Here is a 72089-nt window from a genome sequence, read left to right on the forward strand (position 1 = left end):
TGCCCATGCTTCTATCTAAAGAATGAAGGCATGTTGAAGGCAGAATGTCCTGGCTGTGAGTATGTGGTTTAGTTCATGGAGCAGTGCAAGAGAGCTGCTGACAGGCTGGGTACTTCTAGATGAATGGGAAGGTTGGGACAACTTTTAGTGGAGTATATTTAGCTGGTCAAGACCTATTCCCTTTTGGCCCATGCCTGTACTGGTCACAGTTAACATGGTTTACTACCTTCATGCTTCTATTTAAACAGAGCTTCGGCTTGCTGTAAATTAAGCAACAGCAGCTCCACTTGGAACACTGACCAATAAATATTTTAATAGAGTGTGAATGTCTACACTGGCTGGTATGCTCTTACTGTCCGCAAGCAGATATAGGTCAAGAGCTTCAGTTAATATACACATAAAACATCAGAATGGGGAAAAATGGGAACCAAATTTCAGTGATTTGGTTTGCTGGTGCCAGATGGGCTGGTTTGAGTATTTCAGAAACTGTGTGAAGGTTCTCAGCATCCAGGTCATCGTAAACCATAAGTGCTAAAGAAGGCAACTGGACTTCCTTGAAATCCTTGAAGACATTTCACCTCTCATCCGAAAGCCTTTCAGATGAGAGGTGAAACGTCTTCAAGCATTTCAAGCAAGTCCAGTTGCCTTCTTTAGCACCTATGATTTCAGAAACTGCTGATCTCCTGGGATTTTCATACGTAACCGTCTCTAAAGTTGAGAAAAAATGGTGCAAGAAAACAAAACAAAAACCATCCTTCTGCAGGCAGAAATGTCTTATTGATGAGAAAGGTCAAAGGAGAAACGCCAGAATGGTTCCACCTGACAGGAAGGCCATTGTAACTCAAATGAGCACTCTTTACAACCATGGCAAGCAAGCAAGCAAGCAAGCATGGGGAAGCCATGGCCAAATGGTTAGAGAAACAGCTTTGGGACCAAACAGTTGCTGATTTGATTCCCTGAACCAGCAGGCCTGAATCAAGTGCCCTTGAGCAAGGCACCTAACCCCCCAACTGCTCTGGCAAGTGTGGTGGCGTACCTTGTGTCTGATTAGCCAAAGAAAAACTGATGATGCAATTATCAGTTCGGGCAAAAACCTAGCCATAACTAACAACTGAACAGACATGCACAACATGTTGAACAAGAAGGCGGATGGGCTACAAAAACAGAAGCCCACACCAGGTTCTGCTCCTGTCAGCCAAGAACAGGAATTTGAGGCTACAGTGGCACACAGGAGATCAACAATTTCTGAAATACTCAAACCAGCCTACCTGACAAATATGCAACAGTCAAAGTCACTGAGATCACATCTATCATGTTTGGTGTTAATATTAACATTACCTAAAGCTCTTAACCTTTATCTGCATGATTTTATGCATTGTGCTACTTCCACGTGATTGGCTGATTGGATAATTACATGAATACACAGGTGTTCCTGATACAATGGATGGTGAATGTATATCTGTGTTCTTGCTGTTGTTTCATGTTGTAGACTTTAGAGAACACATGCACACAGTGGCGGGATGACCACATCAAGAGCAGCTTACTTCAATAATCAACAGAACTATAAAGGAAGCCAGGATCAGTAGCTAACAAGAGACTTTAGATCAATAAGACTTTAATGCAAAAGGCCAGGTGATAGTATTTCAGTAATACTTTGACTTATAATAAAGGAATATACGACAAGAGACACTGAAGTATGGTTTTCAATAAAACAAGCTAAGCTTTACTGAGTTTAAGGTCACTAAAACTTGATCAAAGGGTTTTTAGTACCGAGGCGCAATTTTTCTTTTCTGTGGCATACCTTATATTACTAGGGCCAAGATTACTAGATTTGGGTCAGATACTAGAGAAGATCAGTGGGAAAGCACAGATCAGAGATTTGCGATAAGGGGACAAACTCTGACTGGTTCCTCAAAGTTCATACGTCTCCCAGGAATATGATACTATCTGCACAGCCGAGTGTCCTTTGTCACTAAATGACGTGGGACCAGATGCATGAAACATTTCACCATGTGACTGCCACAAAAGCCTATCGAACAGCACATGTTTAAATATTGATGTCCTGGTGGGTACTGTTATGTTGTCCACACATCTACACGCACTTCCTCTTCTGGCTTGATGGAATTGTTTGTGTGTGTACCCAGCAGGAGTGGGGTGTGATTTTGGGAGGGGGGGGGGGTCCTTTTGCTCACTTTGGTGTTGTGGTGTCTGAAGGGGTTCCGCTTGCCTTCAGGGAGGGAAATTAATTTGTAGGCTAAATGGGCTCGTCTACACACTTTGAAACTGTATGTTCCTGGCACTAGGAATATCCCAGGACTACCCAAGTGCAGCTAGGACCCCCAGGCAACTAAAACCCAAACGGTCAACCTGTCTGGTAAGCTCATATCCAGGAGCCAATCTGACCCAGCCAAGGGCCAGGGCATGATACCTGCCCGGTTGCCTTTTGTCTGTCTTCTCTCTCTCTCTCTCTCTCTCTCTCTCTCTCACACACACACACACACACACACACGGTTCTCTCAACCCAGAGCGCACAAAAAAGACCACATTCAGGTTATGTGTTTCAAAATTTCTCACTGCCTCCATTCTGCTGGAGAGCTTTGATTCTTCGCTCCTTCACTAGCCTCTCTTGTATAGTTTTTTTTTCTTTTTTGTTCTGCCTCAACCATGTCAGCCATTGATGTCCCACCCAAACTTTTTTTGCCCCCCCCTTCCCTTTTGATTCCTTTTTGATCCATGGCTACCTGCATGGGGCTGGCTAAAGAGAGGGGACAGAGAGAGGGAGAGGGAGGGGACATGGCGTTGACACATAAAACCTGCGTTTCTCAGTTTTCAAATGTCTCATTGAGGCTCTCGCAGGCTTTGATATTTTAAGTAGGTATCACAACAAAGGGGCAACAAATGGCTGGAAAGGTAATGCAGAATATTAAGGCGGCTAATGGCCCTGGCCCTCTAGAGTGGAGTTGGGCCGAAAGGAAAGCCCTGTCCCTCGAGTCCTATTCCATTTCCAAGGGGCGGACCCAACTGCCTGGCTGCTTGCTGCCACTGCCCTCTGCATGACAATCATTTGGACATTTCAGCTCTTTTACCACAAGGGCACAAGTCACCTAACTGCACCACAGTGGCCTCTGCAATCGTTCCCATGCAGTGCAGGGCATACTACATGCCATGGTCTTCACTGCAAAGCCCCACTGCATAGAGCCTGTGATTTATCAGGCGGTGAGATGAAAAAAAAAGAAAAGAATGAATAGTCCTTTAATTTGAAACTTGCCCCCTAGGTGTGGTGTCCCATATGCTTTTCTTTGATGTGAATGTTTTTTTTTCTTGAGCTATGTTTTAATTCAGGATATCAAATTACACAATCTATCATCTCCAATGGCATGGCTTGGTTGTTGTATATCACCTCTATGTCTACATCTACTTTTGGCATATCATAAACCTGCAACTCTGAACATCACATACAGTATGTTATAAGAAGCATTACATTACAGGCATTTAGCAAACGCTTTTATTCAGAGCGACATACAACATACCCAGAGCAGACTGAGGAGCAGTTAGGGGTTAGGTACCTTGCTCAAGGGCACTTCAGCCATTCCTGCTGGTCCAGGGAATCAAACCAGCAACCTTTTCGTCCCAAAGCTGCTTCTCTAACCATTAGGCCATGGCTTCCCCTATGTAGAACCACTGATCATGATTAACTTGAATAAAAACTTGTTTTTAATCTTAAATGCCATAATTCAACAAGTGGTCTATCTCAGTAACTTGTTCATAGTTGTGGGACACTGATAGCTATGACCTCAAAATGTTCAGCAGATTAATAGGTACTTAAGATGAATAAATAAAAACGGACAATGTCATATACGTGGCTGCAAATGTGTGCAGTCAAATTGTACCTTTCATTGTTGTTGTTGTTGTTCTTGTGGTAATATACTCCTGGGTAGTCTGTAGCTGTTGGCTGATATCCAGCTCATTAGTCTTTATTTTGCACATACCACAAGTGAAAAGGTCTGTGAGCCAAATTGGACCTTTAAAGGTCTGGATAGTCTTTTGTACTCTTAGCTTTACAGTACTATCACGCTCACAATCTAAAACTTGCTCGTTTCTAAAGACTGTAATAACCTCAGTACTGCCACTCGTGCTGATGGCATCTGCTTGCACTCTTCCACATAGGTTCTTTGGATGGTTCTACTCAGAAAGGAAACCCTCAGTTGCAAAGTTCTGTATAGAATATTGAATGGTTCCACCAGAGCGGAAAAAAGCAAGCAACCTTTTAGCATGATATATTGAATGGTGGGTTTTTTTTCCCTAAAGGTATGGACACTCCCCATTTACAAAGGTGAAGACGCAGCCCCATAGCCAGCATGATATGGGAATAGAGTCTTCAAACAGGATGTCCCAGACTTTATTGGGGCATGCTAAGCATTACAGCATCGCACTTCCTCACTGAGAGTTTGAGAAAGGGATTAGTAGCATATGGCTCATTGAACAGAGCTCTGCTTTTCATTAACTAGCCCACCACCCAGCAGCATCTTGCCTGGCAACTAATTTCTGTCTCAGAAAAGCATTCCTGATTTGTGTGTGTGTGTGGTGTGTATGCACAAGCATGTGAGTCCTGTTGTGGAGTAGTGGGGGAGGTGTCCAAAATGGCACTGACAAAAGGGAAAAAAATCTGGTTTTGATTTGCGTTTTCATTCTTTTTCCAAAAGCAAAAGTGTGACACTGCCAACAGGACGGTCCCAGCATTGATGCATGGGGATATTAAATACAACACTGCAGCCATTGTTACAGGACATATCATACAGAAAGTGGTGCCATGTACATTTGCAAAGCTTTTGGAAGGACCAAGCATGTGGTCATGTCCAAAACAAACACGTTTTACGTGAAAAGTTGAGGACCTGACTTGTGGCCTCAAGGGCCCAGCTGAATGATATCCAAAACCATAAACAAAATTTATTGAAAACTGAAGTGGCTTGGTACCCAGGTAAGTCAAGTTGCTATAGTTGTGTGGAAGAATAAATACAGAGCAGAGTAAGTGGCAGGCACACATTATACCAAAACTCCTTCCCGTGTTCTGTCTTTGGGGTTAACCAACAATACTTAACCCTATCACCTTTGCTGGTGTTGACAATGATTCCCTGCCTCCTCTAAGTCACACATAACGGGCAAAAGCTCAAAGCAAAACGCCTCCTTCCCTGAAATGCTGGGAACCTTGACGCTGGAGCATGACTACCCTGACACATTAATTGGCAGCAAATTCAGGAACCTCCCTGCAAAAGATCAGTGAGTTACAAAGTGTTTTTTGGGTACAAAGTATCTGGGGAGGGCTAGCGACGGAAAACATTAGCATTGCTGTGGTTTCCAACACTTATGCTTAAATATCATCTGCAGGCTTCCAGAGATGCATATAAAACTGCTCCTGCTGTGTGATCTTTTCTGTAAATGCAACAAGTTTCAAAACATTGATGTTCTCAAGGCAGGACTCAAATGTGTCCTCAAATGTAATGCGTCCATCTTGTTTTCTTGTCTTAAACTAATCTGTTAAATCAGACGCGTATGATTAATCGTCAAACACAGCATGTGCTGAAAATGGACATACTGGACATGTATTCTAGGATTACCAACCAGCATGTCAAAAGTATCACAGGACTTTGAGTCCCCCCCATTCCCTTCCCCCTGAAATAAGAGAGCAAGGCCACTGGCCTCTAGCTTTACAGTCTGCAACTCTGTAACACCTGTTCTCAGCCTGACTGACAAACAATTGTGTCATTATTCACGGCCCAAAAAGGGAGTCTAACCACAACCCCCAATTCGCTGCTGGTCCAAGTACCCTGCCAGCTCCCAGGGCCTAACCACAACCCAGGATTAAGGCATGATAACGCAAGTTTGGTTTACCTATATTTATTGTTGGATGTAGCCGAGTACAACGTAATGTGACAAAAGTGGTTACGGAATTGAAACATTCATCCTGATCATCACCAGTGCGTCCTCCATGTGTGAATTACAAAGCTGTTACAGAGCATTTGAATGAGACCAATTTTTTGCTAATTTTGCTAATTAATTTTTTTTTTTTTACAAGTGAGGAAATTATTCATGTCATTATGTCACGTGATGTTCGAGGAGTTCAAGTTGAAGGGCTTTGAGAGCATCACAAGTGAAGGAAACAATAATAGACCAAAATCCAAAAAAAATGGGAGTTTTTCTTTTTAGCTTTTGTCAGTGAATGGGGTGGGAGAACTGAGACGGCTGGAGGTCTTCTTTTTTCAATTAAGTCAAAGACCACAGCATACTTTTCATCAATGAATTAATGCAACAACATTAGCTATTCTTTTGGTTTTGACAAGTGGCTACGTCTCCTACAAGAGTTCTAGGTCAAGTCTTTGTTAAAATGTGAATTCAATGTTAATCCTAATCCCCTCTTCAAAGCCAACATTCAAGCCAGTGTAGAGGCAAAGCTCTTGGCTCTCAGCGCTCGGCTCTCGGCTCAGGCTGCAGCCACATGGAAATGCATGTTCAGGTCTGCAACAAGTGATACATTTTTCATTAGGTTCAAACGTTTATTTTAAGCTACATCGTTTTGTTCATATTTGGACAGAATTCATTGCATTTGCACCATTTGTTTATCACATGTATTGTCATATGACCATCTGGACCCCATGACATTCAGGTGAGTAAAATTAAGTGAGTAAAATTAGAACTGTATGACTGCAAAGCAAACTTTACAAAGCTTACCACTGGTGGAGTCTTCCAGAAATGCCATGAAGTTCATTCCAGCATAGCAGAAAACACCTCCCATGGAAACATACCCCCAACTTAGCCCACCGTAAAACATTCTCTGTGTATGTGTGTGTGCATTTCTCATACATAGTCTGGGCTTCATTAGTAGAGACTAACACTACTTCAGCAACATGTCTCACCATTTCTTTATAAACCCAGCTTCGGCGCATGTGGTGAATGATTATTAGTGTCATCTGCAGGAATCAGGCCAGCACACCAAGACAAGGTCAGTGAATGGACCAGTGCCATCTCACGATTTGTTCTTCAATGCTCCAGACCTGCTATTAATCAGAAATCAGCTCAACAAGACAGCCTGAGGATGACTAAATGAATCCTGTTTCGTGTTCCATATTATGGCTATATTGTGCTTATTTTATAGGAATTCAGGATGCTATTATAGATAGCCACTGGAGCAAATGTTACTCTTTTTCTTGTTGATGACTAGAAACTGGACAAAACAGTAATTTATTGCTAACATGCCAAACAGAGTTTGGAAACACATGCTCAGAAGCCAGAAATGTTCAACCTCTAGTCAAATATTGGGTTAAACCTTTGGACACTGGACAATTAAATGATTAAAGCATCTTGTTTAAGCCATCCTGAGCTCCGTTCCTTACTCGTTTGGCAGGATTGGGATACTCTGACCACAATCTTCCGCCTCATTTGTGTCATTAGCTTTGGCCTTGTCATTAGAGTGAACACTACAACCACAGACTTGTGGCTCAAACACGGTTCCTGTAGTGGCTAACATTAACTTCAGTATTGGGTTCTGGATCCGAAACCACGCTCCCATGTAACACCATGTACAGTAAAACGGCACGTTTACAGTCCAACATCATACCAAAGCAGGTGTAGAAATCCCACCAAATCCAAATCAGTGTCAAATAGCGGAAAAAATATGTAAGCCCATTGAAGGTATACTGTAACAAAACATACTTCTGAACTGTACCATGGGTTGCAAATAGTTTTTTTTTTTTTAGCTATTTTTCCTGCAGGCAGAGAACACCTCCAAATAAATTTCAGTATTGAATAAATTTTACGCCTCATACGTAACAGGCATGCTTAAGCGTGTGTGGTATGAAATCATGTGAAACCACCTGCTGCATAGCACAACATTGGGTTCAGCACGCTCCACTCATTGGCTGCACATCAAACAGGAAGCATTAACATAGCTGGGCCATGTTGGCTTTTAGACCCATGAAAGACATCAGTAAATGGCACCACGGTGATAAGTGCCTTCAGGACAGGTTTCTGTCAGCAGCCCAATTTACCCTCTACAATTTAAACGTTTCTCCTACACGTGCTTGAAAACTTCCATGTTCTGGGAATAACTGGCTTTGCCACACAGGAGGCTCGAGGCCACTAAAGATGCCTCAGTGATGAATAATACAAGATGACTAATGGATAAGAACCACGTTTTTTGACCTGTGACGTGTATAATGTTGTGAGTTGATCCGAGGTCATTGTGGTCATTGTGGGCTCTGTCATTACACCTACTGAAAGGCTTACGAGTGTCAACACAGCAAGTGGGCCCTATTTATATATAGAAATATACATATATTTAGCAAATACAATCAAGTACTTGGTGCATTCTTGGGGTGTGTTAAATCTATAAATATATTTGAATGTTATACAGAATATTTAACAGTTATTCCACGAAATCGAGTCGTATATGAGCTGATAGCTGACGAGGCGTAGAGTGCTGAGTTGGCTATAAGCCATGTACGACGAGGCTGAGTGGAATAACTGTTTTATTCGATCCACGTTCACTGGATTTTCAGAAACAGAGCACTTTTATTTTTACTGTTTGCAATTTTGATAAATAAAAACTTTATACAAAAACATCCAACAAAATCATTTCCGCTTAGAATGTAAACAAACCGGCGAAATGACAGGAGCAATTTGTGAAAAATGCGATAATAATCTCATCTCATTATCTCTAGACGCTTTATCCTTCTACAGGGTCGCAGGCAAGCTGGAGCCTATCCCAGCTGACTACGGGCGAAAGGCGGGGTTCACCCTGGACAAGTCGCCAGGTCATCACAGGGCTGACACATAGACACAGACAAACATTCACACTCACATTCACACCTACGGTCAATTTAGAGTCACCAGTTAACCTAACCTGCATGTCTTTGGACTGTGGGGGAAACCGGAGCACCCGGAGGAAACCCACGTGGACACGGGGAGAACATGCAAACTCCGCACAGAAAGGCCCTCGCCGGCCACGGGGCTCGAACCCGGACCTTCTTGCTGTGAGGCGACAGTGCTAACCACTACACCACCGTGCCGCCCCTGCGATAATAATAATTCTTGAAAATTAAAAAACTCTTTTGGAGTAGACTTTTTATTTCGTCCTCGATTGGTTCAGCAACACGCTCTCCACCATTTTGTTTTTCTCTACTCACGGTATATGAGCTGACATTCTAGCAGTAGAATAGCCAATCAGAGCGTGCAATTGCTCATATCCAGCAAACATGGATAGAATAATTCCCATTATACCAAAGTACTGTAATTTTCTCTAATAGCAGCTCTGGCTTTAATTCAAACCATAGGTTTATATTAATGCACTTGTTAGAATATGTTATCCTTTGTATAGTAACAGCTCATTCAGAGGGTCTTGTATGGTGGATGTGCCACATGCTGTAATTTAAGTCTAATAATAAAAAAGTATTGTTATTTTACAACCCCGATTCCAAAAAAGTTGGGACAAAGTACAAATTGTAAATAAAAACGGAATGCAATGATGTGGAAGTTTCAAAATTTAATATTTTATTCAGAATAGAACATAGATGACATATCAAATGTTTAAACTGAGAAAATGTATCATTTAAAGAGAAAAATTAGGGGATTTTAAATTTCATGACAACAACACATCTCAAAAAAGTTGGGACAAGGCCATGTTTACCACTGTGAGACATCCCCTTTTCTCTTTACAACAGTCTGTAAACATCTGGGGACTGAGGAGACAAGTTGCTCAAGTTTAGGGATAGGAATGTTAACCCATTCTTGTCTAATGTAGGATTCTAGTTGCTCAACTGTCTTAGGTCTTTTTTGTCATATCTTCCGTTTTATGATGCGCCAAATGTTTTCTATGGGTGAAAGATCTGGACTGCAGGCTGGCCAGTTCAGTACCCGGACCCTTCTTCTATGCAGCCATGATGCTGTAATTGATGCAGTATGTGGTTTGGCATTGTCATGTTGGAAAATGCAAGGTCTTCCCTGAAAGAGACGTCGTCTGGATGGGAGCATATGTTGCTCTAGAACCTGGATATACCTTTCAGCATTGATGGTGTCTTTCCAGATGTGTAAGCTGCCCATGCCACACGTACTAATGCAACCCCATACCATCAGAGATGCAGGCTTCTGAACTGAGTGCTGATAACAACTTGGGTCGTCCTTCTCCTCTTTAGTCCGAATGACACGGCGTCCCTGATTTCCATAAAGAACTTCAAATTTTGATTCATCTGACCACAGAACAGTTTTCCACTTTGCCACAGTCCATTTTAAATGAGCCTTGGCCCAGAGAAGACGTCTGCGCTTCTGGATCATGTTTAGATATGGCTTCTTCTTTGAACTATAGAGTTTTAGCTGGCAACGGCGGATGGCACGGTGAATTGTGTTCACAGATAATGTTCTCTGGAAATATTCCTGAGCCCATTTTGTGATTTCCAATACAGAAGCATGCCTGTATGTGATGCAGTGCCGTCTAAGGGCCCGAAGATCACGGGCACCCAGTATGTTTTTCCGTTCTTGACCCTTATGCACAGAGATTCTTCCAGATTCTCTGAACCTTTTGATGATATTATGCACTGTAGATGATGATATTTTCAAACTCTTTGCAATTTTACACTGTCGAACTCCTTTCTGATATTGCTCCACTATTTGTCAGCGCAGAATTAGGGGGATTGGTGATCCTCTTCCCATCTTTACTTCTGAGAGCCGCTGCCACTCCAAGATGCTCTTTTTATACCCAGTCATGTTAATGACCTATTGCCAATTGACCTAATGAGTTGCAATTTGGTCCTCCAGCTGTTCCTTTTTTGTACCTTTAACTTTTCCAGCCTCTTATTGCCCCTGTCCCAACTTTTTTGAGATGTGTTGCTGTCATGAAATTTTAAATGAGCCAATATTTGGCATGAAATTTCAAAATGTCTCACTTTCGACATTTACTATGTTGTCTATGTTCTATTGTGAATACAATATCAGTTTTTGAGATTTGTAAATTATTGCATTCTGTTTTTATTTACAATTTGTACTTTGTCCCAACTTTTTTGGAATCGGGGTTGTACAAAAACAAATTGTATAATTGTTGATATAGTGAAGTTTTCTGTCAGTATACATTTAACATTTATGGAAGGAGTCTCCAGTGTCAGAACTTAAGGGTCAAAATGTTTTCTGCAATGGGAGAGACTTTAGGAATGAGCATGTTGTGATTTAAGGTTTCTCAGTAACATGACAAGCTGCATATTTTTGTCATATTAACTTCAAGAGACAGAAAAACAGAGACTTATTATTTATAGCTGATATCATGTAACGGATAACAGGAACTAGCTCTGACAATGTTAAATGTACCTATATACTGATAAAAATCTCAAAGTGTTATTGATGAATACACTCACTGGCCACTTTATTAGGAACACCCACCCATGCAGTTATCTAATCAGCCAATCCTTTGACAGCAACACAATGCATAAAATCATACAGATACAAATCAAGCGCTTCAGTTAATGTTCACTTCAAACATCAGAACGGGAAAAACTGTGATCTGAAAGTGTGACTTTCTTTCACTTTGGCATGGGTTTGAGCCAGATGGACTGGTTTGATTATTTCAGAAACTGCTGATCTCCTGGGGTTTTCACACACAACAGTCTCTAGAGTTTACACAGAATGGTGCAAAAACCAAAAAAAAAAAAAAAACACTGAATGAGTGACAGTTCTGTGGGTGGAAACTAATGTCTTGTCGATAAGAGAGGTCAGAGGAAAATGGCCAGATTGGTTGAAGCTGCCAGGAAGGATATAGCAACTCATAGCAACTCTTTACAACCGTGGTGAGTAAAAAAGCATCTCATCATGCAACAGCAGAAGAACACATTGTGTTCCACTCCTGCCAGCCAAGAACAGGAATCTTCAACTCAAGAACAAGTTCCTATTAAAATGGTCATCCATCCATGATCTGTAGCCGCTCATCCTGTTCTACAGGGTTGCGGGCAAGCTGGGGCCTATCCCAGCTGACTATGGGCGAGAGGCGGGGTACACCTTGGACAAGTCGCCAGGTCATCACAGGGCTGACACATAGACACAGACAACCATTCACACTCACATTCACACCTACGGTCAATTTAGAGCCACCAATTAGCCTAACCTGCATGTCTTTGGACTGTGGGGGAAACCGGAGCACCCGGAGGAAACCCACACGGACACGGGGAGAACATGCAAACTCTGCACAGAAAGGCCCTCGCCAGCTGCTGGGCTCAAACCTAGGACCTTGCTGTGAGACAACAGTGCTAACCACTACACCACTGTGCCGCCCCTAAAGTGGCCAGTGAGTGTAAAATAAAAATTGCAATCCTTGGCAAGCCACACCCACCCTGTCATCGATCAATTTCTTGTATGAGCACACCCCATCATGTATTAATCCATACATATACAACCCTGATTCCAAAAAAGTTGGGACAAAGTACAAATTGTAAATAAAAACGGAATGCAATAATTTACAAATCTCAAAAACTGATATTGTATTCACAATAGAACATAGACAACATAGTAAATGTCGAAAGTGAGACATTTTGAAATCTCATGCCAAATATTGGCTCATTTGAAATTTCATGACAGCAACACGTCTCAAAAAAGTTGGGACAGGGGCAATAAGAGGCTGGAAAAGTTAAAGGTACAAAAAAGGAACAGCTGGAGGACCAAATTGCAACTCATTCGGTCAATTGGCAATAGGTCATTAACATGACTGGGTATAAAAAGAGCATCTTGGAGTGGCAGCGGCTCTCAGAAGTAAAGATGGGAAGAGGATCACCAATCCCCCTAATTCTGCGCCGACAAATAGTGGAGCAATATCAGAAAGGAGTTCGACAGTGTAAAATTGCAAAGAGTTTGAACATATCATCATCTACAGTGCATAATATCATCAAAAGATTCAGAGAATCTGGAAGAATCTCTGTGCGTAAGGGTCAAGGCCGGAAAACCATACTGGGTGCCTGTGATCTTCGGGCCCTTAGACGGCACTGCATCACATACAGGCATGCTTCTGTATTGGAAATCACAAAATGGGCTCAGGAATATTTCCAGAGAACATTATCTGTGAACACAATTCACCATGCCATCCGCCGTTGCCAGCTAAAACTCTATAGTTCAAAGAAGAAGCCGTATCTAAACATGATCCAGAAGCGCAGACGTCTTCTCTGGGCCAAGGCTCATTTAAAATGGACTGTGGCAAAGTGGAAAACTGTTCTGTGGTCAGACGAATCAAAATTTGAAATTCTTTATGGAAATCAGGGGCGCCGTGTCATTCGGACTAAAGAGGAGAAGGACGACCCAAGTTGTTATCAGCGCTCAGTTCAGAAGTCTGCATCTCTGATGGTATGGGGTTGCATTAGTACGTGTGGCATGGGCAGCTTACACATTTGGAAAGACACCACCAATGCTGAAAGGTATATCCAGGTTCTAGAGCAACCTATGCTCCCATCCAGACGACGTCTCTTTCAGGGAAGACCTTGCATTTTCCAACATGACAATGCCAAACCACATACTGCATCAATTATAGCATCATGGCTGTGTAGAAGAAGGGTCCGGGTACTGAACTGGCCAGCCTGCAGTCCAGATCTTTCACCCATAGAAAACATTTGGCGCATCATAAAACGGAAGATACGACAAAAAAGACCTAAGACAGTTGAGCAACTAGAATCCTACATTAGACAAGAATGGGTTAACATTCCTATCCCTAAACTTGAGCAACTTGTCTCCTCAGTCCCCAGACGTTTACAGACTGTTGTAAAGAGAAAAGGGGATGTCTCACAGTGGTAAACATGGCCTTGTCCCAACTTTTTTGAGATGTGTTGCTGTCATGAAATTTAAAATCACCTAATTTTTCTCTTTAAATGATACATTTTCTCAGTTTAAACATTTGATATGTCATCTATGTTCTATTCTGAATAAAATATGGAATTTTGAAACGTCCACATCATTGCATTCCGTTTTTATTTACAATTTGTACTTTGTCCCAACTTTTTTGGAATCGGGGTTGTAGTATGGACTGTATCAATGAAGTTTTTTGGTAAATGTTATAAGTACTGAACATTTTTCTGATATAAAAATAAGTTAATCTAAAAATCTTACATTTCAGCAAATTTTAGCCATGTCTATAAATGATGAGACAATGACACATGCACCAAGAGAAACTATAAATATGGTATATGTATTTATAAAGATACATATATACATTGCATATATTGTATATATGTGATTGTACTTATATATACATACAGTTATTCCACGAAATCAAGTCGTACATGAGCTGATAGCCAACAAGGCGTGTAGCTCCGATTTGGCTATAAGCCATGTACGACGAGATTGAGTGGAATAACTGTTTTATTATAGCCACATTCACTGGATTTTGAAACACAGAACATTTTTATATTTATTTTTTTGCAAATTCAATAAATAAAAACTTTATAAAAAACATCCGACAAAATCATTTCAGCTTAGAATGTCAACAAACTGGCAAAATGACTTGTAAGAATTTGTAAAAAATGCAATAATAATAATTTTTTTTCACGGTTTGGTTTCCATCAAATCCTGTGCTCTGATTGGCTGGCGAGCGGGTCCATATCCTACAATAAGGACCCCAGTTACGGACCCCGGTTACAGACCTCTGGCGACTCGCTCGTTCACAACAACAACAACAAACATAGTAGCAATTTTTGTCAACATTTATTTTCGCATTTCTCAGGAGAATAGCATTAATTTTACAGCATGGATAGCGATAACAACAGTCTTCACAGCGAAAGCGAGTTTTACTACCCTGAGGAAGAAGAAAAGAATACATTTCAGGAGAAAGCTAAAAACCTGTAACTGCTGCCAACGCCGAGCAAAAACATGGCTGAATCCTGAATGACTCAATTTTGTATAAATAGGGGACTACATAGGCGGCAAAATGTAGTTTTTTTTCCTGCCATGGAAGTGCACTTGTATACCGAGGAGGAAGCCATTTGCATTATAGCCGTGAATAAGGATTCAAAATGGCGGCTTGCCTCGGCTCGGTTTTCCCTTTCAGGCGCTCTCATTTTCTGTTAGAATTTGGTAAAGAAAAAAATAAATATATTATTTACCAGCTTAAGGTCGGTCCGTATGGTGAAATACCGTGATCTCGGCCTTGAATACTGACCTCGGCTCAGAGACCTCGGTCAGTACTTTCAAGACCTCGGTCACGGTATTTCATGATATGGACCACCCAGCTGGTAAATAACTAGCCTGGGAAATCCCATGCTGCTTTGCACAATCATTCCGATCTGAAAAGACAGCATGGAAACTATGGTCTAAAGGCTCGCCTGAGTTAGGGAGCCAATCAGAGAGTGGGGAGGGGTGGAAAGACGGTGGAGTGTACTACTCGACAAACGGAAGCTTGTAGTTTATTTGGGACTGTTTACGGATCACATTTAACATGGCGGCGAGCGATACGAACCAAACTTTCGATCAAGCTTTGTCTTGGACAAACGGCAGTAATCGTTCGGTGCCATTGTTTTCCTATTTTTGTTTTGCCTTCTCTTTCTCTTTCCTTCTCTTCTTCGCCTCTTCGTCTTCTTCGTCGCTCTAACTACGTCACCGGGTACAACTGCCATGATTGGCCATGGGCTACGTATACGCCAAATGATAGACATTCGCAACGTCCAATAAACGGCCGTTGACAATCGTAAACCACACCTCCCCTACGAGAAATTCAATAGGCGGATTCCAGACCATATTTCACTTGTGATATGGTCTGGTGTTAACCAGACTAGGTAAATAACATATATTTCTTGGAAAATTAAAAAAAGGTTTGTTCTTACCATCAAATACTTTTATTCCATATTTTGTTGCTTTTTTTGTATTTTTGGGGTTTTGTTTTCGAGTAGAGTTTTTATTGGTTCAGCAACACATACCACCATTTTGTTTTTCTCTACTCATGTATATATGAGCTGATATCCTAGAAGTAGAGTAGCCAATCAGAGCATGTGATTGCTCATATCCAGTGAATGTGGATAGAATAAAATTGTATATCTAATGTAAACACGTATACAAAGAGAAATAACTTGAAAGTGGCGTATCATGATTCAGTTTTTGACTGATAAACTGCTGAAAACTTGGATGAAGTCATGAAAAGTGGTCCACTGTGTGTGTTAATATTAGAAGGTGTGAGCCATAACGCCCAATATTAATACATATGTAATCAATATATAATACTATGATCAAATTGAATTCTAATTGAATTTATATGATTTATTTATTATTATACGGCTAGACCGCCAGTGCTAGGATTAGCTATGCACTAAATAAATAAACTGAAACTGAAAGTAAAATATGCAATATAACTATAAATAAAAAAAACATAATGAATGGAATATTACTCTACTATTAGTCTGCATCCCACACAATCCCCTACCCCCTTAGTATTGTGTCAGCCAGCTGCGTTACACCTGTACGGGAAACTCCAGCGTCACTTCATTGTCCATTCCAGTGCATTGAGCAATTCAGTCATTGCTCATATGGAGGGTGTGTGCATGTGTGAGCATGTTCAGAGAAGCGCAGAGAAGACAAAGGGGATCACACAGTCAAAGCCCAGAGAGGGTCCGTATAAATGTCACCGTGATGTTTTCAAAAGGAGTCGGGGGAACAATACAGCTTGCAGCAAACAGTCCTCAGCCATCCATCTTTTACACTATCAACATGTACCTTTCAAATGCAGCGGCCCCTGCTGGGATCTCCATCCCCTGCGTCAGTGCCCTTATATTAAAGGGAAATTAGGTGACATTGAGTTTCAAATGAGTCAATGACAGCTGCTCCGTCACTGTCAGGACAGCAGTGACAGCTTGGCCCTCCTCCAGTGCCCATCACCCAGAGCTCTGCTGATAGAGAGGTACTGAAGTAGAACCATATGAAAAATTCACTGGATGATAACTGTCTATCTATCTATGTGGCATATCACTACAGTGACAGCTTCAGCCAGCAAAGATTCTCAGAAAGAATTACAGTAGTGGTTTTCCATTGCCTTCTACTCAACCGTTCACATCTGTGGGCACATTTAGAGTAGCCTGTTAACCTAACTGCATGTCTTTGGATGGTGGGGGAAACCGGAGCACCCACAGGAAACCGACACAGACATGGGGAGAACATGCAAACTCCACACAGAAAGGCCCCCATCTGCTGTGAGGTTCAAATCCGCAAACTTCTTGCTGTGAGGTGACAGTGCTAACCATTGCGCCACCATGCCACCGATGCTAACTCTACAAAGCAACTTTACACTCACTAGCCACTTTCATAGGAACTTGTTCTTGAGTCTAAGATTCCTGTTCTTGGCTGGCAGGAGTGGAAACCAATGTGGTCTTCTGCTGTTGAATGCTGAGATGCTTTTCTGCTCACAACGGTTGTGAAGAGTTCCTATGAGTTGCTATATCCTTCCTGGCAATTCGAACCAATCTAGCCATTTTTCTCTGACCTCTCTTAACGATGAGGCATTTGTTTCCACCCACAGAACTGTCGCTCATTCAGTGTTGTTTTGTTTTTTGCACCATTCTGTGTAAAGTCTAGAGGCTGTTTTTTGTGTGTGAAAACCCCAGGAGATCAGCAGTTTCTGAAATATTCAAACCTGTCTATCTGACTCAAACCAACACCTATGCCACAGTGAAAGTCACACTTTGAGATCAAAATTTTTCCCATTCTGATGTTTGAAGTGAAGATTAAAGGTAAACTGCCTTTCAGATTTTTCAAGTGTAGGTCATAAAAAGAATATTCCCTGACACCCAATAATTTTTGTTTAGTGGACTGAAAACTACTGAATTCGAATCACAGACTTCCAATTTTTTTTTGTTTTTTTTTTTCAATTATGTTGCAAAGGAAACAAAACGCAGCACCAAACTAATAAATATCAGCGGTCAGCGGGCACCTCAATGTAATCAGCTGTTTGTTTAGAGCCACGTGGCCCTAAATTCTCTGCTATTTTTTCCTGCTTCACTATGATGCAATACAAGATACTACGTCATGCATCATGTGGTGGGCTTTCCCTGTTTGCACAAGGCCTTGTGGGATACAAATTTGAAACTGGAGAGAAAAATGGAGGACGTGAGTGTATGAATGAAACGTCGAAGACCGACTACAGTAATGGAAAGCGAGAAGAAAAAGACGTTATGTTATATATGAAGGAAAGGAAACGCAGGACCAAACTAATAAATATTGGCAGTCAGCGAGCACCTCGGTGTGATCAGCTGTTTGTTTAGCGACAGAATGATGTAACTACCAGTGCACGGTCAAAGGTAAACCTGCGCATGCGCACACGGACTTCCTCTGTCTGCTTGACTGCACGATGTGAGCGATTTCATGCCTATTATTTGCTCGGGAATCCCCTCAAATGAAATAACTTCCCAGCTACGGAATGGCCTGATATTTTGTGAGATATTTCAGAAATAAACATACATCACAATGACCGTATTTCAGCGGGAACTAAATTTCACCGATTTTATGAACTCGAAGGCTGTCTAGCTTTAACTGAAGCTCTTGATTTGTATCTGCATGATTTTATGTGTTGTGCTGCTGTCAAGGGATTGGCTGATTCGATAACTGCATAAAAGAGCAGGTGGATGGGTATTCCTAATAAAGTGGCCGGTGATTGTTTCAAAAGGAAACTAAATGACTACATGGCCTACAGTGTAAATTATTAATAAACAGGGTTTTTATCTTGATAATAAACTGAACACTTTCTGTTATCCCTAGGACTATTCGCTATTTGCAATCATTTTGACTTGAACCAGCATACTCAGTACAGCTGTTAGAATATTTGCTGGTATTGACTGCATACGTCAAGTTATACGGTTTCCCCATATTTTGTACGGGAAAATGCAGTTTTTCAGCTAATACGGCGTACACTGATTTTCATACGAGAAAATTACGTTTTGTATCAGCGATTTTTTCCATTACTCCGAGAATTTTCTTAGCATCCACGGTTTATTTTTTCAAATACGCATGCCCAATGAAACGGAACTATTTTCGATTTATGTGGTTTTATAGTTGCACGTGGTTTTCTCGGTCATTTAAAGTGCCATTCCACCATTGGATGTATTCTTTGGCATAAAATACAATATATTTTATGACGACATGACTAGACAGAGAAATCTTTTAGCTTCAAAATGACATATCAAACATAATTTTTTGACAACGACAAGTATATTAATTTTGCGACCAAAGTCACCTACCCTTTTAATTTCCGCGTGGTAGTGAAACGTGATGTCATCGGCATGTTCCCTTTCTTGTGTACCACGTCATGTGTGACGTGGCACAGATTATCAGCAATGGTGGATAGAACGCAATTTCCACTTGCCGATTGCTGTGCCGATATTCACCATCGACTGTCTCCTTTGGGCATCACTTGCTATTTTCCTTCGCTTCTTTTCCGAAGCTGACAATCGCGTTCTATCCGCCATTGCTGATAATCTGTGCCACATCACACGTGACGTGGTACACAAGAAGGGGAACCTGCCAATGACATCACGTTTCACTACCGCGCGGAAATTAAAAGGGTAGGTGACTTTGGTCGCAAAATTAATATACTTATCGTTGTCAAAAAATTATGCTTGATATATCATTTTGAAGCTAAAAGATTTCTCTGTCTAGTCATGTTGTCATAAAACATATTGTATTTTATGCCAAAAAAATACATCCAATGGTGTAATGGCACTTTAAGTACATCGGCTCGGACTGCCCAGACTTCTGTGATGGCTGCAGAAGTTATGTTCTGCCAATTTCTCATGGAACACAACATCCCCCCGACTGTGGCAGACCATTTTTCGCAGCTAGCGAAAAAAAAAAAAAAAGTTTCCCGATTCAAAGACTGCACAGGTAAGCATTTGTGTGTGTGTGTGTGTTTTGAAGTTTTTACTGTTTGCATGTAGGAAAGCTTCCTCCATTATCATGATAATTTAGGGAGGCGATACTATGAGTCACCATTTATACAACGGCTACTGTAGTTACCCAACTATTTCTGGTTTCGCTTCCCTAAACATTTTAAATGCTGATAGACATTATATGTAGACACAGATGACCAACACTCATTACTACCATCAGTCATCAGTAAACTGGAAAAGTATTGAATGAAGAGTGATGGTGGTAACGACCGTTGGTAACCTGTCTCTAAAATGTGTATTAGGGGATGGAAGCAATTTAACACCATCTACATGTTTGCCGTGCTCTGATTTTCTTTTATTGACCAGGAAAATAATAAATGTATATTGGGGAAAGGTCTCATCTCATCTCATTATCTCTAGCCGCTTCATCCTGTCCTACAGGGTCGCAGGCAAGCTGGAGCCTATCCCAGCTGACTATGGGCGAAAGGCAGGGTACACCCTGGACAAGTCGCCAGGTCATCACAGGGCTGACACATAGACACAGACAACCATTCACACTCACACCTATGGTCAATTTAGAGTCACCAGTTAACCTAACCTACATGTCTTTGGACTGTGGGGGAAACCGGAGCACCCGGAGGAAACCCACGCGGAGAACATGCAAACTCCACACAGAAAGGCCCTCGCCGGCCACGGGACTCAAACCCAGGACCTTCTTGCTGTGAGGCGACAGCGCTAACCACTACACCACCGTGCCGCCCTGGGGAAAGGTCTTCGATGTAAAAACTGCTCTGGGTGTTGCCAGGTTTCCAATGCTGAAACAGCTTTGCTGTGCCTCCCACATAGCAATGCAGATAGTGAAAGGGCTTTTTCATTGGTTAGGAAAATTCATACTGAGGACAGAAAAAATATGGCTGCCGACACATTAACTGCATATCTGCAAATTAAAATGAAGTGTGACGAGGAGCTACAACTGCAGCCCAAGCAGTGAGATTATAGCTAGTGCCAAATCTGCAACATCTTTGTACAACAAAGAACACTCCAAAAAGGAATAAGATTTAAATTCTTGTTATAAATTACTGGGAAGATTTTCAGTTTAACTTCATAATTTATTAATATTTCCACTTATCCTTGTTTACATAATATACTTGATGTGATCTTTAGTTGGATCGAACACTGCTTGCAATGTCAACACTTTTTTTCTCAAATGGAACTTTTACTAACCTTCATTTACTGTTTGACATGATTATATATAATTTATTAAATGTAACCTACTATTTTAATTAACATACCTACTTAGTACCGCTGTTATTTTTCAAGTAATTTTCGTTGGTGGAATGTAATATTGTAGGTGATGTCAACACTTGTCAAATAGAACTTTGTGTAATTTTTATGAACTATTTAATATTAATACATTTTCTTTGCAAAATTTACATCAATAATTCTGGTATTACTGATACAATGTATATTAAATAATTAAGTTTATAGTTCGGTCATTCTCTTTAGTGGATAATTGTTTACTTGACTGTACATATAGTCCTTTTTAATTCAGTTGTTTTCTCTGGGATCTAAAATTTCTTTTTATTCAGTACATGCTTATTTGATCCCTTTAACTTGATGCAGTGTGATAAATATGCCTATTACAATAGGAGTGTATAATGTGGAATAAAACAATTGGTGCTTTGGATTATATATTGGAATTTTTTCTCGTGTATAAGGGCTCATGGGTGTATGTAAGGGAAAAGTACAGATTTTGTAAGGGCATGGGTAACTAAAGGTTGACATGTATGTGACTGTTCTTGCTGTCCTGTAGCCACTTTTCATTCCTTTGCACAAACTCCCCTGTGCACCATGAGCATTCAGCGTGTCAGCCATTGATGGCTTATACAGTTACAGGCCACCACAATCATTTTACTGTTGGAAGGTGCAGAGCACTCCACTGTCCTCCCAAAAGGTATTTGAGACCTGCAGGAAAGAATCAAAGGGCTGCACAGGTATAAGAAAGCCCTATCTGGTTTCAAGAAGTGTGGGAGAGAGAGAGAGAGAGAGAGAGAGAGAGAGGTGGGTTTAACTTGTTGAAGTGCTGCTGGCTGACCCAGACGGATCACACACTGATCTGTCATTAAGATTTATGAAACGTGTATGTCATGAATGAGATGATCTGTCTCAGGGGCTGTGAAATCTGTTAAGGGTGTTGTATCTGAATCGGTTCAAAGCAAATAAAACGTGTCCTTTGGCATGTTCAACCACAGAGAAATTGGCCATGACCTTACCACAGACGGAAAATGAATCCAACGCCAAAGTTTCAGATTCTCTTTAACATCATTAACACCTTTCTGCTAAAATGGATGTGTTAATGGGGCTGATATGGTGATGAGTATTCTTTGGCAAAAATACAAAAATAACAAATGTTTAAAAATGTCAAAAATATACAAAATACGTAATATATATGATCATTTGCACAGACGGTCTCAAAGTCATTTTTATAGATAGATAGATAGATAGATAGATAGATAGATAGATAGATAGATAGATAGATAGATAGATAGATAGATAGATAGAGCACATTAAGGCATTGTGTACATAGTTTGGCCAAAAGGGGTTAACAGTTCTCCTGGATCAACCTGGACTAATGAGGTCAGTCTACGGGAATAGAGTGCTTGGCCAATTTGTTTGCAGTGCGTTCCAACTGTACTCCATTTTTTTCCCCTCTCACGCGCTGACAGGCAGGTGAGATCAAAGCTCCCGCTGAACAAAAGGGCCTCAGCGGCGATTTGTCGTGCGGACAAGAGGCAGGGGAGTCTGGGAAAGTGGGAGCCGCTCGAGCCCTGGCCCTCACATCACTAAAACCAAGTAATCAAACCATGAAAAAAGGTACAACAGAAAGGTTTTGTAGGTCAGTTTGATTTTAGTTTGAATTATTGGTGCCTCCTTTTCTGCTGGAGTAAGAACTAGTGACTGTTGACCTTTGGGTTGAGGTCAATAGAGGTGCCTTTGTATCCAAAATTTCTGAGAATTTGGAGGGTAATTAGCAAGGGTTCTGAAGAGTTAACGTGTATGAGGACTTTTATTACTTTGTTGTCGGCAGATTTTAAAGAAAAAATATTTAGCAGTAAAGTATCTTATTTTTAATTAACTACTACTAGCACACACACACACACACACACACACACACACACACACACACACACACACACACACACACACACACACACACACTTGCATCACTATCCTTCCATTGACATAATTATTATTGCAGTTAATTAATGCTGTGCCTGCATCTAAACCTAACCTTAACCCTTAACCTCAGTAATGAAAAGGAAACTTTTTGGCTTTTATATATATATATATATATTCCCAATTTTTGTTTAAAGAAAACAATGCAATGGCAATTTCCTTGTGGGGACCATCTGAATGTCCCCACAAGGTCGAGATTGTCAGATTTTACTATCCTTGTGGGGACATTTGGTCCTCAGTAGTACGTGCGTGTGCATGCGCGCGCACACACACACACACACACACAGGGTTACAGTTTTCCTGTTTAAGACCTTTCATGATTTTCTGTGATTTTCTGTTCAACCCCTTCACAAAATGATTCTTAAATCATACAAAGGACTTCAACAGTCAACAGTAAGTGAAACATGAAATCTGTAAATATTTTATTGTATGATGGAACTTTAATATTGGCCTGCATAAATAAACACTACATGACTGTTTCATTGAAAATGGAATTTATGGACTGTACATCGTCCCAGCATTAATGTTTGCCACCAACTAATTGAAAACAAAAATCAATATGGTCTGTGAATTTGGACAGACAGACAGAAATAAACATTACCTTTCATTGTCTGTGATGGTACACCCATACACCTAAAACGTCAATATAGAGGTGCCTTTAGGTGGTTTAAGGTATAAAAATGGATCTTATTTCCTTTTTAGATTAAAACTTATCAAAGATACACTACATGCAGCTTTCTGTATAAAGGATACACTAAAGGTACAAAACGTACACCACCCCAGTGACATAGAAAGGCTCATCCCCCTCCCATCCTGTCCTATATACAGAACAAAGTCTATGTTTAGCTTCACTTCATTTATTCTCCAAATATTACTTTATAAATTAAACGATTCCGCATGACAACCTGTATAAGGGTATAAAATAAATGCAGTGAAGCTAAAAAGGAATCAGCGAAGAAGCAAATCTGCATTTAACCCTGGTTTAAGTGGGCCACTGAGATAAACTGAAGTTTGAGTCAGTGAAGACCCTCTAATTGGGAGGAAGTGGACACTTAACGTTATCTCATCTCTTGTCCTCTGCAGTGACAATTCAGGGACTGAATACGCATTCAGACACCAGTGTAGGTCCATGGAAGTTGATTCTGTTCTACAGTACTGTGCGAAAAAAACAACAAAAAAAGTTAGGCATGCGTAAAGAAATGCTGTAGACCCAAAACGGCTTAAAAATAATGAAATGAAATGAAATGTTTCAACTTTAAGAAATAATATAAACAATAATCAGTAATATTTGGTGTGAGACGACCCTTTGCTTTAAAAAAAAATAGTTGTCTCAGGTAGAATGAGTGCAGTTTTATAAGGAAATGAGCTGTAGGTTTTACTGAGCATCTTGTAGAACCAGCCACAGTTCTTCTGGACACTTTGTCACACTTGCACCAAAGTTTTGCACCAGTAGCCTTCATTATGTTTTCTTTTTTAATCTGTTGTGTAATATGCTGATGGGCGGCACGGTGGTGTAGTGGTTAGCACTGTCACCTTACAGCAAGAAGGCCCTAGGTTCGAGCCCAGCTGCCGGCGAGGGCCTTTCTGTGTGGAGTTTGCATGTTCTCCCCTTGTCTGCGTGGGTTTCCTCCGGGTGCTCCGGTTTCCCCCACAGTCCAAAGACATGCAGGTGGCTCTAAATTGACCGTAGGTGTGAATGTGAATGTGAGTGTGAATGGTTGTTTGTCTCTATGTGTCAGCCCTACAATAACCTGCAGGGTGACTTGTCCAGGGTGTACCCCGCCTCTCGCCCATAGTCAGCTGGGATTGGATCCAGCTTGCCTGCGACCCTGTAGAACAGGATAAGCGGCTATGGATGGATGGATGGATGGATGGATGGATGGATGGATGGATGGATGGAATATGCTACTCAGATTTTTGTGACATTGAATTTTGTGCTGGAAAATCAACGTTTGGAACTCTAAAATGTTTTTGGACTGACTCGATAATGTAGAAGTCATCTCATCTCATCTCATTATCTCTAGCCGCTTTATCCTGTTCTACAGGGTCACAGGCAAGCTGGAGCCTATCCCAGCTGACTACGGGTGAAAGGCGGGGTACACCCTGGACAAGTTGCCAGGTCATCGCAGGGCTGACACATAGACACAGACAACCATTCACACTCACATTCACACCTACGGTCAATTTAGAGTCACCAGTTAACCTAACCTGCATGTCTTTGGACTGTGGAGGAAACCGGAGCACCCGGAGGAAACCCACGTGGACATGGGTAGAACATGCAAACTCCACACAGAAAGGCCCTCGCCGGCTACGGGGCTCGAACCCGGACCTTCTTGCTGTGACGCGACAGCGCTACACCACTGTGAATGTCTCATCTCATCTCATCTCATCTCATTATCTCTAGCTGCTTTATCCTTCTACAGGGTCGCAGGCAAGCTGGAGCCTATCCCAGCTGACTACGGGCAAAAGGCGGGGTACACCCTGGACAAGTCGCCAGGTCATCGCAGGGCTGACACATAGACACAGACAACCATTCACACTCACATTCACACCTACGCTCAATTTAGAGTCACCAGTTAACCTAACCTGCATGTCTTTGGACTGTGGGGGAAACCGGAGCACCCGGAGGAAACCCACGCAGACACAGGGAGAACATGCAAACTCCGCACAGAAAGGCCCTCGCCAGCCACGGGGCTCGAACCCGGACCTTCTTGCTGTGAGGCGACAGCGCTAACCACTACACCACCGTGAATGTAGAAGTCATAAAATAGAAATCAGTAACAAAGTTTGTATGAAAAAAAGACATAGGGTGCTTAAGACTTTTGCACAGTACTGTACTGTATATGTTGACTTAAGGAGGGGAAGAGCAGCCCTGAGGATCTGATTTGCTTATATGCTATAGAAGTGACCTTAATATGGTGTAAATGAGAATATAAATGCATAAACAAACAAACAAACAAAATCAATCCTTGACGTCTTAAAGCTCTCTCTCTCTCTCTCTCTCTCTCTCTCTCTCTCTCTCTCTCTCTCTCTGCAGTGCCCGCGCAAAATCAGACAGCTCCTACTGATTATTACTGCGAGACTTGGTGGGCGGCTGTGGGCTCGTAATTAAAATGCTTCTAGAAAGAAACAGGCCAACCACATCTGAAGTCCCGCCTTCTGTCAGGATTAGACCACATCACAGCAGCGTCTCTCTTTCACACACACACACACGCACGCACGCACGCACACGGTCTCGCTACGCGTTATAAGCGCTCACAACCAACTAGTGTTTTAATTTTATTTATTTATTTATTTATTTATTTATTTTAATCATCATGTGTCCAAACAGTGATGTATGGACAGGGAAAGACCAATTAAGCGCGCACTCCCTGGAGGTTTTAAAGCATGTTCTCTATAGCAAGCGCCGGTGTTACGCCAAAGGGCAAGCACATTTGTAGATGATGGTGCTAATTACGAGAATGGTAACCATAATGTGACCAAGATGGAAGCAATTTAGGCAGGAGCCATTTGTGCGTCGCGCTTCCACCCACTTCTGCAGCTTCAGCCTTCAGTGTTAACAGCTGATGGAGTTTTGGGGTCGTATTCATGCAATAGTGCACTGGTTGTAGTGTAGCCAGCAAAAAAAAAAAAGATGAAGAAGAAAGAAAATAGCAAGGGATTTCTATAAACAGCAAAATAAAGAGGTGCGCTCTTCGGGGTTGGTGTTTCATCAGTTGGTGGGACTGCTATACCTGCTATAAGAGAGCACCACCGGATGTTCTTTAATTCTTCACATGGCAAGGATACCCTCCTGCTCTTTGCTCTGATCCTCTCTGGACTGTCATGAAGGACAAAAAAGGTCTCGATCGGTCGATTCTCTCCAGTAAAAGCATCCTATACCTCCCCCCCTCCCTTCCCTCCCGACTGGGCCTTTTATGTGTAAGAATATCCGACACGATGCTCAGCGAAGGAATGCATTTTTTTTTCTTTAGAGTGAAAAAGAGATCAAGTCGGATATTATATTATATTATATTATATTATATTATATTATATTATATTATATTATATTATATTATATTATATTATATTATATTATATTATACATATGTGTGTATATATATATTAACATAATAATATTTGCTGTGTAAAATTAGTGAGCAAAAATGCATTTTAAAACACAACAAACCCCCAGAATTAATACATAATCATCCATAATAAACCACGTACTGATTTTATAAATTATTTAAAACACAAATTTCTTTATATTCCCAGAATCCCGTCGCTAATTTCTCACGCATCTGTTTCAAATACGAAGCCCTGAAGCCACATGTATGCATGTGTGCATGGTCACATTAGTGTTCACTCAAGCTGAGAGTGGTGAAATTGATTTTTGATAGTGGTTGCTGCCCGAGGATGATGTGTACATACCAGTTAGGACCACAACACATGATATTCGGATGTAGCTGTAATTTTTTTTTTTTTTGCTCTTTCTCTAAAAGACGAAATTCGGCTCACTGTGTGTGATGCGGGTTTTTTTTTTTTTTTGCGCACTGTGTGCAATGCTGTGTAACTTTATCCTTTACGCTGCAAACCCTCTCGGTTCACACAAGACTGATACCTTTGCCTCCCCTTTTCCTTTGTATCAATTGGTCGGGCCTTGGGCTATTGTTGCGGTGAGTTCCCTTTATTTATGCACACGCACTCTCTCCCTCTCTCTCTCTCTCTCTCTCTCTCTCTCTCTCTCTCTCTCTCTCTCTCTCACACACACACACACACACACACACACACACACACAGTCGATCAGTGGAAATCTCACGATAGCCCTCTCTGTGAAATCCACTGGCTCTTTTTTCCTCCTCCTCCTCCTAGACCAGATTAGCCCAGCAGCCTGCTTGGAGAGAGAAACAGAGAGAGAGAGAGAGAGAGAGAGAGAGAGGAAAGGAAGGACCTATGACCACCGCGGAGAGGAGCCCACGCTGCTGTCACCACGCCGGCTCTAATAAATGGCCACGGCCATTCCAAAGCCAGATTACGGCAGATTAAAGAGGGCACGGTGGCACGCGTAAACTTTCCGCGTGTTCCCGCGGAGCGGCTACTTTTAGCTGCGCTTTCAGCCGTCGCGTCGCGGACGGAATCATGATGCTGCATCTTTGATGGGACCCCGAGTGGAGGCTCTCTGCGATCCTGCGTGCTTTTGCCCGTGTCCTACCATGCCACAATGCTTATAATTCAACTCGTGGTGTTGCTCAGCGTGGTGTTGTTCAGCGGCGCGCGGGGCTCGGCGGGCTCGAGGGCGCAGCCGTGTGCCGGGACGCAACCGTGTGACCCGCGACACCGGCGCGACGCCGGAGGACGCGGTGGCGTGTACGAGCACCTCGGAGGCGCGCCACGGCGCAGGAAACTCTACTGCGCTACCAAATATCACCTACAGATCCACCCGAACGGGAAAATAGACGGATCCCTGGAAGAGGACAATCCTCTCAGTAAGTACAGCATTTATTTTATTAATTTTTATTATTATTTTTTTTATTTTTGGCGAATTCAAGAGCTGGTGTAATTTAAAAATACATTCTGGCACTGGGCTTAAAATCTCCAGTCAGCTCGAAAACATACATTTATTAAAGCTTATTAAAAGTTTCCAGGAATGGAGTAGTAAACAAACTGGGTGGGTCGCCTTAGTATAAACAAACATGTGTTAATGTTAAAATCAGAAATATTTCTTTAATTAATTTCGGCTTTCGAAGATGCGCAAAACTGTCAAATTGGTGATGTGAACGCATTCATGTTGATATTCAGTCCAAAACAGAGCATTTAAAGTGAGATATCTATCTATCTATCTATCTATCTATCTATCTATCTATCTATCTATCTATCTATCTATCTATCTATCTATCTATCTATCTATCTATCTATCTATCTATCTAAATTTACGCCCGACATGCTTGAATGTTTAATTTACACCCTTCCTCCAGCATCTCGGAATAATTCACCATCACTTTGTGTCCTGTGTCTGCTTCACTTATTCATTTATTTTATTCTCTAACTTATGATCAGTATTTCTTTTGGTTATCTCCAACTCATTTTGGTCATTTGTCAGACGCGGCTCTGTCTCAATTAGCCGACACGCAAACACGGATTCAATGCGCATTTCCATATGAAAATGGGATTGAGCAGACAGTTTCCCCATAATGACAGAGAGCGGATGTGTTTATCCAGTAAATGGGATGATTATTCAGTGGGGCTGGAATGAAGAGGAGCCATTAATCACTGAATAAACATGCGCTTTAAAGCGGTGTCGGGCTATCTAATCTGTCAGCATGTTTGTCACTGGATTGGTTTTGTCGGGAGTCGCTCTGTGGGTTGTAACTCAATCAGAGCGACTAGCATGCACCAGAAATAAACAAATACGTCTGTGATTATGGGAAAACACCTAAACGTAAAGCTTTTAATTGAAGAAAGAAAGAAAGAAAGAAAGAAAGAAAGAAAGAAAGAAAGAAAGAAAGAAAGAAAGAAAGAAATGATTAGATTGGATAGGAAAAAGGTGAGCATGGTTTGGAGACTGTATGCAGGACATGTCCATCAAAATCACATTTTGCTTTCTCGTCTTGTTAATCTGTTGAGCCTCTTTCAGGCTCATAATTAACAAATCATTTGAAGTACTCATAATTTAACGAGTCATTTGAAGTTCTGTAGTGCCTTAAACCAAAAGGGAGGAAAGAAGGGAGGGAGGGAAGGATGGATGGATGGAGGGAGGGAGAAAGACAGAGAGAGAGAGAGAGAGAGAGAGAGAGAGAGAGAGAGAGAGAGAGAGAGGCAGGTTGGGAGGAACAGAAATGTTTGCACTTTACTCACAAGGGTCACCAGGATGAAAATACTGTATCATATTTCAATAATTTTTCAGCAGTAGCATACATTAAAATGCATGGAACTGGATTAATTTGGGCTTGGGTACATTTGAAAAACATTTCTAGCCCATTTCTATACTAATTCTATGTAAACACATATTTTTTTTTATCTTATTCTTTCCAGGTATTCTAGAGATCACAGCAGTGGATGTTGGAGTGGTAGCCATCAAGGGCCTTTTCTCTGGAAGATATCTAGCCATGAATGAGAAAGGTCGCCTATATGCCTCAGTAAGGGTTACATCACACGAGAGAGAGAGAGAGAGAGAGAGGAAAAAAGATATAGATCTGGAGATGCAAAGCTACTCCTAGGCTCAGATGACACATAAGCAATTTGATTCCATCGCCACATGGTGGTGTTTTCATGGATAACCAGCATGCCCACATGTTACCCTATTAAAGTGAATGCAAGACTTTTTAAAACTTCAAAATGGAAAGGAATGAGGTTGTTATAGTCAGGTTGTGCAGGTTATTCCATATAATATGTGAGAAGCGATTCTGATTTCTGATCTTTGATCTCTGGTCTCTGATCTCCTATGTGAAGAGTATAAAACAGATTTTTATAATTTATCATCAAATCTACAATTTCAATTCTCATTCTAGACAGACATCCAGCAACTGGTCAGTGGTCACTGATACAATATTGCGGTCCATTACAAGCCATTTCATCAATAAATACAATCAAAGAAAACCTCAACATGAAATTTTGTTTCGTTTATATCCATTATATCTGGCTGATATTCCTTCCATGAAATTAATAAAAAGAAGGTCCATACACTGAAAAAATGTTTTACTCTGACAAAAATTGTCATCATCAGATATTCATTCCATACCCTTTCTACAAGTCTAACAGATATTTATTCATGCCCTTTCAGGAAGTCTTTAACAAGGAGTGTGAATTTCTGGAGCGCATTCACGAGTTAGGCTACAATACATACGCTTCACGTCACCACTCGACAACTCAGCACTCAGGATCCAGTGGACGGGGCAACAAGCATCGGGCCTTTGTCAAGAAGCAGTGGTATGTGTCTATTAATGGAAAAGGTCGGCCCAGGAGGGGCTTTAAGACGAAGAGCACGGACAAAGCTTCCCTCTTCCTGCCCCGTGTTTTGGGCAACAAGGACCATGAGATGGTCTCACGTCTCCTGGAGAGCAGACAAGATGAGACAAACCATCAAAGATCCCGCACGGGCCGTGCTGAACGAAGGAGTCGGAGGCACAAGGAGCCCAAACGCCACGGCAGAAGGGGCAATAGACGCAAATCTGGCCACAAAACAAAGACTTCAGACGGACAAATGGAATAGACAATTTCAAGGAGGACCTTTCATGGCAATATGCTATTATTTTAGATATAAAGATCTTTTCCTTATATTAAGAGAAGTGTTTTCTCATTTATATTTTATTCCTGAAAAAAGAAAAAAAATCTTGCATTTGATATGTAAGGACAGTCCAAATGCATTTATATGACCAAAACTGAATACTGCTGGATGTTTTCAGACATGTGCATTGGGAAGATGTATATTGTAGAAAGATGTATAGTCACTTTCAACATTTTTTTTCCACTTAAGCAAAAAAAGTTTTAAAAAAATAAAAAAAAAATTAAAAGATAAAGTTAGGGAATTTGGATAAAAGTGCCGAAGATGTGTTATATTGTTGGACTAAAAGACTTTATAGATAAAGTGTCCAGAAAAGCACTTTTTATCATATTAACATGTATAGTAGGTGACATGCGAAACAGAGGGATTTTTTTTTTACAAAATGTACATGTGATAGTCTACTGTCCTTAAACTGCAATGAGAAGTACTTTGTATATTACTAATGTTATGCATATTTATTTTGTCCATGTGTTAAGTTATTGATGACATAGTTTCTACAGTTCGATAATAGCTTAATAATTTTCATTACCATTAGAAGAAAATCATGTTGTTTGTGCTCACGTAAGCAGAAGAGTGAGCATGGATTCTCTGGGTTGATATCCATAAATCCTTTTCATTTGTCTACAACTGGGAAGTGAATAGATTATTGGTCACTTGTAAAGTCGTAAATGAATTTTCTTATGTATCAAACACTGTAATATGTGGCAGCGTATAGTAAAGATGTGCTGTTCAAGACTGAAAGCTAAACATGTGGAGGAATGTCACCAATAAATTATATGGAAATATAGATACATATAAATGTTGCATGTAAGGTTTTTAATTTAAAAAAAGGAAAATCTCTATCCATTACAAATCAAAATGCAATTTGTACAGATAGAGCAAAATAGAAACTTAGAATTTTTGGCAAACTTTAGTTTCAAATCGTGGCTTATGAGCTTGAGGTCTGTTAAGTCATCTCAAAGATCTCAAAGTGAATGTTCATAGCAAACCAAATTATTTCTTTCTGAACAACAGATTTCAGCTCTTTAAACAATCAAACTTGCATAAAACAATTGATTCTGAATAATAATGATCCTAAGGAATAATGTATGAGGTTATTTTTCTGAGGACAGTGTTAATTCCTGCTCAGTTCACCTGTAAAAGTGATCACACAGGTACAGAGGTCTCTAACCAGGCGCTCTGAAAGGGAGTCTCTCATGGGACGACCTGATTTCTCCTTGTTCTGCAGTAAGAAACTTCATCTGCAAGAAAAAAAAGGTTTTAAAAAGAGGATAAAATTGTCTGTAGAATTTTATAAGCTACAATTCAAATTGTACTATTTGCCCAGTTGAATGTGGTAAACTTGGTTGAAGAGGCTCAGGAGGCTTGCAGCTTTTGAAATCTATACGAGAAACGTGAAATGTTATCCTATACTTCTGAAAGCTTTCTGGTGGTTGACAATGGCTTATCTCAGGGGGAACCTGGGAAGCTGTGCTGTCTGAGACATTCTTTAGCCGTTTTTCAAAACAGCTAAAGCTGGCAATGTGGAAAACAAGGCAAATCTCTCGGGAACGTGAAAATTATTCCATAGAAATAGTTACACTTTGTTATAGTTTGACTTGAATACTAAAATCTATTATTACTTGAAAGGCATGCAGGAAAATGACTGGACAAAAACTTTCTGAATCTTTGATATATTTACTTTTGCAATATATATGATATTTGCGCCTTTGCAAATAAATGACCAATATACTGAATATATAGAAGTTTGACTTGCAGTTGGATGCTATGTGTGAGTCTTTGACATCAAAAATTGATTTGCTGTTTGTATTTTAGGTTTTCTTTTTTACTATTATTTAAGCTTATTATATTAATAATTTTAATAAATAAAAATATTTATTTATTTAAATTATTTGACTTGAAAGTATGACAACAATGCATTAATGTTTGTGCTATTTTGTTGATTTTCTATCTCTTTTCAAATAAACTTATCATCTTTACAGCCACCGGTAATAATAATAATAATAATAATAATAATAATAATAATAATTATTATTATTATTATTATTATTATTATTATAGGTTCTAACTCAGCTATGTGTTATATTTATGATACATGGTTACAAAAAAAATACTAAAAAACATTTTAACTAAATGGTAATCTTTGAAAACGATTTACAATTCTATATGTTATGTGTGCTTATACGATAGTGAAGTCCAGTTTTACAGTTTGACCAAATAAATAAATAAACAAATAATAATACCGCGAAAACCCATCAGGGTAAAACAACAACAACAACAACAACAACAACAACAACAACAACCAAACAAACAAAAAACCGACAAAAAATTGCCCCAACCAACCAACCAACCAACCAACCAACCAACCAACCAAGCAAGCAAGCAAGCAAGCAAGCAAGCAAACAAACAAACAAACAAACAAAAACAAGTTTTGCTGTGCTCATTGGTGCTTGTTCTTCATATCTATTCAGACACACGGTGTATTGAGTGTCATTAGTTCAGTAGCAGGCAGGGCTAAGCTGAGGTCCAGAGGTGACGCCTTCAGATGACCTGAGCTCAGTAATAACGGCTCTGCCGCCATGTTAAACAGCGCGCGAGACGCTCATTAACACGGCTGCCAAAAAACCCCAACCTCTCCTCTCCTTTCTTCTCTTCTTCTCTCCTCTGCTTTCTTCTCCGAGATCGTGCGTGCATCCTTGGGTCAAATAAATGAATGAATGAATGAATGAATGGAACCAATGTGTTGCGAATGGATCTGTCAGAACCTGGAACTGAATTTTGCACAGCCATCCAGAAGCAGGCTGATGAAACGCGGGTTTTCTCGAAGCAAATCTTTGTAATTTCCAGTTTTATACATGTGACATTTCATACCCTGTGAAGTGGATTGAAGTCTGGAGTGTGAAGGAATTCTGAATGAAGAGTGAAAAAAAAAAGAAATTACAAACTCATCCCCATTTAATCCGTCTAATTTTATTTCCTACTAATTTTTCCTTTGTGTTCCTTGGTAGTTCTGACTGTGGCTTGATTTGATCTTCTGGATTTAACATTTCATGCGGATATAATTTCACCCCCGAGATGTAGGGCAGTATAGGGAGATCCTCAGTTATTATTAAATATTAAAATACAGACCTTGAACTGTATGGAGGCAATGCACATGGAGAAATGTTATGATACTGAAATATAAATACACAGGCCTGTATTTTGCATGTTGCTACTGTAGGGTATTTAAGAGTTTCACTTTGGGAAAAATCAAGAAAATCTCTATAATTCCTTGCAAAACAGTAATGTAATTTTTAATGTCAGAACTGAATAGGAACTATATAGAATTTTTCCATTTTTTTAAAATAGGGACGTAAGAGATTTGGATATAGTAATTAACCATAAAATGAATGTTTATAGCTTAACCCACTATTTATTTTTATCTGAACAACCAGTAGCTTGATCCACCCACGTGCATAAAAAACACACTAATGAATGATCGATTCTAAACAGTAGGCAATACTTCACATTTGTTCATACTTAAGTCGATCACTCAACCAAATGTTTCCACAAATGACCAGAAGCGCAAGGTTCAGGGTGCTGGAAACTGGTCCAATTAAAATCAGGGGTATTCAGGCTCCTTCCCCCGTGGCCCGAGGGTTTCAGAGCGCTGGTCCTCGTGCCTGTCTAATTGGTATGGTCGGGAATTCCTGTGCTATTGACCCACCGGACTCTGGAGGGGGTTTGGTTGATGCAGACAGGCCTCCTACCGGCCATGTGCGTGGAGCCCGGAGTTCAGATGACCTCTGCTCTACAGGGAGCATTCCACCTTCTCTATGGGGTCCCGATTGCCTCCCCGTCATTCTCTAAACTCTCAGTACAGAACATTAAGCAATCCAGAGACACACTGTGCCAACATCCCACATGCTGCAAATAGCTGTGATTTACCTGCTCGCAAAGCAGATTTGTTAAATGTCATTTTCCTGCTGTGACTTTGTACATTTTGTTAGAAGAGCAAAAATAAGTGCACCTATCCTATACAGCCTCTCGATCTCAGTCGCAACTTCTTTCTTTCTTTCTTTCTTTCTTTCTTTCTTTCTTTCTTTCTTTCTTTCTTTCTTTCTTTCTTTCTTTCTTTCTTTCTTTCCTGAGTATTTGATTTTTCTTACAGGTGTGAAAGAAAACAGGAAAATGATACCTAACAGGTGCTCCTCTCTCGTTAAGGATTGCGACATCATTAGTTATGTAATTAATATAATATTTGTGAAAGTATTGGTCGCAGTTCAAATTCAGTTCCATTTAACTGAAAAGCATTCTTCTATGTAGTTTGCTATAAGCGCAAACATGTCATTTAAATGTGGGTGGATACGTAGTTTGTTTTATTCCACATTGCATAGAATTTGCGTATATACGTATATGCGCATATAAACTTTTTTGGAAAGAAATATGTGAACATATGTTGTGAATGTTTGTGAATGTTTTAGAATACGAGCTTTTAAAGCAACTTGTTACAATATATAAAATGTAACATGGTTATCAGTGATGACTTCAGGTAGAAGCTGAGCAGATATTGCCTCGCTGTAATTTCTGGAAATGTCCTATAGAGGGCAGCACTGCATATCAGCTCTCCAGTGTGATGTGTGCCGCTCAAGTACATAAAAAAAAAGAAAGAAAAGCCGTAGACTGCCATATCTGTGGACCCAAATAGCAGGATCACAGGGGCAATAAGCTCCAGCTGTCTTTGCAAAAGATCAAGAGGCAACGGAATGAGATACAACGTCTATGTTTTCTCTCTTTTTAGGGATCAATGGTGCTGTCATAAGCAGGGCAATATAACAGAGGCTTGTTGATTGCCATGGGCTATAATCATGCCGTAGAAAGGGTGAGGAAGACAGACAGGGAATCCTTGTCCACTTTCTCAACAAGCCCAAAATGCAAACACAAACGATAATGTTGAAGAAGTCTACTAATCTGTTAATTCATTTGACTTCGGATACATGTTGATCACTGGTTGAATGGTTTAGTTAGCCTAAACCGTATCAGATGCACGGATATAACTAGTTCTCTTTAATTCTTCATTTATTTTTATGGATGCGTGTTAATAAAATTTAAAATGAGAAATCAATACATAGATTTTTATGTCAAAGAAAAACAGTTGATTTAATTGCTCTAAACATTAAAAAAATATTGCTTTCTTGTATTGATGCAGATCTTTTTTATTAGAACTTTTCTATGTGTTCTCTGGAACTTAAAGCTTAAGGACAACGACAAGAAACAGAATTTTCTTCTGATATCAAAGAGGAAATTTCCTCCGACGTGGAATTCATTTTCTGAACGGAGTCGGGTTGCAGCACCATGGAGAGCGGCCGCGCGCAGCCGTTATTATTATTATAATTATTAAAGTAGAGATAGACATAGAGACAAAAATATCAATAAAAAAAACTTGTCCATTCTATTTCAGACCATAAATTATTTAATCTGAAAATGTACACAGACACAGACGTAATATACAATACCAGACAAAAGTTTGGACACACTTTCTAAATCAGTGTTTTTCTTTATTTTTTATTAATGAAGAGACACTTCATGTCTTAAAGTAATGCTGCATGTCGTTTCTCTTTACTTAGTCGAGCGGTTCTTGACATAATATGGAGTACTACAGTTGTCGAATATGGCTATTTACTGTATTTTTTAATTATTTACTATTTACTGTTTGATGATTTCGGACGCATTAATAATGTAAGAAATCCCACTAATTAACTTTTGACGAGACACAGCTGTTAAGTGAAAAGCATTCCAGGTCACTACTTCATGAAGCTGATTAAGATAATACCAATAGTGTGCAAAGCATCATCAAGGTAAACGCTGGATACTTTGAAGAATCTAAAATATGAAACATTTTTTTTACACTTTTTTTTGTTTACCACATAATTCCATATACGTTCCAGATGTTATTTCATAGTTTTGATGTCTTCAGTATTGTTCTGCAATGTAGAAAATAGTAAAAATACTGAAACGCCTGTGAATGAGTAGGTGTGTCCAAACGTTTGACTGGTACTGTAAATGAAAGACGACAACCAAATCGAATCATCATAGATAGAAGACAAAAATATTAGTAGAGATGTAATAATTCCAAATGGACACATATAACACAAAGCCAAATATATTGATATTTAACATTTCAAAATGAACGACACGTCTATTCAATTAGTAAGCTATTATAATAAAATCCCGCTCCTAACAATGGAGTGTTTTGTTTTTATCACTGCCTGAGTACCCAACGTCATGCCAACGTCGCAAACTACACACACACACACACACACACACACACACACACACACACACACACACACACACACACACACACACACACACACACACAAAAGTGCGCGCGCGCAGAAGATCCCCATCAGCGGGTAGCATTATGAACCACCCAACCTTGGACTGGAGGTTGAGCAAACTCGGGCAACAGTCTGAAATCTAGAAGGATCTGGGATATTTCAGTTTGATGTCTTGGAATAAAGAAAGGGGGTCCTGTCAATAGACAATGAGGTGTAGCCAGACGTGCACGTGAGAAAACGTGTTATCGTGACAAGGGCCATAACTGCAGTTACTATGCATTATTATGCTTTGGATGTTGTAAAATTTAACATTCATTGCATAGGCGACGTTTATTTCGCTGTCTCTCTGTGTGTATCAGACACACTAATCAGTGCTAAATAACATCATAATTGCCAGTGGCTCGAAATGCTTTTTAGAAATAAAGGTACCAAGGTAGGTTTCCTTGTCGCTCTAGTGGTACAACCAAGAGGACATATTGTGTACCTTTATGCAACCTTATGTATGTTTATTTTACCTGGAAACCTTTAAAAATGATGTATAATCGGACTAGAGAAAGCATCACATGCACCCTTGATGGTATCATCAAGTACAGCGACAAGGAAACCTTTATTTATACGCTATATTCTTCTTATTGCAATAGCCAAGGGGATATGATGATGGCCGAGAGATAAATTTGATATCTAGATGCCATTTATTCTTATACAAATGCTTTCTTTGTTGACATAAAAGTACTTTGTTGTTAAGGTGGTACCCTTAGTATGTATCTTTCACCTGGAATTGTGAATATAGTCTGCTTTTAAAACTATATATATATATATATATATATATATATATATATATATATATATATATATATATATATATATATATATATATATATATATATATATATAAGGTACACCACATGCACTAAAGTGGCTATTCCAGTTTTCCAGTTCAAATTTTTTCCTTAGAGCCATGTGAGGTAAGTGAGGAGTCTCCTGACACACATTCTTGATGAAGCACTCACGGAGATTCAAAGTTCAAATAACAAAAACGTAATTTATTAAACTTCAGACTCCGTTTGACTTTCCAGAAACAAAGAACAAATGATACAAAATAAAGCTTTCCTAAACAATGGATGCGGATGCGAATGAGAACGAGGTCTAATCACTATTGCCTCTCCGCCATCTAACCTCCAGCTAACAGTTCCAATGAACCTGCACATTCGCGCCCAAGTGACGTGTCAAGGAGGAGGGGCTACACACATACATAGGTATCAGGAAAGTAAGGTGCAATATCAGTAGGGCTCTGTGATACAGGTAAGTATACATTGGATTATATTAATACACAACTTAAAGGCATAAATTCTTCTTAAAATTTCATAAATTCAAAGTATAACAGTTCCAACAGCAAATGTTCTTGCAGATTCTTATAAACTAAATTCAAAATACCCAAATATGGCTCCAACATCCTGGCCCCTAACTGTTAATCCTACAGCAGGACAATTGCCAAATAATAATAATAATTTTGAAAAAATCCAGTGGAGCCATAATGCATGATCAAATAAACTTATAGAACTCACAAAATAGGTGATACAAAACCTAATATTACTTTACCACATTACAGGCATCAGTCCTAATCAACAATCAATTATCAATTACTACAAGTTAAAATATGCAGTAATCTGTAAAGGTCTTACAAAGAAATGCTGGAGAGCAAAGGTCCCTTCACAAATTATATATATATATATATATATATATATATATATATATATATATATATATATATATATATATATATATATATATATATATATATATATATATATATATATAATGCTATAAATAGCAGTAAACAGTAATAAATATAGAACAAAGTCAATATTTGGTGTGATCACCCTTTGCTTAAAAAGAAAAGTTTCAGGACAGTTTGTTAAGTTTTATAAGGAAGTTAGCTGGTAAGTTTGACTGAACATCTTGCAGAACCAAAGTTCTTCTGGAGACTTTGACTGTCGCACTTGTTTCTTATTTTTACAACAAAACCCAACAGCCTTCATTATTTGTCTGAAAAGTGGTCTTTTAAATAATATACTGCTTTTCCTTTCCAAACTTTTTTTTCCCCTACTTTTGTGCTGGAAATTTTTGTCTTTAATTGACTAAATTTCCTTCGGGATCAATCAATCAATCAATCAATCAATCAATCAATCAATCAATCAATCAATCAATCAATCAATCAATCAATCAATCAATCAATCAATGTAGAAGTCATAAAATAAAAATCTATTATAAAGTCTGTGCTAAAAAATAGTGTCCTTAAGACTTGTGTGTGTGTGTGTATGTATATATATACACACACACACACACACACACACACACACACACACACACACACACACACACACACACACACCAGTGTATAGTGTGGTACCTTGAGACTATTTCTGAGCCTCAAGTGCAAGGATGCGAAGTGACACGACATGCCGTTATGTCGTTAAGGCTTTTAGTGTCTCCTGTGGTTTTTGAGTTTACACTGCTGCATCAGTAGGGAGCACGCATTAGAGGTCCACACCAGCCTGGGGCCACACGCACGCACGCACACACACACAAGAAAGCTTGACTCATAGTGTTGATGTTTTAACCGTTTCCATTTTGGTGTCCCCCACGCTGCTGCAATGACGCACAACATTCACGACATGACCACTCGACTTGACAAATGGTCAATCTGAGTGAACTCCGTGCTCTGACCATGTTAGTATAGGAACAACCTCTTTTTCTGCCTGCAATCAACATCAGACTACAGACTACACCACACTGCCCTGAGCCTTTGCTGAGAAGAAATTAATCACAGCTAAAACATGAACTCTTGCTCTGTCAGGGAAAAAAAAAGTTGCAAATCTGGATCTTACTGTCACCTTTATATTTTTTAGACTATACCTTTAATATGGAGGTAATCTTTCTCCTGGAAATGAGGATCGAGTGTATGCTTAACATTGATCTAATGTGCATAAAGAGAGTAAACATTTAAAGCTGCACTACATGCATTTTTCTATATAGGTACTTGAAGGTACCAAATTTGTGACAAGGACAGGTCCAGTTTAGTACGCTTTTTGTTCTGGGAGTGTATTGTTCTTCCAGAGAACATGAGTCAGTTTCCTTTCTGAAACCAGTCTTTAATTAGCATTTGCAATGAATTAAACCAGACTTTTGTTTTTTCCTATTATTGTTCATTTATAAAACTGTCTCCTGGCTGACAGCGGTTTGTTATCTTGCTGATTTCCGATTTAACATCCTCTCAAAGATAAATTATTTCATTTCTCTCTTACAGTGAAGAGAGAGCTAGCTGGAACCGGGGTAACTCGAAGTCCAAGGGTCTACAGCGGCTATAAGTAACGCGACACCCGGATTATTCCTACTCACTTTATAACGCGCCATAAGACTTTCATTATCTTTAAAGAGGACTGTTATGACGTTTGCTGAGCACTGACGCACACACGCGCACGCGGTCGCGCTTGACCAATCGCACGCACGCGCGCTGCCTCCCCGCTAAACCCCGCAGCTCTCGTGCGCGCGTGTTATAAGGACTCGGTCCGCTGTCAGTGGTTCAGGTCTCCCCGTGATGCCGCGCTTGATTGACGCGTGATGTAATCTCTCAACACGCATAAATATAGTTGTCGGGGCATGGCCGAGTTTTGCTGCTGAGCGCTGGTCAAGTCTCTCCGGACCTGCAGACTTGGACTCGTGCGTGATTTCAGGGCGTTCGCGCTACCACACCGAGCGCGACTTCATGTCCGCTCAAGAGCGCCAGCCGCGGCTTCGCCTCTGAATAAGCGCTTTAGCTCTGTGGAATCTTCTTTTGGGGGGCGGCGAGGGGGGACCGTGGACACCAAAATAGACAAAGAGCGTATTTTTAGCGTATTTGAACTCCTGCAGACAGTGACGCGTGCGTACCTCCGTGTTGGTCAGGAGGATGAGTGTTCAGTCGGCCCTCTTGCCCTTACTGGTGTTGGGACTCGTGGCGAGCTCGGTGCGCTGCGCTCCTCTGCCCCTGGATCGACGCTGGGAGACTCTTTACTCGCGCTCTTTGGCTCGGATTCCCGGGGAGAAGCGAGAAGTCAACCGGGACAGTGACTATCTCACGGGCATTAAGAGACTGAGGCGCCTCTACTGCAACGTAGGCATTGGGTTTCATCTCCAAGTCTTACCCGACGGTAGGATTACTGGGGTGCACAACGAAAACCGTTACAGTAAGTTTCATCATGTGAGCCGTTGGTCCGAGTGCTTTATAGGACGCTTTAATACTTTCAAATGAACAAAAATCTGTCCTGTCGATTAGCCTAATAATAAAAGGAACATGTGTATATCCTGAAACATTTTGATCCAGATCTGATTGATCAATCAGTTTAACTCATCTGGTGATACAGATGACTAAGGTGTCCACTGTAAAACGCTTTCGGCTGCTTATTGTAAAACAAACCACATGTGGAGGCCAGTCAACATCTGGGTCCATGCACCCTGCTAATACCACACAGGTCTGTGTAACATGAGATGGGTCGGAACCGGGCCAACACGTAGGTTAAAGTTGTTCCCTGGGATAGAACCCATCTGTGACAGAAGATTAATCCCAAGGACGTCTGTGTGGTCTGTATGTGTCGAATTAATGGCCAATCCAGATTAAGGCGCGTTATAACGACGGCAGACAGAGGGTATAAGCATAAGGGTCTGTATAGGTCTCTTATAACTAACTACACATTCTATAGCAGTTGCTCAGCAGTCAAAGAGCAGCACGCCAGACACTTGTGTATCCAGTATCGATATTGAGATTTGTTTTGTGTCCCTATGGACTATTTTAAGGCATGACATAAAACTGGACAGGGATACATTACATATACGTTTTCATTACATACGCAGGAGCTTCGCAGCACCTCTATAAAGGGTAGGAGGCAACATTGTAAGTAGGACGTACACATTTAGCCTATATTACAGAAAACAGGCAAAGGTTGGGTGCCAAGGTTTAGAAAGTTCTCGAATTTATACACGGTATACAGTATGTCTTAGCTTAAAATATTTTACTTAATTGGGAAAAGAATCACAAAGGTCTGTGCAACTCTGGATGAAGGTTATAGGTTTGCACTTTTTTTTACGTTTAGATGTGCAGGTGGTTTAAAAAGTCATTGAACTTCTCGAATTTGGCCTCACTACAGAGATAGGTTAATCTGAAGATTGGATCACACAAGTCTGATAAACTGAGGAGTCTAAAAAGTGTGCAAGTATACAGGAAGGGTAAATATCTTCACACAGAATGAGAATAGGCGCAGTTTGTGAAACACTCGACAGGCGGAAAGTGCAGTTTCCTTCAAGAAGGAAGCTGTAGCGTCCTAAAATGTAAACAATCCCAACACTTTACAAATGCACTGGCCCGATATGGCTACAGATATGAATCACCCAAGGTCATGTATGTACTGTATTTTGTTGTTGGTCGCAGGTCTTCTTGAGATATCTCCGGTCGAGCGCGGAGTCGTGACACTCTACGGCGTCCGGAGCGAGCTATTCGTGGCCATGAACAGCAAGGGGAAGCTCTACGGATCTGTGAGTGCACAAGATGATTTATGGCCGGTTTCCGCCTGTAGATTTGCTTATCGGTGCCCGATGGCACGTCACCCTGTTCTAGGGTTATAACCCCCCACCCCACCCCCATCAGCCTCCCCTCCACCTCTTCTCTTGTCTATCCTGAGATTGCTCATAGTCGTGTTTTGGTTGTGGGCCCGGATAAACCCGGGAGTGCAGCACATCACTGAGACGCGCGCATTCCATTCTTAGCATTGAAGCCTGGAGCGCGCACCTACTGTCCGGCTCCAGGGTAAAGATGAACTGCAAAAAGAGACAGGACCACCCACACTGGGTGTACAACCGTCGCGCACGCACGCACGCACGCACGCACGCACACCAGCCAGCCCATCCCAAACCCAACCTCAAACCCACCCAACACACTGCCTAGCAATCTCAGATTGACTTGGTCTGCATGTAACATCCTTTACACCCACAAATTTCATTTAGGATTCCTTGAAAGATTTAATCCCTTTACAGAAAGGATGATGTGAATGGAAGGCTATTATTTATTAGGCTACTCACTGAATATGTAAGGTTGATCAAGATGCTCATGCTGTGCAGTCATTTTTTTTTTTTAAACAAGTGGGTTCCAGGCGGCACGGTGGTGTAGTGGTTAGCGCTGTCGCCTCACAGCAAGAAGGTCCTGGGTTCGAGCCCCGTGGCCGGCGAGGGCCTTTCTGTGTGGAGTTTGCATGTTCTCCCCGTGTCCGCGTGGGTTTCCTCCGGGTGCTCCGGTTTCCCCCACAGTCCAAAGACATGCAGGTTAGGTTAACTGGTGACTCTAAATTGACCGTAGGTGTGAGTGTGAATGGTTGTCTGTGTCTATGTGTCAGCCCTGTGATGACCTGGCGACTTGTCCAGGGTGTACCCCGCCTTTCGCCCGTAGTCAGCTGGGATAGGCTCCAGCTTGCCTGTGACCCTGTAGAACAGGATAAAGCGGCTAGAGATAATGAGATGAGATGAAGTGGGTTCCAAGATATAAGATATCGGTATTCCTTATTCATTCTCAAAAAAAAAAAAAGACCGAGAGAATAAAGGTACTCAACAGTCCTTGTCACTGTGGTGGTACCTTCAAGGATACACCCATACTGTGTAGTACGTTTTACCTAGAAAGTTAGCACTGTCGCCTCACAGCAAGAAGGTTGTGGGTTCGAGCCCAGTGTGGAGTTTGCATGTTTTCCCCACCGTCCAAAGACATGCAGTTAGGCTGACTGGGCACTCTAAATTTCCCATAGGCAATGGTGAATGGTTGTTTCCCAAGCCCAGAAATGGGAGGGTTGCAGCAGAAAGGCGTATGCTCCAATTAATATGACATGTGGATCAGTAGGGTTCACATGGACCCGGGCAACAGTGCTGGACAAGGAGGATGTATCTTTAAAACTCTAAAAGTGCTTTATGGTTCATTAAATCGAGGAGGCTTTCAGGAGGAAAGGTGCACTTTTTGTGTCATTTGTGCGGCATAACAATTAAAACATCATATTTGTTAAGCTGATTAATTTAATGCTCTCGCTTAAAGAGGACAAAATGATGGTTTTGTTTAGATTATAATATACACAGAATGAGATGTATATTGTCCCAACCCTTTTTCCTCCTCCTTTTTGTGTCTCAGGCGCAGTTCACCGACGAGTGCAAATTTCGAGAGAGGCTCCTGGCGAACAACTACAACGCGTACGAGTCTGTGGCCTACCCGGGCATGTACATGGGACTGAGCAGGACAGGCAAAACAAAAAAAGGCAACCGAGTGTCAACAGCAATGACCGTGACACATTTCTTACCGAGAATCTAAACGAACACGAGAAGAATGAAAGCACAACACATGCAGTCAATGCGGGGGGGAAACGTGGACGATGCACTTTCTACAAATCTTACACACGAGGTCAAGTGTATCGCATTATTATTATTATTATTATTATTATTATTATTATTATTATTATTATTATGTATATTAGCCTATTTATAATCGTTTGTTTTATATTTCCTTTTAAACAACATCTTTCTATGTGTGAAAAAAACACTTTTATAATTTATTTGTTATTTGATTTGATTTTCTTTTATTTTTTTATTTATCCTTTCTGCTGCTACCGAGTGTTTAATACCTGAAATTCCTACAATTAACTTCATTATGGATTTTTTTGCACTGTTCATTTTTTTAAAATTTACTTTTATTTCTTTTTAACTTTTGAAGATGAAGCAGAGGAGTGTTGGATGTTTTATCCCGGGAAAAGAAAGTGTCCTAAATCTTAGACTACGTCCATAAACGCATATAACCACACCAAAGCACAACTGCGCATGCGTGAAAATTGGCGCGCGTAAGCTACTATTTTGACCTACTGTTTAGTATGCGTTTTGGGCATATCCTTATGTTGGAGTAAAATGAGCAGAATTATGAATTACGCCCACGTAAGAACTCATCAATATGACTTGGAGACATTTATTATTATAATTAAGCTTAGTACTGGCTATAAGTTGTGATGCTGCAACTAGGTGTAGTCTAATTATTGATTTTTTTTCCCCCAACAGTGAAGAACTGGGAGATGCTAGACAAAGAAAATCACTGGGAAAACCTTACAGCATCTACAGTCTCAGAAATAAATGCACCAAATTGTACTTATCATTGTCACATTTGTACCTTTAGTATGTATCTGGGATGTACCTGGTGTACCTTTGATTTGTCTTTCGAGTACAGGTAGGCCTACTATGTACCTTTTTTAAATGTATAATAATGCATCTTAATGATACAAACGATGCCGCTTGATGATAGCACTCCAGCGACAATCAAAAGATCAGTTTGGTCCAATTATTTCTGAGATTGTATGCATTTTGTTTCACTTATAGATGGTTTTGATATAAGTACTTGAACATGGTCCAAGTCATATCCATGACTTCCAAAGTGGCATATGTGAATTGCAGGATTAGCATGAATACAGGATTAGTTCAAGTTTCTTGACTTGTGAAATTGTACCAACCCCAATGGTATTACGCACTGAAGCCATTGTCCAATGTCCGAGCTCTGGGGGTCTAAGTGAAACAGTATCGGCTTACTCTCGGCCACTGAAAGTGGGTTGTTGAAGTCCTACACCCCTCAAATCTGTTTTTAGCTCTGCTCCAATGGGGCAGGGTGGGGTGTGTGGGGTGGGGGGGCTGAACTCTGAACTTATCCGCTGTCAATCTTTGTCAGATCTATAGAGTAACGTATCTTCAAGTAAAATCCAGACCACTTCATACAAACCAATTTGAATTCGGTCTTTCCTGTGGTACATTATGGGCCATAGTGGAGTTCAGGGAAGCGTTACAAAAATAAGTATTCATGATACTGATATTGATAAAAGAACATGAAATGTGGCCATCGTGTTGAATGTTTTCCATCTCAATCGTCAAAGACCTCTAGATGGACCTGTTGCTTGATCCGAGGTCTCAGCACACTTGTACCACCTATTCAGTGTTCTTGATTGATTGGTAGAGGTGTGTTCAGATCTGGGATAAAGCATTAATGTAGGAATAGTTGGGTTGAGAAACACTATAGTCTATTCATTTTCATCTTTTTTTCTTTTGTTTGTTGTTTTTTTGTGGTTCATTCTTTTATTTATTCATTTTTGTTATTAATTTTTATAAGTTCAAAGGAGACATGTGTCTCTTTCAGTCATTCTCTACCTCATAACATTGTTGACCGACAGACTCCTCTTCCCAGTTTTGCTGACGGCAAATGTTTTTCCTGTTGCTGCATCGCCCCTCGGCTGAAGTCCTGGAAGGCCACTAGCTGCGCCTTGTCACGTTTGAGCTATCTTTACCCTGTGATTTACTTTTAGAAATGATAATCATGGTGGAAATATTTGAAGACAGCTGTGAGACTGCACTATATGCTTGACCGGTAACCCTATATTTTTCTTTATATATTTTGTTAAATAGAACATTGCGTAATTGGTGAAATGCCGAGTGGCTGCTTTTTAGTTTGGGTGTTTCAGGAGAAGTAGGCTTACTGCTATAACAGAAAGAGGTTCATCAAATCCATTTAGGACTGACTGAGATGGTCTCAAGTGAAGCATTCCTTATTCTTATTTTTATTTGTCACAGGTACAACATTTAAATTAGCATGAAAATAATTTGAGAATGTCCTTTAATTAAATGTAAGCCACATGTTTTGTGTTAAATGGTGAACGTGGATAGGGATAGGTGGATGATTGGATTGATAGAGGTGATTGTGATTGGTAATTAGGTTCAAATTTGAATGAAAATCACTTGTTAGACTGATTTGATTGTGAAAATCTTTATCAGCCGTATCTATTGAGAAATCTTGAGGAAGAATCAGAGGAATATGTATTACAGTATTTGTTGAAATCCACTATTTTTCATTGTATAATTCCTCTGCATTACTAATATCCATGTTTCTGTTCTGCCTGACCATGTAGAATGATTCGTTTTGTTTGATTTACCTGAAAACGTTGTTGTGTCAGAGGAGCCATTTCCCTCTCCTTCCTTCATCGTTTCCTAGAGCCGTGTCAAACCTCTTTCCAAATGGAGCTGTTTTGCATCATTGTGGATACTGTTTACAATTGGCTGGATGCTCAGTGAAGGCAAATAACTTCTCTGACCCTCATTATGATCTGGAACGGATACAAATCAACCGGACTAGATTTGCTTAACCAAAAGTGTGCAGTATCAACAAGCATGGCCATGCGCTCCGATGGTAGCAAGGATGAATGAACAGAAATGCATCATTTCCTAATCTAATCAGCCACTCCACAACCACCTCTAAAAGCCTAGTGTCCATTTTTATGAGTTGTACTTCAAAAAATATGAACAGTATGGAAATAAACAATTCATTTTTATTGATGTCAAGTCCTTAACAGCCATTTTTGTGCATCTCTGGTCAAGCTGTTGGACTGTCTGTGGAGTCCTGTGGTGGTGTGCTCTGAACCTTGTTGACATTTACCAAATGTTGTCTGTAGTTTTATACAGTTCCTGTTCAACATTGTGATGTATGTGCTGTGCACATGACAATACCCTAACTTAAGTGGAAGTTAATAAAGCTCAGAACAAAAAAACAAAAAAACAAACAAAAAAAAAAGAGCTGTGTTCTTTTAATGCCTCCCCTTAGATGAAAAGAAGGGCTGAGCAGAAGCAGGGTTTAACCCATTTCCACAAACCACATCCACAACTGGCTTACTCTAGCATCATCTTAACTGGGCATCAATAGTCTTTGGTCACATAAAACATTAGTAAGAATAGGCCACTTTGGAGTTTAAGTATAGAAAAAAAGTTTGTTGGTGAGTCTAAAAATACACTTGCAGACACTGCTAGACTATGCGTGGGCAGCATTTCTGCAGGGACAGCAGTGCCAAGTCACTGTCTTGCCTTTGTTTACTTCATCCAGGGCCTGGTTTGTAGATTGGGCGGCTTTTACAGGCCAAACGGTCACTCCCAGGAGTGTAATCCTCCCCCTTTAGTTCAGAAAGATTCATGCAGTAGACGCCTGGGAGGGTACAGGAGGGAACGAGTCGCTGCCCTTCCAGGCATTCACTTCCCTGAAAGGAGAGCTGGAGAGGGCCCTTCCTTTTTCAAAGTGTTGACTAATGAAGGGATTATTCCAATCTTCTACAGCAACTTTACTTTCTTTAATTCTTCACACACACACACACACACACACACACACACACACACACACACACACACACACACACACACACACACACACTTTATGACAACAAGTGGTGTATTAAGTCCAAAACAGTTTCTTTAGACAACAAGCACAATAGAGATGACATTTACAAACCAGATCTCTCTTTCTGATTAAAGATATTTCAGCACAAGGGTGTACAAGCTGGCTGGCTTGTCTCTATTTACAAAGATCAGCATATAGAAATCCCTGCAAAGCTCCGAAGTCTCTCTGTCATTTTAATGTCAGCTCTTGTCACCAAATGGACAACAGAAATAGATCTAGGGTCAACAGGACTCTGATAGTTGACTTGACTGACTACAGAAGCATCAAAACCACGTAACTGTTTAAATCTGAATTGAGGTCAGAGTGGAAACGTAATTAGGTACACTTTATTAAAAATGTAGATCATGACTGCTGAGTTCGAAGATCACAGATTCATTAACATTCTCGTGATCCATATCGAGCCAGAGAAATGGCTTCCAAAAGGTTCTTTTGATAGTGCCGGTGAAGCCACAACATCCAAAAAGCTTCTATTCAAATAAACATCTTGCCACAACAAAGGAGCAGGCAAACGGAGACAGGTGTGGTCACTTAATACACAAGTATTCTTGGCCATGAGCTGGAGCTAAATGGAGCTCTGTCATTGCCTGAAAGAATGACAGCTTTCTGCTCCAATAAACGGAATGTATGAGGGTTGTAAAGGCCCCCCTTAAAATAGCTGCCCTGTTCCACCTACCTGCGTCAACTCCGTCATCTGTCAACCAAATAAACTTCCAACCGCCTCTCAAGTGCCTCTTCTCCACTAAACAGTTTGGCCTCGAAAATGCCTTTATATCACAACAGGCCTTTCAAGTTCTCTAGCACAAAGACTTCACAAGACACCCTGATGGCTGAAACAGCTCACAATGATGCGTTTGCTAACAGGAAGTGCAGTGTCTGCTAATTGACTAGTCGGTGATTGGTACTCCCAAAGAGCTCAGGCAGATGTTGGGGGAAATGGAGTTGCTAGTGTTTATCTAATACACACACACACACACACACACATTTTATATATATATATATATATATATATATATATATATATGTACACACACACACATACACACACACACCACCTACTGTCACAAAATATGGCACGTATTCTTAGGGAGATAGTAATATTAGATATAGTTTATAGTTTAGACATAGTACTTAGTCACATCACTTGTAGTAGGGTTTCAGCCTTTACATCATTCCATATAAAAATGTTATCAATAAATCGTTGATTTTCTCGTTCCATAGTAAAATCAGTGCATACTGTTAGAACTGAACATTCAAATTTAGGTTAACCACTGACTCAGATCAGTGATGCTCAGATCTCTGGTCTAGGCTTCATTTTTATATACAGCCGTCATGAAAGAATAGAAGCTTTGTAATTGGTATTTATTTATTTATTTGTGTAAGACTGTCATATGATCTTTATGTGTTGCTGTGAAATTAAACATTTTTTTCATGGTATATGGTATCATGCCTGTAAATAATTCTATCCCCCCCAAACTTATTTCATCCCATTGAAATGATCTGTAATGATGGGGGCTTCTCATGTAGGTTTCAGTCTCCATCTGTGGGTGGCCTCAATTACTGGACTGGTTTTCCGATTCGGCATCATTTCCGATGTCAAGGTAAAAATAGGGATGATATGATTACAGAAGAAACAGCCATCATCAAAGTAGGAGACAAGGCTTTCTATCTATCTATCTATCTATCTATCTATCTATCTATCTATCTATCTATCTATCTATCTATCTATCTATCTATCTATCTATCTATCTATCTATCTATCTATCGTTAAGCAGGTTTATGCTGGTTCTCAAATTTTTAAAAGGATTAAATTCCCTATTAATGAATAAAATAAAAGAATATAACAGTTAAAAAATCCCAAACAGATGATCCTTAACTGATGATTATGAATTAACAGCAAGTGATCTGAACTGTCTTTAGTGGTTTATAACTGTCTTTAAGCTATGCTTAAGTTTATTAAAGTTTAGATTCTATTAAATCCAATCAAAGACAGTTCTGTTTTGTTTATTGTAATACAGAATATATTAATATCTTTGAGCTGATATAGTTGAAACTAAACTTTAATCTATCTATCTATCTATCTATCTATCTATCTATCTATCTATCTATCTATCTATCTATCTATCTATCTATCTATCTATCTGTCATTTTGCATATATTCTCATTAATGAATGAATGAATGAATTTTTACACACACACACACACACACACACACACACACACACACACACACACACACACACACACACACACACACACACCTCTCTATCCACCTGTCATTTTGTATATATTCTCATTAATTAGTTAATTTTATTTTTACACACACACACACACACACACGCACACTATATTATATATATATATATATATATATATATATATATATATATATATATATATATATATATATATATATATATATATATATAAACAGTTAATGATATTTCAAATTACTGAATTATATAATATAATAAGAACAGAAATTGAAATTGGAAAATCTTTTTCCAGTGAATGCCTTGTGACAGAAAATAGCAACAAGGATGTTGAAAAGATGAACATAACTGGGGGATGGGCTGAGCTCAACTGAAGCAAATCAGCCTCATGCATGAATTCAAATTCCCACACCTGGCCTGGACGACAAGTAACCACCACCAAGCACCTGCTCCACCCTTGAACGACATCGCCTGTGCTGCGCTCAATCCTATGCCTAACTCCTTAACACACTCATAGATTGCCATTTAAAAAATATCAAAAACAATATACGGTGTGCAATCACAGTAGATACATTTGTTACATCCATTAGTTCATTAGTTATGCTCTTAACCTTTAATAAGCAACCGGATATCATCCAAAAGCATAAAATAAAAAATATATATATTTATAAGAAAATAATAAGGCTAATATCCATTGATTGTTAATATACAAATTATACAAATTCAGAAGGTGTAAAATTTGTGCATACTCCAGGAAATGAAAACTCAAACTCCCAGCTGATGGTGAAGTTCCTTGATTCCAATCCCTGTTTCATTTGTACATCTTGTAAAATATTTTTAAAAGTTTCAAAAAAAGTGACAAATCAATTTGTCTGTGAATATTCTCAGTCATCCAGGTACATAGCAGGGGCGCAGATAGGATTTTTAAACTGAGGGGGACTGAGCTGTCAGCAAATGATTCCATTTTGTGTATATATATATATATATATATATATATATATATATATATATATATATATATACTACCGTTCAAAAGTTTGGGGTCACTTTGAAATTTCCTTATTTTTGAAAGAAAAGCACTGTTCTTTTCAATGAAGATCACTTTAAACTAATCAGAAATACACTCTATACATTGCTAATGTGGTAAATGACTATTCTAGCTGCAAATGTCTGGTTTTTGGTGCAATATCTCCATAGGTGTATAGAGGCCCATTTCCAGCAACTATCACTCCAGTGTTCTAATGGTACAGTGTGTTTGCTCATTGCCTCAGAAGGCTAATGGATGATTAGAAAACCCTTGTACAATCATGTTAGCACAGCTGAAAACAGTTTAGCTCTTTAGAGAAGCTATAAAACTGACCTTCCTTTGAGCAGATTGAGTTTCTGGAGCATCACATTTGTGGGGTCGATTAAATGCCAAAATGGCCAGCAAAATGTATTGACTATATTTTCTATTGATTTTACAACTTATGGTGGTAAATAAAAGTGTGACTTTTCATGGAAAACACAAAATTGTCTGGGTGACCTCAAACTTTTGAACGGTAGTGTGTATACATGTTATTTCACCTCCCTCACTGCCATCACCAGGAACTACCTGCAGGCCAGGACAATGATAACATTTTAACATAGCCTATGGAAATCCAAAGTTTACACATTATCATCACGCACAGAAATTGCAAAACTGCAAAACTAGTTTTAAAACCGCTAAGTTCCAACTGTTAAACATAGCGAGAGGCTGGGCTACGTGTGTGTGTGTAAAGTGTAAACCAGTGCATCCTGACTTTCTAACTATGCCTGTATGTTGCGTGAGCAGCAGTCAGTCAACAACTCTTCGCAAAGTTTCCTTATGAAACAATATGCTCGCTGAAATTATGGCAGGGAACGCCAGATTAAACATTAAAACTGCCTTCTGAGCACTGTATCTACAGGCTGCCACCGAAAGAAGGAGGCTACCAGAAAGGCTTCTCTACTCCGTACGATTTTACTTTCACTACAACATTACTTTGAACAGACTATCAAAAAATTGCAAGGTGATATGATAAAGTAAGGCACAGTTTACTTACAGTCTTTTCTTTTTTGAAAAAATGATGCAATCGTTTTCTGCCTTTTGGCACACTTCATCATTCCGTGTTGGGGTCCTGAACTAGAAGGAGCTGTCCCCGATATGCCTGTCAAACTTGTTGTGGGTAACCAAAGCAACCAAGCTCGAGCTCGCAACCTGTGCAGTCTGCGCAGTTGCAACTATGTATGTACTGCTGTGCACCTCAATAAACCGAATGGTAATTAGCCTTTTGATTTTTCCGTGAGGTTTGCCTTATGCAAAGAAAGACAGCATAGACGTTTTTTCCTCCCTATAAGTGGGGGGGACCGAACGAGGTGAATTTAAATCTGGGTGGGACGAATCCCCCCCGTCCCCCCCCCTCTATCTGCGCCCGTGGTACATAGTAATCTGTGGTTGGTAGAAGAGAGCAACTGGACTTGCTTGAAGATTCTTGAAAACGTTTCACCTCTCATCTGAAAGGCTTCCTCAGTTCTGTCTGACTAATAGGGAGTATCAAGTATTTATCCTCTCATGGATCATCATAGAATCCGAATCAGAATTCTGATGGCTGCATTGTAGGTGGCTGATAAAAGATGTCTTAGACACCCACCTCTGTTCAGTGATGGTCGTTCCAGGTTGACAAAAATGAAATGATCCTCTCTGGCTAAGATGTCTGCCAGTTTTCTGGAAGTCCTCTCATACTCCTGCACCAGTCGAAGATTACTATGTACCTGGATGACTGAGAATCTTCACAGACATGTTTCTATGCACTTTGGGATGAGTTCCCTTCGACTGGTGCGGGAGTATGAGAGGACTTCTAGAAAACTGGCAGACATCTTAGAGGATCGTTCATTTTTGTCAACCTGGAACGACCATCACTGAACAGAGGTGGGTGTCTAAGACATCTTTTATCAGCCACCTACAATGCAGCCATCAGAATTCTGATTCAGATTCTATGATGATCCATGAGAGGATAAATACTTGATACTCCCTATTAGTCAGACAGAACTGAGGAAGCCTTTCGGATGAGAGGTGAAACGTTTTCAAGAATCTTCAAGCAAGTCCAGTTGCTCTCTTCTACTGACCACAAATGACAAATCAATTGTTTTGCATCTGTTCGAGTTTTGTTATCTCCACGTTATCAGGAAAACCTGTACAGCTGCTTATTTATGCAATTATTCAAATAGCCAATAATGTGGCAGCAATGCATTAAATCATGCAGATACAGGTCCAAAACTTTAGTTAATAGCCACAGGTTCATCAAAACTAAATAAGTGAAGATTGGAAAAAGACCAGGGGACGAGTCTGTGCCAACTGTTCTCGGCTGATAGGAGTCGAACACAATGTGATCTTCTGCTGTTGTACCCCATCCACCTCAAACTTCAATGCGCTGTCTGATCTGAGATGCTTTTCTGCTCACCACAGTTGTAAAGAGTGGTTATTTGCATTACCGTAGCCTTCCTGTCAGCTTACATTAGTCTGGCCTTCCTCCTCTGACCTCTCTCATCAACAAGGTGTTTCTGCCTACAGATCTTGCTGGGTTTTTTGGACCGTTCTGTGTAATCTCTTGTCGTGTTCAGTGTGAACATTAATCTAAAGCTCTTGACCTGTATCTGAATGATTTTATGCTTTACACTGCTGACACATGATTGGCAGATTGGATAATTGCATAAATGAGCAGGTGTACAGGTGTTCCTATTAAAGTGGATAGTGAGTGTATATTGGAATAAAAGGAAACCTGTTATAAGGAGAACTGAATTAGATATACAGTTAATGTGATGATAGATATATACTGGTTTCGATAATTGTGTCACAAGACATATTTCTATTTCTTGATTTTAAAATAGGGCGGCACGGTGGTGTAGTGGTTAGCGCTGTCGCCTCACAGCAAGAAGGTCCGGGTTCGAGCCCCGTGGCCGGCGAGGGCCTTTCTGTGCGGAGTTTGCATGTTCTCCCCATGTCCGCGTGGGTTTCCTCTGGGTGCTCCGGTTTCCTCCACAGTCCAAAGACATGCAGGTTAGGTTAACTGGTGACTCTAAATTGACCGTAGGTGTGAATGTGAGTGTGAATGGTTGTCTGTGTCTATGTGTCAGCCCTGCGATGACCTGGCGACTTGTCCAGGGTGTACCCCGCCTTTCGCCCGTAGTCAGCTGGGATAGGCTCCAGCTCGCCTGCGACCCCTGTAAAATAAACATATCAGGAACAAATAAAAAAAAAATGCAGACTTTTTTTTCTTAAAATGCCTGCTTTATCATTTCTTTAAGCAAATTATTTCACACTTGAACCATAATATTGGGTTCTACGGTACTTGTATGATAAATTTTTCATAACACCCTTAGTTTGTGCATATGTAATGTGGTATTGTTCAGACTGCAGCCACTGCTGGTCACAGTGAGGTGTGTTTTTGCATGTTGTTGCAGACACAGAGGAGAGGGATACCGATATCTCTGGTAGCACAGCCCGAGGGCTGTATTTAGAGTGTTTTTACCTTGCTCTCTCTTTGTAGGGCCAGCTGCGAGGTGTCTGTCTGGGACACTCCAGATGTTTGCTCGCAAAGACAAAGCACTTCAAATGGTTGTGAACATCCAAACCAGCTCATTCACTTCGAACTGTGCTTAGAGCTGGGGCATTAGGGCAGGGGAAACAACATGGAGCCTTTCCCTGTAATCATGCAGCTGGCTGTTGTCGGGGTTGGAGCAGGCCTGCCAGTCACTTTCCACATGACATCTCCGGGCAAGGAGGCAGATCCCCGAAACTCCCAAACAGCTTTGATAGCACGGCTTTCCCTTGGGAACTTGAACTTGAACTCACAGGTGACCTGGTCAACAAAACACAGCCATTGATGTTGTTATTAAAAGCTAATATTCTTCTAATGAGATTGTAAATACTGTACGTCTTACAGTTTTCCTTTTGGGTTTGGAATGAAGCGTTTCTCAGGAAAGATAGATGATCAAGAAAGAGGGTGGTGGTTTTAGCTCGAACACAAACAAGTAAGTGCAAAAACACGAATGAATGCAAGACATTAAAAGAGCTGGAAGAGCAAATAAAGCACCCTGAATTTGGCAGTAATCCTGACAGCCATTAGCTTAGGCACTTTAAAGAGAGCAAGAGAGAGAAAGAGAGAGAGAGAGGCTTTCACGTGGTTTTAATCAAAGTAGCACCAACAAAGTCGATCAGAGCACAATGCAGAACAAGACACATCATAGTCAAAACACGGTTTCGAGCTTCAAAGTGAACGCTGAGTGCCTGCATACACAGCCCTGATGAGGCATTGGTGGCGGAACATGCAAGCAAATCAGAGGCCTAATCAGTCCCTTAACAGCCTACACAGACAGTCTGCTGAGTGTGCATGTGGGTCTAGTCAATGAACACAATGAGATGTACAGCAGGATGAATAAGTGTGTATGGAATAGTAGAAACACTATTATACCTGGGGTTTTTTTGATCAGTGTGATGTGAGGTTATATGCCACCGTGATCTGACTCAGATTTCCACAAGAGGGCAACAGACAGACATTTGTTTGCTTACAAGGTGGCCTTAAAGGCATAGGCTACCTCTTGAACTTGTGAACTTCTTAGACCTATTTAGAACCTTGTATTTATGTGCACTGCATGTTTGAGTCATTTATTAATATGAGGAATATATTCTCCCATTAAACGCAGTACGTGATTTTTACAATTGAGGAGTCCACAGTTTGGTTCATACCTTATATGACTTGCGTAAAATGCAAGAGCAGAAAAGAGAATGCATGGTAGAAAAGAAGATCATCATACTAGAGCAGATTCAGCATCGCTTGACTGCCCTTCTGCCTGTTTCCTTTAAAATTGTCTATACAACTCGTTATGTCTCATTTTGAAATCTTTTAATGCGTTAGCACCTTCATACATCTCTGAAAGTCTGAGAAACAATCTTCCAACTCAAAGATTAGGATCATGTAGGGCTAAAAAGAATGGTGAAGCAGCTGTTTGTTTCTTTTTCTTTCTTTCTTTTTTTGCAAAAAAGGTCTGGAGCACATTACAAATAAACATTTGTAAGGCTCCTTCTATCACTGATTAAAAAAAGCAAACAAAAAAAGAAAAGAAAAAAAACAGCCAACAGCTAAAGCATTTCCGTATGTTTTTTTTAATATACATTTTTTTTTATATTCTATATGGAAAAAAACCTGTCTGGCTTAAAAGGCATTTGTCCTGTTTAAAAAGCAGGGTCTCAGAAATTTCATCAAATGTTTGACCCACAAATATCGACCCAAAAGTAAACATCCCATTTGACTGTTTATTTTAAAGATGATCTTTTGACATTACTATATCGCTATGGCATACTCTAATGCACTGCCGTTTGTTCAAGACCTCCAAATGTATCCCAGCAGATACGTATCCCATAAGATACCAAGCAACATCGTCTACAACATGATCATGCGTTTATTTGCCACTTGGCATTATGGCTCATTAGAACGCAACATTGACAGGAAATACACCCAACATAACCTTTGATACAACAGAACATTATTGCACAAGGGATTACAAATAGACAGATTGTATTCCAAGGTCTCCGTGTGATCGGAGAGGGCTAACATTTTTCATGAATGGACTGAGATCATGAGAAGGAAGAGGCTGAACAATGAAAGCAGTCTATAGAAATGTGTGAAGAAATGCAATGGACTGTCTTTGTCTGCATTAGTGAGATTCTGCAGTGACAGCATAGGGCAACACTGTGGCTGAGATAAGGTCGAGACACTTAGTATTTCAAACTAGCACCAAAAATCAAGCTCCAAATAATGCATGATGTCACTGGTTGATGAAATAATCAGCTGTTTTCAGTTAAATAATTGATATTTCCAGCAAAGGAAATGACTCAGCCTTGGGACCATGAATGAATACAATGACATAATACATCTCTTGGGAAAACCTCAGTGGCCAGTGAAATTTATGTTTGATAACCTAATTAAACCATTACGCATTGGTGGAAGTAGTACACCCTGAGAAAAATTTGGACCTGTAAGGGTTCTTTGGTTGTTCCTCTGTGGGAAGCCCTAAAAGTTTTATGTTGAACCCTATAAAAGAATGTTTCGCTATCAGATAGGATTTCAAATAAAGCCTTTAAGGAGGCTTAGAACCCTTACCTGTCCATTGAAATCTTCAAGAACATTTAAAGCTAGACGGCCTTTCGATTTCATAAAATTGGTGAAATTTAGTTCCCTCTGAAATTTGGTCATTGTGATATATGTTTATTTCTGTAATATCTCACAAAATATCAGGCCATTCTGTGGCTGAGAAGTTATTTAATTAGAGGGGATTCCTGAGCAAATAATGTGCATGAAATTGCTCGCTTCGCCCAGTCAAGCAGACAGAGGAAGCAGCCATCCGTGTGCACATACGGTACGCAGGGTTACCTTGACTGCGCACTGACAGTTACATCATTTTGTCACTAAACGAACAGCTGATCACACTGAGGTGCTCGCTGACCCCCGATGTTTATTAGTTTGGTCCTGCGTTTCCTTTCCTTCAAAACATAATGTGTTTTCTTCTCGCTTTCTGTTACTGTAATCGGGCTTTCACATTTCATTCACACACTCACGTCCTCCATTTTTCTCTCCTGTTTCAAATTTGTATCCCACAATGCCTTGCACAAACAGGGAAAGCCCACCACGTGATGCATGACGTAGTATCTTTAATTGGGTCATGGTGAAGCAGGAAAAAATAGCGGAGAATTTAGGGCCACATGACCCTACATTCATTAATTGTTCTATTAGGAAAAAAAACTAAGAAAATTGGAAGCAGTAGCGGAGATTTGGGGGGGGGGGGGGGGGGGGGGGGGCTGTGGCGCGAACAATCCGGGGCCTCACCGCTAGGGTGGGTCCCCACTGGTCGGGATTTTTTTTTTTAAATACAGTTTATTGACTACATGTCCATTCGGAATTATTTACAACAAAATTGTTCAATAAAAATATATTATGTAGGGTGGGTTGGGCATAGTTTTTGTCTGTTTAACATTTTGTTTATAAAATGCGCCATTGCCCTCCAGAACGTAACCCTACAGGGTGCTCTAGAATCTTTGGTTCAAAGCAAGTGGTTAACCGCAAGCAACGTTCGGATGGCCGCGGTTATGAATAAATGAGCAAATATGATAAGGAAGTTTAAATCCGGTGCTTGTAAATGGAGAGAAAGATTGGGGGGGAGGGGGGCTCAAACATCTCCCACCCCCCCCGACACAATACCCGAGCTCCACCCCAGATTGGAAGTCTGTGATTTGAATTCAGTAGCTTTCGGTCCACTAAACAAAAATAATTGGGTGTCAGGGAAAATTATTTTTATGACATACACTTGAAAAATCTGAAAGGCAGTCTACCTTTAATGTGTAGGTAAAAAAAAAAATCCCATGTGTTTGTAAAATGCTTGTTTGTGTATCGTATAGTATTCAGTTTGGCTGCCTGTACCTTCTTGTATAGCAAACTTGTTCAAAAGACTTTCATTTCACTTCATATTCCAATAGACACTGAAGGGGCACAATAACTGGTGATGGGACACATTACCGCTGAAAACATCACCCGCTGGAGTGACTACATCAGATCAGTGGGTTCTGATAGTTCTAATGTGGGTCCTGTACCAGGTAGGAAAAACACCCTGTTTTGGGGGAAGAGGGCCTTGTTGAGTTCCGACCCCAGCAAATTTGTTGCTCTAAACCAAGCCATTTGTTCCCTGATGGAGCCACAATTACATTACATTAATGGCATTTAGCAGATGCTCTTATCCTTAGTGACATACAATATACCCAGAGCAGCCTGGTGAGCAGTTGGGGGTTAGGTGCTTTGCTCAAGGGCACTTTAGCCATTCCTGCTGGTACCGAGAACCAAACTGGCAACCTTTTGGTCCCAAAGCTATAATTGAAAAGGTAAATCAAAACCAAGGGGTCCTACTCAATTTTTTTTCTTCAAAACATGAATGATGGTTTTCATCTATTTCTAGATTTGAGAGGATTAACCTGGATCTTAAAAACAATCCTTTTTCATAAGGTTGTCAGATAAGGACCAAGCAGGATTAGTTCATATCATTTGACTCTTATTACTCTTAAGTCCCCATTGCCCCAGAACATAAGAACTTTCCAAAGGATGCTTTCCAAGGGCTTGAATCAGTCGTAAGTTTCTGGGAAGCAGCTACAAGCTTTTCAAAAGTGGGCTATGAGCTTACAGCTGGACCCTAAAAAGTGTCAGTAAGAGAGTTCCAACCTTTAGTGTGCTTTTGAAGCAAGATTTTTTTTCACAAAAAGGGTCAATTTGGAAGCTCTGTAAGTTCAGAATAGGATAGTCATAATGGATGGCAATTTTCTACCCAACTACATCAGATCAATGAGGCCTGATAACAATATCCAAACAACAAAAATTTCAGATTTTCCCCTGCCTCTTTTTCTGTGCCCAGGGTCTTGTCAGTTTCAGAGCTCAGCAACCCAAGAGATTTGTTCTCTCTTGGACAGAGATGCTATTGAAGTGGTAGACGTTGTGACTCAAAACAAGGGATTCCATTAAACTTACTTTCTTGTTCAGAATAAAGACGGTGGTTTTTGTCTAATTATTTGCTATGGGGAAATACAAAGGTGCTGCAGATGTACTTTTAAGATGCATACACCCAGGGGTGTGGCATCTGGGAGAGGTTTGGCATGTTGCAGCACATTGCCACTTGTGGTTCTACTTGGCAGAGGTGGAAGGCCTGTTCTGAATGGTGTGCACGCCATCGGGTGGATCTGGTACAGTGCTCGATTCTCAAAATACGTTTCTTTGAGGACGGCTAGACACTGGCAAGTCCTAAAGGTGTATATGGCAGCCTCTGCTGTGTTAGAGGTGTGCAGGAGAACTGGGATTACAGTTTGGTTTTTACTCACATGCAGGCACGAGTGGACAGTCAGACACAAAGTTCATGGGCAAAGAAAGGTCAGACTGTCTGCTGGATGAGGCGGGATTGGTTAGAATATCTTTCAAAGTCGGAAGGAGTGAAACAAAAAGTTTCACACCCACATGTACTTTATACCACAGAAGTGTCGATGGCATTACTCTAGCCTTTCTGAAAGGGGTGAGGTATCTATCGAGCAATACAGTCAATCAATACAATTAGACTTGCGTATGACTTTAAACTGCAACCGATAGTGAGTCTCAGGTCCGGGAGGACTTGAGTACTGGGAAAAGTGGAGTCACCCCTTAATCACCATTGCTCCCAGGTCTGCTAAATCACCATTGCTACCCAGAGTGGTAGCACCTGCTTGGATTCTAGCTGGGGTTAAATAGTATATCACTAATAAGGTGCTGGCAGCAGGTCGCTTTTCAGTGCAATGTGGCAGATGAACCCAACAGGGTCAATGGCGCACCACCTGATGACATGCGGAAGAGCCACTCAAATGGCCAACAGATGGCATCACTCGGCAAGTCAGTTGTCACTGTGGGGCAACTTCCATACCTGTCAGGTCTGTGGCACTTTTGTGCACCACTTGGCATCAGGTCTGGAGGTCCAGAGAGACAACACGATGGGGTCATGACATCGTTTGTCTTACCTTACTGTGCAAGGCACTTCATTAGGAAAGGCGAATAAGTCTGGTGCGCTCTGGTGCCAGTCTCGCAGCCCATCTGTGTTTCTGCACATCCTAATGAAGCAGTCATCATCTCTAGCAACGGACAGCCGACGACCATCAATACAGTCATGGCGATACAATCATCAGGCTAACTACACTATTCATCTGTTATGGAGGAAAGACAAAGATGTTTTTTTGACATAGATGCTTCTTTGTCGAAACAAAGACTGTCCCACTGCCCTGCTTAGTCCCAAGTTATGCATTTTTTTTTAAACTGGGAAAGTTCATGTTGCGTACCTTTAATTTGCTTTTTGAGTGAAACTTTAAAGGTACATCATTGGTCCTTAAGGTGGCACAGCTGCCTCACATACCAAGGTTCGAGCCTGGGCTTGGATTACTGTCTATGCAAAGTTTCTCTGAATGTTCTCCTCATGTCTGTGTGCTGACCCTTTTGGGTTCTCCGGTTTCCACCCACCTCCCAAAACATACCAGTGGATGGATTGGCTAACATGGTGTGAACAAGTGGGCACATGTGCCCTGTGATGGACTCACATCCCATCCAGGATGTATTACTGTATCATGTCCAGTGTTTCAGACATGTTCAAATTTCAGTACAAATCCACCATGACCCTGATCAGGATGAATGGAGTGGTTCATGAGGTTCAATTGTGTCTTAAATTATTCAAGGTACACTCATATTTCCACTTAAAAAATACATATTCCAGATGCAAAATGTGTAGTCTTGATGGTACCACTCCAGTGACAAGGAAAAGTACAGGGGTGGGTTTCCCAAAAGCCTCTTAAGGCTAAGAGCATCTTAACTAGGAGAGAGAGTGTTCATTTTGCTGCTTGCTCTACCATTTAATGATGATCTTTGTGCTACTATGCTTTTGGGAAATTCAGGCCAGTTTGGTACCTCTAACTCTGAAGAGTGTATCATCATCATCATCTTATTCCATACTCTTCTAGAGCTTCGGAGACCGTTTTCCTCCATTTGGACCTGTCAGTGGTCTTTCTTTTTGCCTCCTGTGGAGTGAGGCTAGTCCACTTCCAGATGTTATCCATCCATGTTAGCCTTTGTCTGTCTCTGGAGCATCTGCCTTCAGCTTGTCCTTCTAGGACATATCTCTCTAGGGAATTATAGTCTCTGGAGATATGTCCATAGTAGCACAGCTCCTTCATGATTATCCTACTTAGTATCACTGGTTTGGTGTTTATTCTTTCCATAATGGTGTTATTTGTTATCCTTTCAGTGTAAGACACCCTAAAGAGTGTATAGGGTATCCTAATATTATTATAGAGCGCCATCTATCGACTCTGACTTTAACAGGTGATTGTTACTGGAGTTTCTGCTGAGTAGTCTATGGCATGATTGATTGTATATTACTGAATATTACTATAGCTATAGATAGTAGAATAAGCACAACAAATTAAAAGTAAACTCTCCCTAAAACAAACATCAGCACCAGTGTGACAAGGTACAGAGTGTAAAACTGAACGATTGAGCCAGGTAGGAATTTTCATGAATGAGGATGGTTTGGTAAGATCAGGCTACTGTTTAACCTTGTGCAAACTAAACTGTCTGCACTACTGATCCTGACAATTCATTACAAAAAAAAAGTGCAAATAGCAGCCAGGGGAAAAGTTCGCACTATGTGTTTAAGGTGACCTGCTGCTGCTGTGGGTCCACAAGATCCCTTCCGCTCACACACAGGCCTGTACTTTAGCCCTACAGGGGGAGGTTCTGCTTCACGTTGGTGTGCAATGCTCAGAGCAATCCATGGATCTGTCTTATAGCAGTGTTCTGCCTGATGGCAGGTCCAAGTTTCTAGGGAAGGATTACATTAGTGGTTTCCCATTGCCTTTACTCCTGTCAACCATTCACACACATACGGTATTCACATCTATGAACAATTTAGGGTAGCCAGTTAACTTAACCGCATGTCTTTGGACTGTGGGGGGAAACCAGAGCACCCGGAAGAAACCCATGCAGACATGGGGAGAACATGCAAACTCCACACAGAAAGGCCCCTGTCGGCTACTGGGCTCGAACCCAGAACCTTCTTGCTGTGAGGCAACCACCGTGCTGCCCCTACCAGCCCATTTACCAATACAAATTCATTTATTCTTTCTTTCTATTCCATAATTTTAAGTCACCAAAATCGTTTTTGTATGAATTGTCATCATTTTATATGCATCTGTAACCACAGACACATAACTTGATGTAATCACACCTACAGTGATTTGTTTTATGTTGATTGTATTTTGATTTGAAGCCAATCATGTTGATTTTCATTAAAGAATGAACATGAAGTTGATTCGACGAAGAAAGAAATTACAAAGAGATTGGTTAAAGCATTATATTATTATATAGAACTTCGAATCATGTAAAAAACAGAATAAAATATTGTGTAAATTATTATTATTATTATTATTATTATTATTATTATTATTATTACAACCCCGATTCCAAAAAAGTTGGGACAAAGTACAAATTGTAAATAAAAACGGAATGCAATAATTTACAAATCTCAAAAACTGATATTGTATTCACAATAGAACATAGACAACATATCAAATGTCGAAATTGAGACATTTTGAAATTTCATGCCAAATATTGGCTCATTTGAAATTTCATGACAGCAACACATCTCAAAAAAGTTGGGACAGGGGCAATAAGAGGCTGGAAAAGTTAAAGGTACAAAAAAGGAACAGCTGGAGGACCAAATTGCAACTCATTAGGTCAATTGGCAATAGGTCATTAACATGACTGGGTATAAACAGAGCATCTTGGAGTGGCAGCGGCTCTCAGAAGTAAAGATGGGAAGAGGATCACCAATCCCCCTAATTCTGTGCTGACAAATAGTGGAGCAATATCAGAAAGGAGTTCGACAGTGTAAAATTGCAAAGAGTTTGAACATATCATCATCTACAGTGCATAATATCATCAAAAGATTCAGAGAATCTGGAAGAATCTCTGTGCGTAAGGGTCAAGGCCGGAAAACCATACTGGGTGCCCCTGATCTTCGGGCCCTTAGATGGCACTGCATCACATACAGGCATGCTTCTGTATTGGAAATCACAAAATGGGCTCAGGAATACTTCCAGAGAACATTATCTCTGAACACAATTCACCGTGCCATCCGCCGTTGCCAGCTAAAACTCTATAGTTCAAAGAAGAAGCCGTATCTAAACATGATCCAGAAGCGCAGACATCTTCTCTGGGCCAAGGCTCATTTAAAATGGACTGTGGCAAAGTGGAAAACTGTTCTGTGGTCAGACGAATCAAAATTTGATGTTCTTTATGGAAATCAGGGATGCCGTGTCATTCGGACTAAAGAGGAGAAGGACAACCCAAGTTGTTATCAGCGCTCAGTTCAGAAACCTGCATCTCTGATGGTATGGGGTTGCATTAGTGCGCGTGGCATGGACAGCTTACACATCTGGAAAGACACCATCAATGCTGAAAGGTATATCCAGGTTCTAGAGCAGCACATGCTCCCATCCAGACGACGTCTCTTTCAGGGAAGACCTTGTATTTTCCAACATGACAATGCCAATCCACATACTGCATCAATTACAGCATCATGGCTGCGTAGAAGAAGGGTCCGGGTACTGAACTGGCCAGCCTGCAGTCCAGATCTTTCACCCATGGAAAACATTTGGCGCATCATAAAACGGAAGATACGACAAAAAAGACCTAAGACAGTTGAGCAACTAGAATCCTACATTAGACAAGAATGGGTTAACATTCCTATCCCTAAACTTGAGCAACTTGTCTCCTCAGTCCCCAGACGTTTACAGACTGTTGTAAAGAGAAAAGGGGATGTCTCACAGTGGTAAACATGGCCTTGTCCCAACTTTTTTGAGATGTGTTGTTGTCATGAAATTTAAAATCACCTAATTTTTCTCTTTAAATGATACATTTTCTCAGTTTAAACATTTGATATGTCATCTATGTTCTATTCTGAATAAAATATGGAATTTTGAAACTTCCACATCATTGCATTCCATTTTTATTTACAATGCGTACTTTGTCCCAACTTTTTTGGAATCGGGGTTGTATTATTATTATTTATTATATTTTTTTTAGCTCAGTGTAGCCTTGGAAATATTGGTAGAGCAAGACCTGAATGTATCTTTTTTTTTTTTTTTTTAAGGAAATGACATCATGCCACGCTGGAAATATTGGTGGAGACAAACTTGAAACTTACAGGGTTGATGTGGACCAATAGAAAATACTGGTGGAAACGAGGTCTTGTATGTGTGAACCAATCAGAATTCATTACACTTGGTAAATTGTATCAAACTTTGTGTTAGAACACTATCAAAATGGATGCTTTGCACTTTGGAGCCAGACCACTCTGCAAACTGGCTCGGCTTTTGTTAATTGATTCAATAAAAGTCAAAACTTTTCTGCAAGCTCTTTGACTTTGAATTATTCTTGCTTGGGAGAGTTTCCACAGCAGAACAAAGAGCGTTGGACTATATCTTGTTACGATATTCAACTTTCCATCCTTAATTTATGCAGGCTGGATTATATAGCAGGAACATAATAATAATAATAATAATAATAATAATAATAATAATAATCCAGTCTGCATAAATTAAGGATGGGGTTTTGAATATCGTTTTATGAGATACAAATGTAATGCTGTTTGTCTACACACACACACACACACACACACACACACACACACACACAGAGAGAGAGAGAGAGAGATACAACTAATATATAATTACATATAATTATTCTCAATATATAATATATTATTGTATATAACATATACTGTTCTCAATATATAATATATAAAGCCCTAGGGGGTACATTAGTGTAGATTGTACTTTGGGGGACAGAAATGGACTCCTACTCTATTTCTGACTCTCGCTCTCTCTCTCTCTCGACACACACACACACACACACACACACACACACACACACACACACACACACACACACACACACACAAGATTTTAGTTAAATTTAATTTTGAAATTTAAAATGGTGTGTGTGTGTGTTTATGGACTTTATAGATATAAAGCCTGCTTTTCTTCCAAAACACAACGGGGTGCATTACTAGATCAGTAACACACGCTTCTTTCAGTGCCTGCTTCTAAAAACACCTCGGGTCAGAGAACATTTTTTCATACACACACCAAAATCTCGATTGAGATCCCCTTTCACATTAGAACACTACCATCCATTACACATTTTAAAAAGGCATACAAACTCTTTTTGTTTGACAGTTACACCTGCAATCATTGATCTGTTCTCATACTGATCAGATTATTATTATTATTATTATTATTATTATTATTATTATTATTATTATTATTATTATTATTATTGCTTCAATCCTTTCCCCTTTCATGGAGCTGTCTGTATTGTTTTTATTTCCGTTGACATCCTTAATTATGTTTTGTTTTGCTTGTATTGTGATGTGATTTTTGTCTTTCCTGGGCTGCAGAACAGGAACCTGCTGTAACTGAGTCAGGCCTCTTTAATTGTAACAGAAATGATTAAAGGTAACTTTTCCTGTATAATAAATGAAATGAAATGAAATGAAATGAAATGTGGTTAGATTTAGGTGCATGCACTGCAGTACTTAGCTGCATTGGAAGGTTCTCACAGGGATAGCAAAACAAACGCGTGTGTGTGCGTGCGTGCGTGCATGTGTGTGTGTGTGTGTGTGTGTGTGTGAGCTCTCGCGCGTCAGCGCAGCTCAAACCCTACCATTTGTAGGACGTCCAGAAGGTGTGTTATGATCTCGTTCGCAGAAATCGCCAAAAGGGGGAAACGGTGGCTTATCGATTGATCTGATAAAGAGGAGTATTTAAGAGGCCAGATGTGCGAGGTCAAAACAACAACAACAAAAAACCCCACGACCGACTAGCACAAGCGAACAGTCGCGCGCATCAAGCACCAGTCCTCGCGCCTCGGACCGCACGCTTATAGGAATACCGAGACAGACATGCTGCTCACCGTTTTCCTCAGCGCGTGCTGGATTGGCGTGGCTTTAGCCGACTCGGGACCACATCTGGCCAATGACTGGGGGGAGTCCGTCCGTCTGAGGCACCTGTACGCAGCAAGACCCGGTCTGCACCTGCAGATCAGCAAAGACGGGAAGATCGGAGGATCGCACGTGCAGAGCTCGCACAGTGAGTACCGGTGTTTGAAACAAACAAACAAACAAACAAACAAAAGCATGCAGCCAGTCTATTTATCACAATCACCCCTACACGTCTAACCAACTCAAACAGGATGCTAAAATGTTTTATTTTGTTGATCATGGCGCGCAAAATTCCCATTACGCATCATTTTTAGATTCAAAAAAACCCTGCTCCAGTGCGTAATCAGACATGTCAGGGTAAAATAATCTAAAAAAAAAAAAAAAAAATCATATCCTGGGTTTATAATAATTTTGAAACTTTCCCAGTGGTACTAATTCAATCCCAGGTGCATAAATGAACAGGGTTTTCTTCCCATTTCCAGGTTTGGTGGAGATTCGCACCGTGGACACGGGCTGTGTGGTTATTAAAGGTGTCGCGAGCTCACAGTATCTCTGCATGGAAGCCAATGGCAAGCTGTATGGCTCGGTGAGTCACTTAAAGCTCCAACTTGCATCCATTTCCAAAACCTGTGGTTTGATTCATTTGCATGCTTTAATAACCTTTATACACATACTGATCATTCATTACAATCGGTCCAAGTGTAAAACAATCCTACATGCACATTCTGGCAAGGCACATGCTGGTAATAGTAGTTATTTACTCAGGGATTACAAGCAGTGTGATTTTGCATCGGATGTTTTTGAGTTCATCAACATTTACTTTCCAAAAGTTCATTCCTCCCACTAAACATCTACATCACCATGTAAATAGTAAACTCAGACATAATCAGGGTCCCTAGATATACAGACAGATACCATGCTGGATTTGGTCTCAGGGGTTTGAAAAAGGCTCGAATCATGTTTGTGGATAATACAGAACGAAACTATGTACTGTTAAACAAATCAATCCTATTCAATTCAAATCCAAAAACAAACTATTTTAACACCTGTAATTGATCCAACTGCTTTACGGCCTTTAAAAGAATCCACATGAACGTATACCTGTACGTATACAGGTTCCAGGACTGTTTAAATGTATAAAGATGATATTACAAAATTGACCAAACATACTTTGCGACGTCATTTTAGCGACCTTTGTCCTGAGTTTGCCAGGCTAAAAGCTGAATGAAACAGGACAGGAAGGTAACCTTGGCCCCTGTATATGCACAGTAAACAGCCATCGAAGAACTTAAAGTGAACACGAGTGATACGTGAAATGCAGTTTATTATAATACACAACCCTGACTGAGTGTTTTTTTCTTTTATTTCTCCCAATAGTACATTTATATCAAGGAGGACTGCTCTTTTCTTGAGCAAATCATGCCAGATGGCTACAACATCTACATCTCGGGTAAACACGGGACCCTCGTGAGCTTGGGTGGTGGAAAAAACCGACGTCAAAACTCCCTGTCACAGTTTCTGCCCTTGCTCAATACTCTGCCACAGGAGCCTACAGAGTACAACCTGAAAAAAGTGCATTCTCTAGGTGACCCAGAACAGGATCTTCACTTTGGTGTCCAAGCGGACAGCATGGAATCCTTTGGAAGGATCTCCCAGATTGTCATTCAAAGCCCAAGTTTCAACAAAAGATGAGCAGGGTTCAAAGTTTCCAAAGACATGACTCAGTTCAATCTCTTATGCAGAGGCAAGAGGCTGAACGGAACCAGTCTGGTCTGAAAGCAGAGCCCAGATGAACAGACAGAACTTAGGGACTTGGGGATCAGGAGGATCAGGTTTCTCAAAGATCATTCTTAACCCCTGGTTGCACAGGTGGATTACACAGAAAATGCTTCAGAGTAGTGGTTCGTTACTACTTCAAATAATAGATCACTCCACATGTTACATGTTGAGGCTCAAAGAAAAGTATTCAGCAGCTTAGTGTTAGGTTTATTTATTTTTGAAGATGATAGCAACTGTTATGCCTTATATGTTCTCTGTATCACATAGTGCATTAGTATTTTTTTTTTTACTGTGAACATATATCTAAACTGTAATCCTTATAGATGAACTTTTATATTTGTTGTATTTATCATAGGCTGTACTTTATGAGCTACTTTTGTGCTTATTTCTGATTAAAGTCTGGTTTCATTATGCAACTTCTTATGAAAAAAAGCTTGTGATTCAAAAGAATGCTAATCACACACTATTTGTCAAGGATAAAATAATGATGGAAATATTTTGGATCACACAAATAAAAAAATGTATGATACATACTGTATGTATGAGTCAATGAATAAAAACATGCTTTTCAAAACATAATGGTAACGTGTGATTTTGATTATTAAAGCTTTGGATAAAATTAATTGTAAATAAAAATGGCACGTAAAGTTCATATGGATTAATTATGAAACCTGATATCTTCCAACATATATAGTATGTACTCATACACTGGAAGTGAATGCAGTGACACTGAAAATATCCATTCATCCGTTATCCATAACTGGTTATCCTGTGCAGGGTCATGGGCAAGCTGGAGCCTATCCCAGCTGACTGTAGGTGAGAGGCGGGGTACACCCTGGACAAGTCACCAGATCATCGCAGGGTTGACATATAGAGACAAACAACCATTCACACTCACATTCACACCTACGGTCAATTTAGAGCCACCAATTAACCTAACCTGCATGTCTTTGGGGGAAACCAGAGCACCCGGAGGAAACCCACCCAGACACAGGGAGAACATGCAAACTCCACACAGAAAGGCCCCCATTGGCCACTGGACTTGAACCCAGAACCTTCTTGCTGTGAGACGAGAGTACTAACCACTACATCATCGTGCTGCCCCACTGAAAATATCTTAGAGGGAAAACAAAATCACAGGTGTCCACAATATGTACAAACTAGCCAATTTTATATACTAGTATATATATATATATATATATATATATATATATATATATATATATATATATATATATATATATATATATATATAAGTGAATTAAGATATATATTTTTAAATTCCCACATTGCTTTCTTAATCAAAATACCCCAATGCACACACCAAAAATACTTGAGCAAGTCAATATATTTTTAACACAGGCAAAATCAATTAAGATTTCTCTTTATTAACTTGTTTTTAAAATAAATAACAGACTGTTATGCCTATTTCTAGAAATCTTTACTCATATCAAGCTTGATGTTTTCTTATTCTTTAAGCATTTGTTTCTCAAAAGAAGATGAAATAGCCGATTTGAACTTGAAATAAGTAAATATGTCCAGAAATTGGCTTAAAAGTCTTTCCCATTCCTCATAATGAGGGAATATTAGGTAACTTTTCCTTTATTCAAGGTATATTCACTTAAGATATTTTTGCAGAGCATTATGCATTTCTAAAATGATTATCTAGAGAAAAAAATGGTTTCATACTTTAAAGTATGGTTTACCTCTTTTTTTTGTCTAAACTGACTGAAAACAAATTTAACACCATGGAAATTTAGGACACATCATTAGTTTCGGTCTTTACTTTCATTCTCAATAATATTTAAGAACCTTATTTATTTGCAGCATAATAATAATAATAATAATAATAATAATAATAATAATAATAAATATTTACAGAAATGATAGTAATAATGACTAAAAAGTTACATTAAATACTATATTTAAAATAACAATTATGTTAACTCCATCTAGTACAATAAAATCTAAAATATCGAGAGAAGAGAAAACGATGCTTGTGTCTAATAAATAATAATAATAATAATAATAATAATAATAATAATAATAATAAGTTAAATTTATATTTCGCCTTTATATTCATCATAAATCAATCAGATTTCAAGAACAAACTGAAATTAACCATGGTAATATTCTTTTAAATTTTTTGTTATTTAGTTTCATCCTTAATTATAATACCATACAAAATAATTTACTCAGAATTAAAGAGTAAAAAAGGACAAACAAAGGAGGCAACGATGACCATATTCTAATATTGTATGAAGGTAGTGGACTCAGTAAAATAGTTACTTCTGTTGGCAGATGTAACAGTGTACAATTAGTTTCTTACAGCAATAGAAGCAATGACATGGTTTAGGACTATAATCTAAAATTTAGCATCCAGGTGACATTTAGAAAATCACAGTTTAGAAAAATATTTCGAAATTTCAGTATGAACAGATTAAATGAATGTTTACATAGCAGAAATCACTTACTTGCAAGAGTAACATAAAAAGGATA

The 72089-nt window shown here is 40.0% G+C and overlaps 3 protein-coding genes across 3 annotated transcripts; all 3 read left to right on the forward strand.

The window, feature by feature from the left end:
- The first annotated feature begins 28308 nt into the window (after positions 1–28308).
- fgf3 (fibroblast growth factor 3) lies at positions 28309–31296 on the forward strand. Its single transcript, XM_060940427.1, has 3 exons — positions 28309–28573; positions 30120–30223; positions 30868–31296. The coding sequence occupies exons 1-3, from the start codon at positions 28309–28311 to the stop codon at positions 31294–31296; spliced, it is 798 nt and encodes a 265-aa protein (XP_060796410.1).
- Positions 31297–41637: 10341 nt separating this feature from the next.
- fgf4 (fibroblast growth factor 4) lies at positions 41638–45083 on the forward strand. Its single transcript, XM_060940428.1, has 3 exons — positions 41638–41914; positions 43153–43256; positions 44887–45083. Exons 1-3 carry the CDS (start codon positions 41638–41640, stop codon positions 45061–45063), a joined length of 558 nt encoding a protein of 185 aa, XP_060796411.1. The 3' UTR covers positions 45064–45083.
- Positions 45084–67772: 22689 nt separating this feature from the next.
- fgf19 (fibroblast growth factor 19) lies at positions 67773–69503 on the forward strand. Its single transcript, XM_060940429.1, has 3 exons — positions 67773–67959; positions 68294–68397; positions 69189–69503. The coding sequence occupies exons 1-3, from the start codon at positions 67773–67775 to the stop codon at positions 69501–69503; spliced, it is 606 nt and encodes a 201-aa protein (XP_060796412.1).
- Positions 69504–72089: the final 2586 nt, after the last annotated feature.

This window comes from Neoarius graeffei, chromosome 15 (assembly GCF_027579695.1).
Source record: "Neoarius graeffei isolate fNeoGra1 chromosome 15, fNeoGra1.pri, whole genome shotgun sequence".
Lineage (NCBI taxonomy): Eukaryota > Metazoa > Chordata > Actinopteri > Siluriformes > Ariidae > Neoarius > Neoarius graeffei.

Bases quoted from the DNA above. Each gene is read 5' to 3' on its own strand.
- fgf3 (XM_060940427.1), top strand. From the start codon at position 28,309: ATGCTTATAATTCAACTCGTGGTGTTGCTCAGCGTGGTGTTGTTCAGC. The intron at 28,574-30,119 runs GTAAGTACAGCA...TATTCTTTCCAG, and splicing joins GGAAGAGGACAATCCTCTCA to GTATTCTAGAGATCACAGCA. The intron at 30,224-30,867 runs GTAAGGGTTACA...ATGCCCTTTCAG, and splicing joins AAGGTCGCCTATATGCCTCA to GAAGTCTTTAACAAGGAGTG.
- fgf4 (XM_060940428.1), top strand. From the start codon at position 41,638: ATGAGTGTTCAGTCGGCCCTCTTGCCCTTACTGGTGTTGGGACTCGTG. The intron at 41,915-43,152 runs GTAAGTTTCATC...TGTTGGTCGCAG, and splicing joins GCACAACGAAAACCGTTACA to GTCTTCTTGAGATATCTCCG. The intron at 43,257-44,886 runs GTGAGTGCACAA...TTTGTGTCTCAG, and splicing joins AGGGGAAGCTCTACGGATCT to GCGCAGTTCACCGACGAGTG.
- fgf19 (XM_060940429.1), top strand. From the start codon at position 67,773: ATGCTGCTCACCGTTTTCCTCAGCGCGTGCTGGATTGGCGTGGCTTTA. The intron at 67,960-68,293 runs GTGAGTACCGGT...TCCCATTTCCAG, and splicing joins GCACGTGCAGAGCTCGCACA to GTTTGGTGGAGATTCGCACC. The intron at 68,398-69,188 runs GTGAGTCACTTA...TTCTCCCAATAG, and splicing joins ATGGCAAGCTGTATGGCTCG to TACATTTATATCAAGGAGGA.